Source organism: Saccostrea cucullata, unplaced genomic scaffold (genome assembly GCF_032062105.1).
Source record: "Saccostrea cucullata isolate Sc308-1 unplaced genomic scaffold, CSIRO_AGI_Scuc_v1 ctg3700, whole genome shotgun sequence".
Classification (NCBI taxonomy): domain Eukaryota; kingdom Metazoa; phylum Mollusca; class Bivalvia; order Ostreida; family Ostreidae; genus Saccostrea; species Saccostrea cuccullata.
In genome coordinates, this window is record NW_026941069.1 from 20700 (window position 1) to 92788 (window position 72089).

The following is a 72089-nucleotide window of genomic DNA, read 5'->3' on the forward strand; positions in this document are numbered from 1 at the left end:
AATTTGTAGGAGTTATTTAGTGTAGACTTTAGATTGACATTCAATAAATCTGGAAAATATTAAAGAATCTTTTGAATTTTCTAAAAACAGTCATTATATTTTGGATGTATACTATTCAATAAATAAATTCTTTTAAAAATATATATATTTGTAGTGCATTTTCCGAACTCTACATGAGTTTTTATTCCAAAATAATGGTATAAAACCTATACTGCTTTACAGGGGAGTGAAGATATATATTTAATAATGCAAGATGTACTTATTTTATCGAATATTCGAATATATTCGAATACTCCTATCGAATATTCGAATATCAATTATTGACAATTTTGACATCCCTATATACAATTATTACTGTTATTTGAGGTCAATAAAATGATTTAGCCATCTGAGGAGTACATTATTCACCGAGCCCGAAGGGCGAGGTGAATATTTTACTTCGAAGATGGCTAAATCATTGTATTGACCAAAAAAGAAAAAAAACAGCAATAATTGTTTTATTATATGATTCACTGATAAAATGATACAGCTCATTACTTGTTACCTTGCATTTAATTAAGTCCTAGTCAAATACAAGAGAGAAACAGAATTAAAATGTGAATAAACCTTACCAGTCATATCAATTTGAAATGGTCTTTTTTTATCAATTTTAGTTACCATGAAACAAATAATATCATTTTTATAGGAAAGACTTTGAAAGGAAGGAGTGCGTATTATCGGGAAAACTGACTGCCAAAAAGTAAAAGAACATGTTGTTCAGTAAAAGTGTTGGAGGGGGTCCCTGCATCTCCTCTTACCACCCTCACCCTAAAATAAAAATTTGCTTATGTTTTTTTTACTGGAAAAAAATTACAGTCGTTTAAATAGCTCTCAAAAGCAATTTTATCAATTTGGAAATTCCCAATCTATTTTTAGATCAATGTAGAGGAAATAAATCCTTGTATTGACCTGGAACGTCAAGTGCAGGTCAATAGAACATAGTATTTTTCTAACATAGTTAGATCTCAGCCAATCAGAGAGATGGAAATTATTCAATCATATAATAAAACTTAATTATTACACGAGTAACAGATAATTAGCCTTAAATTTTCTTACTCTATTAATGTTTTTTTTTAAATAATTGTGTGATTTTTTGAAATATTTCAAATATCTTTCGACGAAATGATATAGAGGTCTGCTCAGATGGAAAAAAGAATACCGACGAAACATGAAAAAAAGTTTATTATATTAATAAATGATAGCTTAAACATTGTTAAACATGAACGGATTTCTGATTTTAAAGAATGATTACTGCGAACCTTATGTAAGTGTTAGATAAATTTAAAAGAAAAAGGGAATGGATTACATGTAAGTATGATGAAAGATGCACGTACGTTGTAGGATGCAAGTGTCCGTGTGATCGGGTTCATCCAGTCCAGAACCTGACGACAGAGGAACTCAACAACAAAATTGAAGAGCTAAAAAAAGAACTAGTGGTCAACGCCCGGACTCTGTCAAGTTCTATTAGGAAACGAACAAGTGCTTCTGACGAGCGTCCATCAGCAACAGGAGTAGGAGTTATTTTAGGGGTCGGGATATTAACTTTTCTGTGTGCGATCATTTTTATTCCAGATATTCCTAAACTAACACATGATATCAGAAATAATGCTGCAATACAATATTTAACGAGTAGATTTTTTTCTCGGTAATATTATTTTTTTAGATATTATTATTGATTTTATCTTATAAAAAGCTGTATCTGTGATACTTTAAAATTCAAAGCTCTTTATAGATAGGTATTGAAAGGCCTGAATCTAGCAATAGGTATTTCACCTTTGGTAGCAATATTGGATGTCTAAATGGTGATATACCAGAAATAGGTAGGGGAACCTTTATAAATTGAATAATATGATGTAAAGTAAAAGGAGGCTTCAAAAATTTATATTTTACAAAAACATCATGCTTCCTATCTTAGAATGATCAGTATAAAATTTAACATCGGTTGAAAAATAAAAAAAGATACAATCATTTAGACATTTAATAAGGCAGTCAACTGTACATAACTCTTGCTTAATTTAAGCTTATAGAAAAGTACCGGTACATGTATGTATTTTTGGAAGAAAAATTAAGCTTTTTACTCTTGTGATATGTGATTTTTTTTTTTGCCATTTTATGTCTAATTTAGGAGGTTTACTCAATATAACTACAATGTTATACATGTATAAAGTGTTTTTGCAAGAATGCTGTATGTGTTGATATATATAAGCTTTGTTACGATTTCATGTTATATGTATCACGTTGTTCATTTACATTCAATTTATACGTAATGGCAGTCATCTGTTCATTGTGTTTAAATCTTTAATATTTCTGTTGACTCGAAGTTATGATGTCTAAATTAACCCTGACAGAAGATCAGTTTAAGAATGCTTTTGTAGATCATGATTAACTGTACCTGTTAAATTTGTTAAGATGGCTTACATGACGACATATGTCAATTTAACGAATTCCAAGTAGTAGTAGTATATATAATAGTTTTACTTCATTAATGTCAGTTATAACAGGGGCTGTTTACATGTTCATTACATACTTAGTAATGAATACAGGATTTTGCATATGTGCTATGCCTGACATTTTTTGATTTTGAGTTTTTGAATGTAAGGATAATATTAATAAAAAATATAAAAAAATAAAAGATTATTTTCAAATAACGGATCGAACACATTTGAAATAGATGTACAAACAAACCAAAACCGTATACATATAAGACAAAAGACCCTGTAAGAAGTCCATGCATGATAATTTATTTATTTTCTTCTCATCTGAATATGTACATTATTTTCGTACAAAGTATATAACAAACATTATGATACATACCATTTTCCACATTACATCCTGTATCTGCCCGCTACAAATATCAGCATTCAGGCCTTCGGCTCTCTGGCTGATATTTGTGTCTCGGTCTGATACAGGATGTGATATGGAACAGGGTATTATGTGTTGTTCTCTGTGTAATGTTTTTCAAATTACAATTCAATGTTTATATAATATTCCATATCCATTTTTAATATCCATCATGAAATGTTTTTGTTATTAAAAATAGATACACATTTACTTTATTGAAGACAAAATAAGTCTTTATTAAAATTTTCAAATAAATTTTCAGGTTAATAATGTGAAGATGTAATACTTATGTCATACATACTAGTGTATATAAAGAATAGCCTTTGGTAATGAAAAATAATTGTTAGTTGATAAATGACAAATTATTAAATTTGACAAACGGTCTAAACAATGGGTAACCCATACAGAAGAGTATTAAGTGAAGGACAAATGCTTATCTATATTTTACTGAAAATGCTCTATTTTGCTCAACTTTTCGACATAAAGGTTATGAAATAGATAAAACCTGAATATTATTAACAGTTACGTAAACTTACAAAATAACCATGATAACAGAGAGGACGTTCTACGTTTTACGAACTTGTGTTCTTTTCTTTTACCATTTTAACAATAAAATATGTTCAAATCAACAGACTTTGAGTATCCTTTGAAAAAGTGTTTTTTTCTCTCCAAATATGCTCCATATCCTAGCCTTCTATCAATGAACATGATGAAAGCGATGAATTTCGAATTTTTCAATCGAATGGTGTGATCAATGAGGGATGGTATCAAAACGTATCAATCCGCTTGATGTTACATTTAAATATAACTGTGAATCATAATTCAAAAGCAATAAATAGACATTTCCAGGTAAGAGCGCCACAAGCTCGGACTCGTACTTTGTACTTCGATATATAAGGGGCCGTATAAAGTTTTTTAAAAAGGGTTATAAAGCTATATTCTAATATGGCATATCTGAAATAAAAAAAATTAAAATACGAGATTTAACAAAGATTAAGATAATATTTGCTATCTAAATTCAAAATAAATTTATCACCGATTTTGAACCTAAATATCTTCTCCATATTTCTATACATGACTTTAACATGTTTAAACTGTGTTTGATGTTTTCACCCAAGTTGGAAATAAATCGGTTATTGTTTTAAATCTCGGATTTCTATGTAACGCGATTGATTTAAATTGTGTTATTTACAGGAAAGTCCTTTCTTTATATAGGGTAACAAAACAAATAGAAAGATCATTTTATTTTTTTTTTCAGTCTAAACTTATGAAAAATACGCCATGTATGACTTTCAATGGATTATGCTACGTATTAAGTTGCTTTATCTAGGAAACAGTGTTTTTGTTTGTTTGTAAATAAATCAAATTTTGACACAGCCCCTAAAAAGTTTGAAACAACTGTCAGAGGCAGTGCGCGAGTACAATCTCGAGATCGCGAAATCTAGAAATGTCTATTAAGAGGTAACGTATTTGTGATACACAGACGTAAACTATATATTTTTTGCTCTCATATTTAAATCAGTTGGAACTACAATACACAGAAGGATATGGAGAAAACGAACAGTGTTCAATGTCAAAGAACATAAAAAAAAAAAAATAATAAGAGCAGAGCAAACACGGACCTCCGAAACATCAGAGGTTGGATCAGATACCATAGATATGTAAGCACCCCCTACTGACCGGTCACACCCGCCGCGTGCTCCTTGTCATGATCAGGAAATAACCTTACGGAAAAATCCGTCGTCGATTCAGTGTATAATTAATGGCCAAACAATTAGTATGAAAAACGTCAGTCAGCATTTAACCCAATGGTAAATTGTATTTGCTGACAAGGTCATTGTATCGACAATAGAACTTACAAAATGACGACTTTAAACTAGACGGCTGATATTCTTGTTTCATCAACCTGCTTGTCAATAATTTTCCTCATTTTACAAATTTTTCATACGTAGAGCAATCTCTTGCGTATCGAATCGACTAAGATATATACACTCCCTATGCAGGTGAAGAAGGTATATTGCTGCATAAGTAAGGGAAGTTGACGATAGACAAGTTCAAGTCATCAAGTTTATCATATAGCTTGGTTGTCAGATAACCATTAACGTCTTTTTCAAGTAAAATATCCAAGGATGAAATAGATGTGTCAGACTCTATGGTATCGTTTATCTCGAGCTCACCAGGATATATCATATCGACGTAGGAATGGAAATTACCATTGTTAACTGACAATACGTAGGCGATATATCTAAATGTCAAGTTGATGGCCACAGCAAGTGTTTTCTTCTTTTCAAGCATAAAATTTTGCACAAATTCTGCTTTATATGATTTTAAAAATACATGAATATTGTCAATCAGAAACTCAAGGATCTCTTTGATGTCAACTTCAGATTACTTGTGTGTGCAATCGGAATGTGTTTTAACATAATAATTTTGCAAATGACCAATGACCAGGTAAGTATATCTATGAGTTTCATAAAAAGCAGCTGTCAGTGATATCGAAAAGCCTGGACTTTAATCTTATGTGGGGGATAGCTGTGTATAATGTTGAAAAGTCGTAAGTTTTTAAGCTGTTGATTTTGGTAAAATCTTGCGATTTCAAATTGTCCAAAAGTTCTTTGGAATTATTGAGTATCCACGTCTGATTCACACCACTTCTTGAATATATTGTTACACAGTACCCCTGTAGTTTTTCCTTAACTACAGTCAATATCTTAGTGAGGAGTAACGGAAGCGGCTTGGTTGAACATTTACCAGAACCCGCAATGTATCTTTGTTTGTAAAGATCTTTATGAAGTTTCGGAATCAAATATATTTATATAGGACAAATCAAATTCCTTTTCGCTCTGTGGAATATCATAAATATTTAAAACTAACGTTTGATTTTGAAGAATGTCTTCCTTAGAAAGGGAAGTATGAGTATAAGTAGGATTACCACTTATAGAATTAAATCCAGGTTCTTCTAAATTACAATTTATATAATGAGCCTTACAAACGAAGACATTGTTGTTTCCTGCTTTGTCGGCAGAGACCAGTACGTACTGATCATGTAATCTAATTCTTTTTTCACTTCTGGATTATTGAACACAAAAGGATAGATGGTTTTCATACTGCCCCTCAGTCTTTTAATAAGCGACTTTAACATGGATCTAATATATTTAATCCATTCTGACAAGGTGTCAACGTCTTCATTTTCATATCTGGCCCATCGTCTGGAGTAATATTCAACAGAATCAATAATATTTATGAAACCAGGTGAAGGATCGGGGTCCCCTACATTTAGGACTTTTTAAAATAAATGATCAAAAGTCCTCATTATTATTTATGAAAGAGATACAAGTCCATCTTGAAAATACATAAAAGGACTGCACGTAAAACTTTGAACTTTAGGGCATACAAAGCGTGACTTCTGTAAACTTTTTATCTAAAGTATGTGTCCATGGTTTCAAAATTTTTCTGAATTTTATTACATTTATCAGTTTCCTTGGTATATTAAGCGATTTTGAACAGGGTATAGGTGAGTACACCTGGCTCATGAGCTTACTTTCTCCGTGATAATTGACCAAGTTATTTAATTCTATTTGATAAAAGAAGTAAGAATTGCATTCTGCACTTTACTCCTTAATTTATCTGTAAGACATATACAAGAAACAGTTCAGACTCTTTGACATTTTATTCTATCTATAGGAAATTAGTGCAAAACTAGACTCTATGACATTTGATTATCTTTAAGGAAATACGAAGAAAACTAAACTCCTTAACACCTGCTCTTATCTTCAAGGAAATAAGTGCAAGACTATTTATACAGCGACGTCAGTGTCTCAATATTCCTAATCCAAAACTGCATTGTGCAAAGGTGCCTTTAAAATATTTCCATAATGATTGAACTGTTTATGCTTGCGATATTTTATTTGACACACTTATACATGATGGTTGATTCCGTTCCCGTCCTGATTACAAAGGACATTTCCATGCTCACTTCCCCTACGCCATATCATACGGTCTTGTATCCTACGCCATATTCTGGGTTCACGTATCCTACGCATCCTACGCGTAAACTGTTCGATCATTGTATTTATATCGGCGAGAGATATCCTCTTGGGAGTTTTAAATCCGGTCCTTGTGGATTCTGTGCATGTTATCAGGCGCGTAGCCAGCATGGAAATGAAGTGTACGCAGAAAACGGTCGGGGGTCTGGGGGCCGCCCTGAGGCCCTCAGTGGGTCCAGGGCGAAGCCCTAGTGGGGGCCCAGGGGGCGAAGCCCCAGGAAGCTCCTGGATTTTACAAAAAATTTCAGTCATTTTTCCCGCAAAAGAAATCACGCTACATCTCTTTTCTCGAGCAAGCACTTAGCTAAGTTATACTTCCATGGATACTTCAGGAAGAGAACGATAATTTAATTTAATTAATTCACGGAGATATGAGTTTTGGGAGAAAAAAAAACTTTCCAAATGTGACAAGATAAAACAGATAAGCAATTTCAATATCGTTTTTATTGGAGTTTCATTGGAGTTTAAATATTTCAAAAAAAAATAAACGGGGATGTTGGGGAGGGGGGGGGGGTTGTTCTAATTTTGATTAACTTAAAATGAATATATTCTAACAGCTAAAACAATGTGAGAATGCTTAAATAATATAATTCAATAAATTGGTAACTTCAGTAAAAGAAGATTATCGTACATATCTATATTATTATTTACTTCATCGTAATTTAAACTTTACTATTTTTTGTTTTACATTTATTCATTACACCTCAACGGAAATTGAAAATCTTATATAGTCTTCCAAGACCCTTGTAACCTTTTCTTTAGAACAAAGTCCCTTGAATCGCTTTTTTTCATCAAATATTTGTCCGGATAATCATTATTACGCCGATTAACAGTTGAACATTTTGGTTCAACAATATTTTCTCCCTCAAGAATTTTGGAAGATGTTTTTGAAATTGATTTTATAAAGACTAGATTTGACTGTACAGACATGCTGAACAAAATTTGAATCGAAGCAATAAGACGCAAAACAATTTGAAACACGGATAGTGCATCTTTTTCTCCGAATAAATCTCTCTCTCTCTCTTTCTTTTTGTTTTCTTTTTTTTTTTTTTTTTTTGAAAATGATGTGTACGCACTTGCGTACTTGCGTATAGGCAGCTACGCGCCTGGTTATCCCAACGGAATTGCTAACTGTCTCATTGGAGATTGTCGCTATCCATGGTGTGATGATTTGTATTATGAAGACCCGCCGTTTGATTGCTGTCCGACATGTCCTACTGGTTTGTAATAAGATTTTTTAAACAAAGAAGGGATTTAGATTTTGACTTTATAATTCTCAATACATTTAATGAGAAACCACGAAAAACAACTTGGGAAATGTAAAAATCTATCAGCTAAGAGTATAGATTATCAAATCCTGCCAAACATCATGTGTGAATTATGTTTAGGTTATAGAAATAAACTTAAATTACTTTATAAATCACTTTTGAAATACATTTGCTCCCTTGTAACAAAATTTTCATCACAACAATGTGACGTTCATTTGTGTGAAAACTACGTGAGTATAAAAAAATGCGCAAAATCGATAGTTTAAAGGTCTTCTTTAAATTTTGCCCACAAGGTGTTACAGATACACTTTCACAAATACATATGCACAGAAGCGATACTTTCTCCTTTTGTAAGTAGTAACGCAAGAGAATAATGAAAAAGCACAAAAACATTCTTGTTTTCTTTAAAAGCAATTTCTATCTACGTTTTCGTTCCATTGATAAGATGATATCCTGGTTAGAAATCCTTAAAAGGCTGATTATAAATACTACTCTCCATGATAGTCCAAAAATTGTAAATTCTTCATTTGATTCTTTTCTTGAGTGTTTGCAATGAAACAATTTCATTTTGAGTAGATCTAGAGAATTAGGAGGATAAATAGGGTATGCAAACACATTTTGAACAATTTCCTCAACCTGGCAATCTTAATTTGTAGCAGGAATGTCAAGCACAAGGAGGTTATGTAGACTTCACTTTTGAAAGACACGTCTCCCCAATTATCAAAAAACATTCGTTATATATATATATATCCCTTAACAATTTCTGTAATCAAGTGTAGACCATTCATTCCTCCTAATATTAATCGTCTAAGTAGAGACAACAGTTAACAATGTTCAGTATATATTGACCGTTCTTGATTTTAAAGTGAATTTGTTTCCGAGTTTTGTTGGAAAGTGCACGCAGTTTTTATTTAATTTATGTGTACTGAAATTAGCACTGTTTAGCTTAAACTGTATTTTGCATCATTTCTGAACGGCTTTCATATTCCATACAATGAATAACTAAGGTACTTTTTATACACTAGGATACAATTGCACTGCTCCGGACGGATCGTTCGTGCAATATGGAACAAGATACTTCATTGACAATAGCACAGTCTGCCACTGTCTGGGACGGAAAACAAACGAAACAGCTGTGTGTGAAGCAGTCAATTCTACGACAAAAATTGTTCAACAAGTAGTGGGATAGAGCCTCTTCATACCTTTATAAGATGTTTAATTAAAATCATTGATGATCAACTTCATTGTTTAATAATTTATATTATTGTTATAAAGCTAATAAATAGTCTATAATAAAAAATACTACTAAAGTCTAGAAAACTTTAGCGTTCAATATTTTAATAACATCTTTGTAAATGTTCAAAATATTAGTAAATGGACCGGATTTTTTACATACTTATAAACAAAGATTTTATAAGGCATAGGTCATACTTCACAGTACACAATCGATTTTCTGTAAATCAATGTGTCAGCGAACTGTTCTAAACACCTTCTTACTGTACAAAAGTTATGGCGACGATTAATTTTTTTTAACTATCTTAGTTCGAACTCAAAGGTCAAGGGGTACCTAAGGCTAGGACTTACCAAAAAGTACCTTTTTATCCTTGACCTTTGAGTTCGAGCTACAATCGTTGAAGATTTATACAATTTTACAAAATGGGATCAACTAAAAGATCAACGACATAATATGAGAAACCAAAGCCTTGCCACAAAAATAATAAAAAAAATACATATACATATATTCAGCCAAAGCTCTAACAAATCCTAAGAAATGGACAAGTTTGTTTGGACAAATAGACTAATGAATGAAAAGACGGGCAGACGGATGGACAAGGCAAAATTCAAATATTCCTAATGAATCTTCAATTCATTCGAAATAATGAAGAAAACTGATAAGAAATAAAAAAAAATGTTTGAGTTTTTGTGTTTTAATTGTTAATTCCTAGAAAATAATAAACTTAGAGATTCTTAGATTTAACTCTCATGAGCATAAAAAATGAGAGACAAATTTGCAGAAAAATTTATGAGCACAGTCACATATATCTGAACTAAATAACAATTTCTTTTGCTTGAACGGCAAGATATCATAATCCATAGTTTGTATCGATTGACAAGATAATGAATATAATGTCAATATAAACAGGTATGCTAGCAATGATCCTTTCAAATTTTGTTACGTAATTAAAGCACAATTATATGTTCACCTTTTTCCGGTTCAAAGTTTTATTTGTCTCAAATACATAATCTGTGTATAATTTATGATTTTGTAAGAGTCAGCAAGTTTCGGATTTATGCATGCAATGCTGTGTTTCTTGACTTTGGGTTGTTTTATATCTGTATAAAGTAAAAGAAATTATCTTCCTTGTCTCTTTAAGTAATCATTACAATTTCTTTATCCCATTAATAGTAACCCATGCGGATGATATTTCCTGATGCAATGAATTATTTCGTTTATATCTCTTTATACCTGTTTTTTTTTTTTCAATCAACAAGCTCTAGAGACCTATAAATGATCACCAAATATTACGAGAAAAAATATCTATGAAATGAAAGAATTCCCAAGCGAATCCTTTATTGAATTTTGTTTCAAAGGATTTATTGAATAGATGTTTTTTATTCATTGAGTTTGCATTAATACTGTGCCTTTGGACGACGTGACATCGTACACGTTTTGAAGAGAAATTCTGTAACATATAATACGAGTATATGATTGCTTCTAGAGATGGCTTTAATATTTTGCTAAACAATACAATGCAGGATAAAATGAATATATCTGAAAACCAGACTGGGAGAGAAATGACTTGCATGATGATACTCATTCTTTTCAGATTTAAATTTGATGCGTACCAAGACACATGGTCATTATCAAGATTATCATTAAACACAATCTAAGTGATAAATACTGCACTGATCTGTCGGTTACTATATAATAATAAAGAACATTTTTTAACTTTGCAAAAATTTAATTTATCTTATATCTTTATTTGCTTCGTAAAAACCATTTAAATGACAAATCTCTTTTTTTTAAACAAGGCGCTTTTTTATCTTGGTTCTTATTCTAACAATACCAGAAATTAAATGCAATGTAAATTGATTATTTTTTTTTAAATATTCTATTCACCCTTGTGATTAAAGAAAATCTCATTCTTTTTGTATTCCTGATAAACTTCGATGTTCTTCTAAAATTGATCAAAAGGTAATATCACAACGTTGATGAAATTACTACTTGTCGAGGTAAAACAAAAAAAAAATTAAATGATAAAAGCCATAATAATTTCAAGTCATACCTGAAAATGTCAATTCAACATGCTTTATACTTTTAAAATATCTTGGTATATACAAAATATGCCTTTGATAGTCTCTGCATTTATATACTGGATAAATTCAAACGTTTTTTCATTAATTTCAATTTGAAATTTACGAACACATTCACAAATTTCTGTTCTTTTAGAACCCACTATTTTCAAAGCTAACTCCATCTTCAAAATTCTTTGTACAGTACAGTAAGACAAAGTGTTTTTAACTGATCATTACAAAAACCAAAATTCGGTTTTTATAAATGATTTGGCAATTATGCGCGTGTTAATATGTTTTTGTGATGGGTTTGTCTTGTTCATCCAAAGAAAAAAAATTCAAACCCGACTTTTATTTGAGACGCCTTATGTACATGTACGTTATGTTAAAAACATCTATAAAATAAATTACTAGTAAATTTCACGATATTATCAGAAAGTCCAACGTTAATTCAATTCATTTATTGGGATATTTTGGTATATTGTATTTGAAAATATACGCTTAAAACATGTACAAAAAATATAGACACCATGACATTACTTTTGGATCAATCCTTCTTTCATATATGATAGTCTTTTCTTTTTACAATTTTGATATTTAACATGTCAGAACTGGCGCCATAACAAAAACTGGGAGTTTGCTGCCTCCATCTGCAGGCGGGCTTCTCAAGTTGATTTTCGATACCTGCAAACAGAATAAAAATTGTTGCCTGGAAAACGTCAAATATTTCAGACTATATATACAATTGACCTTTCATTTCTTTCTCTTTCAGAAACATTTTAGTAAACAGATGACGAGGATTTTTTTTTATTATAATGGATGTGGAGAAATTCTTTTAAAAAATCACCTCTGATAATAAAAAGAAAAGGTATTTCTTATAAGGGGTTTGGGCATGTTAATTTTTTTTACTTAGTAAACATTTAAGAAGAAGGTCAGAAATTTATTCGATGTTTGAAAATTAAAGAAATTGTTGTTCCAATAGGAAGAAGGGTTCTACTTTTATTTATAAATTCAATACTTTAAATTACTCTAGCGTTAAAAAGAGTCTGTCTAAAAAGAAAATAAAAACTTTTTACTCAATGAAACAAATCAAAGATGAATTAAAGATAGTAATGTAATATATCTGAAACTAAAATACATATTGACTTATTGTCAATAAAATATGTTCAAAACAAAATTAACAACCTAAAACACAACTTTTTTAATAGCTCATGCTCAAAGATAAGGTTGCAAGAAAAAATAGGATATTAGTTGCACACTGACAATCCCATAATGTAAAACTACTATTTAAGCTATGGTTACGGGGGTGGTGGTGGCTATATTTTTCTATACAATTTAAGGCGTGCATTAAAACTTGTAGCTTATGCCTAGGTCACATTTCCCGGCCAGTAGCCGTAGACCGGTGGTAATCGGTAGTAATCCGTGGTGTTAACGATGCCCCAACATCGGTCCACATCGGCCTAGTAGTCCTTAAAGTATTAGTCACATTATCCAGCGATGGGGTATACGATGGACAACCAATGCGTTTTATGAGAAAAATGGCGTGGTTGCCGGCCGGACTTACAAAGGCCCAGCGATGCATTGTTAATCATAAAACGATGTTCCAGGATAATTGGCCGATGTATATTACATCGCTCATACATTGGTGAACATTGTTCGTACATCGGTCGACTACGGGCCAATGTTTGCTCGAGCATCGATCGATGATCGGTCGTTATCTGTTGAACACCACTAAACTCCCCGATGACCTCAGATTCAACGGATATTGGACGATGCTCGGCCATACATCGGCCGATCCTTGAAAGATGTGTTAATGATGGGTTGCCGATTAGGAGCGATGTAAGGCATCGTTGGAGTCATCGCTGAATTTTAACTTCGAATTATTTTCTACCGATGACCCCACCGATTAGCAAAAAAGACCCAGTCACCGTCCGATCACTAGTGGTGCCCGGCCGGCAACCACGCCATTTTCTTCAAAAAACGCATCGGTTTCTCATCGTATACCCCATCGGTGGATAATGTGACTTATACTTTAAGCATCTAACAGAGATAGGACTGGCTTAACACCGCATGATCCCTAAAACCTCAGATATTGCATTACATAACATTGCTTTATTCCAAAACCTGAAAAATATATCACATATTCTACGAAAGCTAAATTCTAAACACAGAAATTGACATAAAACTTATGGATGCATTTACCATATTATTTCCAATAATTCGGGTGCAATGCAGAAAAAGATGCTCTCGTGGATAAATCTATTATAACGACTGATCTTAGGTTTCATATGTCTTCAAAACACATTATGGTATAATATATAATAATTATGTGCAAGAGCTGCTGAATAAAATTATACATACTTTTATCTATAAATCATGTGACTACTGACAAGTCCTCTTAACTTATAATCAATTGTTCCTACTAAGCACCTGAAAACACCTCTGGAATTTCCAACCGTATTTTAGTGCCTGTTTACAGATTTAGAATGTTTAATGATTTTTCAGATCAATAACTCTTTTTCGCCTTTTTAATTGGAAGTGCACTTTTTAGTATTGTAATTATAACAATCAAATTTGCATTTATTCACCTGTGTAAGTATATGTTGAAAAAGCATGGTACGAGTTCCTGCACCAAATGCCATGGTGCGTTATACAACAATTTAAGATGTATATCTCATTCAATCTCTGTAAAACTGTCGTTTCAAGTGAATACATTTAAAGACTTTCAGAGTTTGATTGCTGTACAAAGCCGAATGTCAATTCATTAGCTTAACAAGACAAAATCATTAAAAAAAGATTAAAGGACTTACACAAGAGAGCAATTTATAGAATTAAAGAATTTACTGGGTCATCTCTTAGATATAAATGAAACTGATAAAATTTTTGTTTCCATTAGTAATTTCTGCCATATCTTTTTCAGTGAACACTAGCACAAGTCGAATATAAAACAGTCATAAAAACCATTCTTTAGTATAATTCTGGCTCAGCGTACTGTCAGAGAAGATCGATAGATATTCATATTTAGAAAAATACGGAAATTCAATATTTTCAGGGGAATGAAAAAGTTCCACTGATCTCGGATACTTAATGATTTATATTTACTGTAATTGCAAGTTTGTTGAATTTTGAATCCTGTAATTCAGTAGTTTTTTCTTTATGTCTGGGACTTAACAAAGCACGATTTCTATAAAGAGGTGTAACTGACGTTTGTGATACCTGAGTATAAAAGCAAGCTTCACGTGAGCTTCCATGAGAAAATCAAAAAGCCACCAGAGTGGATGTTGACATGGTACTGAACAGTACAATAATGGGTATACTGGAAACGTTGTCATCAACTCCGGAGCTTGAGATAGATGACCACCACGATGAGGATCACGATGACCATCTGGTCAATGACCATGACCATGGCCATTTTCATGACCTTCATGAAGCACACATCGATAACACCTTCACTGAAGTTGTGCTCATGTTCCTTTGTTTGACTTGTGTTTCAGTCATGGGATTTGTGTTGAATTTTCTGCTCATCGCTGCCATTTTATTCACAAAGAAACTCCGGAAGGCCACAGGGCTTCTGATTATTTCCGTGTCATCAAATGATTTGTTTTTGTGCTTTTTTGTGTACCCTATTTTAGCATATGGAACATTTAAGAGCGAGATGTTATACGGTGAGGTATGGTGTAAAGTTTCTGCGGTGAGTCTACAGATTTGCACGTATGTTCGAATATGTGCCTTTCCTATAGTAGCTTATAACCGGTATCAGTCTTTAACACGAAGGATTGCAGACTTGAAACAACGAAAGTTAATAGTTATGGTGATAATTTCATGGATTTTTCCGATGAGCGTTATTATTATTCCGTTATTGTTATTTGAGAATGTCCACATCGAATATTCTTTTACATATGACGCCTGCATAATTCATGACTTACTGGACTATTTCTCCGAAGCTCAATTTAGTCTTTTCTTAATTTGTTTCCTTATCACATGCCTTTTATACATAAGGATTCTAAAACATTTGAAATTTGAAGTGACATCTGTTGACCGTGCAGCACCGCCTACATTGTTTCAGATACAGCAAAGAAAGGTCCGAGCCCAGTTTAACCGTATGATGGCGGTGGTATCGGCTGCATTTTTTATCTGTATCTTCCCATACCTATGTTTTAGGATGGTTGACAAGCAATTGGATATCATTCATTACCGTGTACACAAGTTATCCCTTATTTTGTTAGTTTTCTGTAGTTTATTTAATCCAGTAACCCTTATTTTTACGAACAAATGGCACAAACTTGTCATTATGAAAATTGTCTGCTTAAAATCTCCTAACAAGGTTATTCCGCAAAATGTCAACGTTTCATGATAATTTTTTGTTCTTGTGTTGTTGATAAATTCTTAAGAAAAAGTTTCGTTTGTCATTTTTTATACGTTAGGCAGCTATAATACTTCCCGCTTGAAAAGTTGGAGGGTATACAATAATTATTATGTCCGTCTGTCTGTCTGCACGTCAGTGCATCTGTTACACTTTGGAGTACCTCTTTCTAATCTGCAATTCCTGTCACATCACTGTTATGCTTTATTTATCTACAATGTCTCAAGTTTGTAGCAATGTCTGCTGCAGACGCGCAGCAAATATTTGCAGGAAGGCAATATTTTGGTAAAGAATACCACTAAATGAAATTTTATGAGACCTCAGGGTTCTCCATCATTTAAAATTTAACTGTGTTGCTGAGCACTAAAATTTTGCGGTATTTTCGCAAACAAATTCGAAACTGAATCCTTATTTATTATAATCACAAAAGAATACATGCATAAACTTATTTCAAAATCGCTAATTCGTTACACAAATAGTATGGTCGTACATACCGATAAAAGTAAAGGCACGTTCTGACAAGCAGAGGAAGTACTGACCGTTACAGTACTAGTCGAACTACTTAACATTTTTGGAAGGAGATTTGCTCTGATCATTTATCAGTTTTCTTGATCGAGTTACGGCATTACAAAAAAGAACTTCAGAACAGTGAAATATTTTAAAAAGTTCCTTTAACATGTTAAAAATTTTAAGCAATTTATTTAAATAAATTACATCAATGAAATGACTTTGATATGATGTTATGTTTGACTTACAGGCCTAACATAATTCCAGCGCCGTGGCTCTATAGAAAAGACATACTTAAATAATTTTTGAAAAAAATAATACGATGCATTTCACCGCAACTACCAATTAACCGTTACATGGAAGTGTGATAACGTTTTGTTCCGTCATGCGTAAAGTCCGGTGAGGGTCTAGAAGACAATTGATTATGCAAGGTAAAGCCCTTGTGATCAAGTGCTCTAATTTTTAGAATTGAAAGGCGGTAGAATTGTTTGATTAAAGTTTCAGCTAGAGAGAATTTGTGTGTTTAGATTTTCTAATTATCACAGATCTTACTGTGTGGACAACAGTTTTACTGTGTCGCATGCATAAAATTTTAATAGTTTCTGTGTCGGAGAAAATTTTACTGTGTCGGGAGCAACACAGAAAAACAGCTCATGGAGAACCCTCAGACCTTCTTTAAGGTATGCAATGTATAACAATGTATAACGAAGGGATTTTGAACGATTTTAAATAATTTTAAATTAGTTTAAAGGCACTGCTAGATAACGATATTGAAATCAACCAAATTCACAAGACTAGTACTGATAACATATTAGGAGTAATTTTGAACGTTAAAAGTGTTTGAAGAGTTATATGATTATCTGCCCTTGCTGAAAAGAAGAATATATCTGATTTCTAAAAATTTCTGCAATGAATAATTTTTTTAAATCATAGTTTAATATTTTCACAAAGACATTTCTTTGAAATTCGAATTACTTTTTACATATCTGAGAAAAATATTCCCTGCCGATTGACTTTAATGTTAAATCAAGGTGCAATCAATTGGACACCAATCATAATTTTATAAATTCCTTTGGTGGAGCATTTTATTTGATAACATCTTCAAAATGCTGACATAATTTGAAATATCTGACCATTTATTTATTGAGTACAAAATATAATTGTTATACATTGAATATCTTAAATGAGATTGATTACCCTGATAGCAATATGAATAATCTTTGGTGTTGAGACCACTTTCAAAACTTGTTTGGTCGTCGTTTCCCAACTTTCTGGCTAAAAATGGTCCTACGCTTTTTTTTTTATTCTGCGTGAAGCAAATATTTCTCTTTATGTATTCTAAAAAATAAATTTTAAAAATGTAGAATTGATATTTTCTGAGAAAACATCTCGCTTACCTATCTACCCATTTTTCTATCCTGGGCCGGACAAGGGCAAACAAGAAATACTTTTAAGGTATGTAGCAAGGGTCATGTAAGGTATTTACAAGGACCTTGTAGCTGATGTTGACCTTGTAAAGTGCATGGATGCAATTTTTATGGAATACTTAAGTCGTTTCTTATGAAGGCCCAATTTGTAAGATTTAAATGTTTTTTTTTTCTCCTCTAATGCTGTACAATCCTAAACGGGCTAGATCTTCTGAGATAATGGAGGAGTTTGCTTTTATTATATACCACCTAGAATCCCTGTATCAATTAATATTTCATGACATTTTTTAAAACAATTATTTAAACCTAGTAATGTACATAAACGGTACATTATGATATGTAAGTATATAATTGGGCGTATGTAGAATCCTAAAAAAATCAAAATTATATCTTGCAATATCGAAAGCAAAATAAAAACAAAACTGTAGTTATTGACTGATCATGAAATATTATTTGTTTGATTTCAGATATATATTTTTCTTTAGACCTCCAACGGTTTACTTTGTCAACTGTTAAATGTATTACTTCGAAACAAATGGAATGAAAAGGATTTAACAAAAAAAGATGTGTTTCTTCAGGTTTAGCTAAGAATAGTTGCGTGTACCTTACTTACCAATCTTGATCTTTATCCTGACGACTGATTCCACCTCTGATGTTCTAGTGGTAGCTCTGCTCCTGATTTTGCATTGTTTGAATGAACTTTAAAACACTGTTCGATTTCTCCATATATTATATCTTATGATACCTAGTGAAATGGTTGGAGGAATTACCTCCCGTCAATTGTTTACATAATAATAGTTAATCGTTGTAAACATAGCATTCAATTGGTAAATTGACAAAAGAATGATACAAGTATAATTGACAATTGATGTCAAGTCAGACAATAAGAATTGCATAGTCAAGAGAACCTCAGTTTGTATTATTTCTTTATTGCAATATATGAAAATTTACCTATATTGATTTCGTTTTTGTACAAAGGGCAGTACAGCGTACGAAATGGTTTCTGCACTTTGGTACATGAACCACTTGGCTGTTTGACATATGCAAGTTGCCGTAGTTATTGACTGAAGAGTAATCGTGACGTCTGGATTAATAGACAATATTGTAACCTGTGTATAGAGTATAGAAGTAAGCGAAGACAAAATGTGTAAGTACAGCAGAGAAAATTGGCTAGAGTACATTGTAGAGTTAGGCAACTGGTAAGCGTAATTAAGATACCAGACAGCTGTCAACGTAAAAGGCTTAGTCAAGAGACGCCAGGCAGGTTGTCATCATAAAAGATCAAGAGGCACCAGGCAAGTGGCTTTTGACCTGTATAGTCAGTCAATTGTTATAAGGCATAAGGCACGTGCCAGTCTTCACCTTGTATATACACGTGTATTTTAGGTCACTATATTTGGAGGCACTAGGCAAATGCCATATCATATCTGTATATTTTGCATTCAATCATACCACCAGTGAAGGTAATCCAAACACGGGACTACTGACTGCTCAGGTTTGACACGTTACACTACAAAATATGAATATTGTGAATTAGGCTTCAACCGTTCTGACCTTTGTTTTTGCAAGAGTGTAAGAGCAGGTCAACTGACAGCAGCATTGTCGATGAAAATGAAATTAACTTATACCTAGTTATTGGTCATTTGCAAAATTATTTTGTTGAAAAACTTTTTGATTGTATAAACAAATAAACACATACTGAGAGACAAAGTTGGTTTGGCTAGTATTCTGTAATTAGCAAATTTTATTAATATTTGAGATACTGTTTCTTAAGGGATGAGAAGAAATCATCAAATACATCGTAGATTCATGTACGTTTTTAAATATTGATTGCATGATTAGAACCTCAGATCGGGCAAGGCCTAGATCCCGCGAACCCTTTAATCGTGATTTGCAGATTAATTATTTTTACTATTAGCAGTTTCATCAAATGAATTAATACCAGTTACTCCTTCCTTCATTTCTGTGAACGAAATTATTTATATAGGTCTAGATCCATGTCATTTCACAATTGATGCTTGAAGTAGGTGCGTGCTCATAGTATAAATTGTTTAGTAAGCATGTGTTTTGGCAATGATTGAAACGAAACATCTTAATTTATTTTGTATTCGAACAAACATATTAAAACTGAAAAAACAAACAGTTGCATTGTGTATATTTTACTATATTTACATTTGCAAATGTTTTCCTTTATATAACACTTCAGAAAGCAAGCGTTTTTATAACTGTATAAATACAGGTACGGGGTCAAGAGGTCATAGATGTGCGTTTGGATAAACGTTCGAAGTAATTTCTCTGTGACGTCATAAAGGGTCGACGCGCGTTTAGTGGATGCCGTTGGGTTTGACAAATAACGCATTTCACACGTTTAAAGTACTGTAAATCCCTTTTTATTCGCGAGAACTTTATTTTCGCGTAATTACGCGAGACAGTGTGCTCGCGAAAATTAAATTCTCGCGTATAAAAGTATTCCTTAAGATTATATAGAACAATAACCACAATTCGTGAAAATTTTGTCTCGCTAATCAAGAGTCAATGACTATCTCGCGAAAATAAGGTGTCGCGAAAATTTAGTAATCTACAGTAACAATCAGGCAAATATAAAGTATGAATAAGTCACACATGTAATTATAAGTAATAAGGTATCATTTTTTGAGTTTTATTGAGATGTAAAACGGGTTGGCACATGATCAAATCTTCGGGGCTTTATGGAATTTGATCACGTGACCAACCCGTTTTACATCTCAATAAAACTCAAAAAATGATACCTTATTTTTAAGTGAAACATTTTAAACACCATATATATTACAAAATTTGCAAAGACTGAGTGTATGTTTAAATTGGTTTATGAATTGTCTTAAATTGAACATTTCATAACTGACTAAGAAAATTGAAATTACTTGGAGTTGAAGAAATTTATACAATGAGTTTACAACAAAATTATAATCGGAAATTGAAGTTTCTTGGAGATTTGAAAGATGTAAGATCTTTTTGGAGTGTGAATATTCTTGGAGTTGAACATTTCAAAACAAAGTTACTTGGATTTGAACTAACCTGATTTTATAAGAAATCAAAACAAGAACAATGCATCATGTTGAAAATACAGTATATCGGAATTATTTGAAAATTACATGAAATTTGCTCCAGATACTGTAGATTTGCAAATATTTTCTATAGACTTTAAAAGCATTTTAAGCGATCTTACATACAGGGATATACTTAACTCTTTCTTGTGCCTTTGCCTTGTGTAGTACAGTCATAAACATTGACAGTAAAAAAGCGAATGTAATTGTTTTAAAATAATTATTGACTAACATGATTTCTCTTTGATTACTGTGATTATTATCTTGTAAATTAAAGTGTTTTAAATATGCTCTGTTGCACATGTATGTTTTCTTCATTACAAAATTCAGCAAGGTTAACAGTAACAATGAGAAAACTCTCCTGACAAACATTAAATGCAAAGACATGTACATTTTTTTAGGAAACTAAACTAAAGAACAAAACTTATCTGAACTACAAAATCTGCATTCAAGAATGGCATTTCCTTAAGGTCATTGTCAAGGCAGGGTTTCCAAAAAAATAATACATAGGTATCTTAACATATAAAACGGTCATTTAGAGTGATCTCCCGTTTGGAATTCTTAGGGCGTGAAAATAAATGAAACGTATGTTATACAGGTAAACAAAAGCACGTTTTTAACGGATAGATAATCAATTATACAGCAAGAAAGAAAAGCACCGATGGCTTTGTTGTACATTGTGTACACAAAAAGGGACAGACAGTCAACAGGTCGTCATTTATCATAGTTATGCTCGAAAGGGCAAAAATGTGACATGCTAAAAGTTTTGAAAGCTAAGCATTTCTATAGGTCATGTGATGGAGGCGCTGTTTAGAAACTACGAATAAAAGTAAAATAAAACTATGCAAAATAATGTATTTATGACAATTTGTTTCCAATGACGTAAACCACATAATAGAAACTCTTGATCATTATGAATAAAAATTCGATGTCAAGTGAAGTAACTCAAAGTTATGGATCAGTGCTGGAATTAATCTCTCTTGTTTCTATAATTGCATTTTCAGCCAAAATATAAAGATACTAAATGCTGACATGAGACAGTGCCTCTAAATACACACTCCTTTGTACTGGGCTCTCCATGGAAAAAGTCAAAATTATTCTATAATTATCACGGTACATTTATTCGTCAAATTGAGCATAACATTTTCAGGTGACCATGTGATATATGAGCCTCATATATGTATTTTGTATAAGCCAGGAACGTTGCCAGTGTCCTTAACAAAACTTGAAATATTTTAATTAATTATCTGAAAGATTGACTCCTACTGCATACATATTGTAGAGTTCTACACAATTTTACATATTATTGTCTGAAAGATTATTACTGCTTTACATAGATTTAAAAACATAGCACTGTAGCTTGTGACCTTAGAGCCCGGCTTTCAGTACCTTCAGTACTTTGATTAACTTTTGGATATCAACTCCTCCAACAGGTTCTCGAAATTCCCATAGTACCTATTGCGCTGCGTTACAAGCAGACTTATTTTTGCATTCATGTGTCATTTCGCAAATTCTTTGGTCGATATAATTATTTTGTCAGGAAATACAATCAATTTTTAAGATGAATGCTAATTGACGTTTTCATTACAATTGTTAGGCTTTTATTTTCACACTGAGTTTTCTTCCGATTTATCCGTTTACCCGATCATGACAATACCCACACGACGGATGTATCCAGATGACAGGGGATAATAACCACACGACGGATGTATCCAGATGACAGGGGATGCTAACTCCTCCTTGACAGTATGTATGTTCTGAACCACACGACTGAAGTATCCGGATGACAGTGGATGCTAACTCCTCCTTGACAGTATGTATGTTCTGAACCACACGACGGATGTATCCGGATGACAGTGGATGCTAACTCCTCCTTGACAGTATGTATGTTCTGAACCACACGACTGATGTATCCGGATGACAGGGGATGCTAACTCCTCCTTGACAGTATGTATGTTCTGATGTTAAGATTTGCTTTCTAAAGATCATTAAAATGTTTACGTTTTTTAATCTTCTTTCTTCCCCTGTACATTTAGCAGACAAACTAAGTTCATACGTGTAGTTATAATAAGCAAGTTAAGAGTACTGTTTCCAAAAAATGTGCTATTCAGAAACTATTTAGATTTCCATTCCTATTTATTTATTTTTCCCTAGCCATTTATTTCTCTTGTTTTTGAGCAACATACATTTCTCTTTTGAGTTATTTTATTTTATCACATAACTCATGATGATTTGTATAGGAAACTGTGTTACATGTATTTAAAAAACTATTATCTTAAGATGCCTTTTCAGGCCTTGTCTGTAGTCTTTTTAAGATTAAAAATGATAAAACCCATTTCAATTATGCTTTATTTGAATATTATTAAAATAAATTGTATAAAAATGTGCCTTTTATCCGAATATGTACATGTTGTAAAAATACTTCCATTTTGATGTAAGACGACCAGGGGCAGATGCAACATATGGTTTCTTTCGATCAGATACAACAGCTCGCATGCACACATCAGCACGGCTAAACCTCGCCATCTGATGTAAAACCCACCTCGCTGGCCAGGCGATGTGTATCAAATTATAAAGAAACGTTGTCTCCGTTGTAAGTGAATCCAATTTCCCCTTATAAAAGTTTATGTCAATTTTGCTATTTTCCTTTGGTACACTTGATGTTATAATATTTCTGTTCTCTTTCTCCAAGTACTTGTCCCCTCCACAAAGTTTAAAAGTATGTCCGTTCTGCCCAGTCCACGATTCTTCCATTTTGTCGTAGACTATGACAACCCAATCCCTCCAGTAATATTTCTCAGAGTAAAACTTGTACAACCGCTTAGCGAATTGTTCATGATTATCGTCTTTGTACTGTGCCGAAAGGTCTTTCATGTCTTTGAATTTCTGACTTTCATAATTACTAGTAACTTGTTCATCCACTTCTTTTACCTTCTGTAGAACGTTCTTGATGTTGGTTTCCCATTCTTTTTGCTCCATTTTGTAGCTTGCTGTTCTGTTTGTTAGCTTCAGATAAGCTAGGTTGACCTTCACGGCTGTCAAAAGAAGCCCGACACATCCAGCCATTACCTTCTGCATCTTCTTGCGATCATTATTTGTGTATTCCATTGCTGTTATTGGAATATTGTCTGTGAAAGATTGTTTGGTCATGATCCCATTGTATATCTTTCTAGCTGCGTTAAGATAACTGGTTCTAAAGGAGGTTATAAATCGATCTTTCTGGCCTCCAACTGCATCTTTAGGGGCTTTCATAAGCATGTGAAGCCGATCCGACAAAGCGTTGACGTTCTGTTCTATTTCAGAAAACTGTGCATTGATTGACTTTGCTTTGATAAGATTTGTAACTTTTCCAAAAAGTCTTTCCACATTTCTGAAATTGGAATCCACCCTCGAAAATTCTTTTTTCAATAAAGACAGAGTTTTATCCTCTTGTTTTGGAAGAAACAAGGTGATTATGTCCATGAGTGGACCAATGGCTGCCAAAAAAGGAGCGATCTTGCTCATGATTGTAGTAAACTTCGCAAGCACCTTCACACCCGTTACAATTTTCGTAATGGCATCGGTAGCCGCGATTCCTGTTTTTACAGCATCTGATGCCTTTTTGACGTCATCTCCTAAGTCAGCATGAAGATCGGAGATAAGAAAGAACAGGAACAAAGGCAGAGACAAGCGGACAATCAGCATGCTTGTAGGCCAGAGGTTAGTTGCACAATAATAGTTAATCTGAAAACAAAACAAAAAAGATCGTATGACTTATAAATACTCACAAGAAATTACTTGTGCTTTATCAATTATTTATTTCGAATGATGTTTGCTTTGTTCCATCCTATTGCACTTACAACTCTTGTAAGCCTGAAAGATAAGTTTGTGTTTTGTCCATTAAATTATATTCATATATTAGTATATCTGTTAATCAAATCATTTTAACCAATTTTTCAAATCATTTGTATTCAGTGGAAATAATTTTTAAATTTAAATTCAGACACATATATAATCAAAATACTGAAGACTTATGAATTTTCCTAGAAATAGATTTTTAAATAATACATTTTTGTATTTCTAAATTATTAAGATTTTTATTTTGATAATTTTTACACATCTTATGTGAAATTAGGCATAGAAAATTGTAGAAATTGTTATAGATGATTGTCAAAATTGTGAATGGATCATCTTTTCTTGAAGTTTGGGCAAATTCTCCTCCTTAGTTATCAATGACACCAGTCTTGCTTTTTAGTCAATTTATTTTACTTAAGTTTAAACTACATGTACTAAAAGACAAGTATTCATATTTACATATTTCATTGTAAAGAAACATTCTTGTTTACAAATCCGAAAAAATTCACATATAAGTAATTAAAGGTTACAAAAATATCAGCAGTTACATACTTCTAATTAAATATTAAGGATAATGAAATTTGTTAGCGTCGACGACCAATGTTGTTAGTTTGGAGATGGGATAGAAGGGAGACTGAAAGGACTTACCTCTATGTATACCAGCAAGTACAAAACCCGTCCTTGCTGATATTTTCACCAACTTATATTTATACCTGAGTCATTTTGATGTATTTTTCAAATGTTTCAAAAGCTTTGTTTAACTTCCGTCAAGAAGCTGTTGTAGGGGCATTATTACCAGAAAACAAATTATATTTGCTACCATTTATTGGAAGATCATCTTTCAAACAATGTAACATTTTATACATACAAACCGTAGTGAAATCGCTTCAGGTGAAGCAAGATAAATTACTAGAAATTGCTAGTTGTACCTTAATGGTATACACTCTGAACTCATCTTCAATTAATTATCTTTGTCAAATAGTTTTTGTTTATAAAAAGCACCTGAGTAAATATTGATAAGTAATTTAATTTGTAAAATATATAGCCCCGATATCCTTCAATATCAATTTTCCTAGCTTTCGGGAAGTCCCCGCGTATACATGTATGTTGCCATTTAATTAAGGTCTTCCGCTCAGGCGGAAGACCTTCTACTGATTCTGATGGTTAAGATTATTCCTATTATTCTTTTTTTTTTTCCTAGACGCCAACTTTAAGACCTCGTAACTCGCTCATTTCTTAACGGATTTCGCTCAAATTTTCAGAGTTTTTGGACGTTACAAAACTCAATTTAAATGTTTTCATACATTTCATACTTCCGCTTTTGAGTTATTTTCCCTTTAAATGAAAATTTGGTGCTGTTTGTTTCCAGACAAAGGCTCAGAAACGACAAAAGCTGGAGCAGAATGTCTACTGCATTTAAATACTAGAAGAATTGAAGTTGTGCACATCGGTTTTTCTTTTTCGATTTCTGCGCTCAAAACGGTGCTAGATAGGGGTCAAAAATAAGAATGCCTAAAAGCGCAAAAATTTACATATATTTCCTTATGTATCTTTTAAACTAAAAATAATTTGTTAAGACATGTTTCACAAATATTGTGCATAATTTTAAGATCTATCATTTGACATCATTGAAAAGGGGCTTGCCCCTCAAATTAGGGGCCAAGGGCGCTCGAAAGTTTTTGGTTTATAACTTAAAAACGGTAAATATTTCGATATGGTTATCGATTTGCAATGGGTTCTTTAGCATCTTATTGATCTCATGAATACGTTATTTTGTTCTAGTCATGTTTTATTAGATGAGCAGAAAACTTTAGTCCGTGTACAGGTAAGTGATTTTATACGGCAAGTGAAGAAGAATTCTATATGCGTACGCGTATAACACGTATGACTGAAATTAACTGGATAAGAATAATATATACCTAGCTAAATTGAATGTTAAACTTTGTTGAAATAAGATTTTTAACGTATTCTCTAGCTGGGTGTCATACAGATTATTCAGAGACAACTTTCTCCCTGTGTTTAGTGTAAAGAACAAGACGGGAGAGAGGAAAAATATTTTTAAGTATCAATATTCAATGAAGCATTATTTATTTAAAAAAAAAATTCAAGCTTAAGATAATTCACTGTCATTCAATTCATGCATCGTGAATTTTCCTCGGACCCTGAAAGTTTCGTGTGTACACTAACAGTGTGCGTGTTTTGTGTGTACAGTTATCACATGGTTATAAAACCCGTTTATCGATCGCGCATTGAACTTTTACATTCATGAGTTCAACATTACCGCTCTTTGATTTTTACTAGAGTCCTAGATTTAAGATCAAGAAAAAATGTCATTTGCGATAATTGTAAGAATATTTCTATACACAAATTTTAAGGTTTTCTTGAACATGATTTAAAAGTGTTGAATGTCGGATTCTATTCTTTGACGAATGAATAGAAGAGGCTGCGTTTACACGCGCTTTTCTCATCTGCTGAGGTATCTATGGACGAGTTCATCGGTTACACTGAAGGGTGACACAGGACGACCTATCGATAACTCTGCCAATTTTGATAGTGATTTTAATTGCACATGTACCATAAACATGATAAATTAATGTTCAATTCTACCCTTGTGAAGTCCATTATAGTCTCATTATTTAAAAAAAAATTGGGGATATCAATACTGCAACTTGTTTTTGATTTGTGCGGATGATTCTATTATTGGAAAGGTACACACGTAGTACGACGATTTTTTAGGCCCCGTCTCCCCCTCCACTTTGAAGTAATTGCAATCGTTACATGTATACGGGCCTATATCAAGTTATTCTAATTGCTTTATATCAGAAAAATTTGCGACGTTGTTTAAATTAGCAAATACCTATAAACATTGCACAGTAAATTGTAAGTGGAAGTGACGTTTCCAATTCTCATGAAAATCGTAAATGAAGCAACTTTGAGATTTGCATGAATTGATACATAACTTATAATTGCATTGTACCGAATGTATTCCTTTTATTTCTTCGAATAAAAAGAATATCACTATGACACGATTTTACGGGTACATGATGGTAACTAAATACATGCTGTTTTACACGGAAGAGCCCCCCCCCCCCCCCCATATATATACATTCCGAGCTTTCAGAATACGAGAGAAAATAAATGAATAATTAGAAATTTTTTTTAACAAATTCAAAATTGTTTCTGAGAAAGCCATGTAGTTGCATACAAATATTCCAAGCCATTCTTTCGTGTTTATTGGACTAAAAGAGACAATTAAATCTCCTCTCATCGCGATACGTAACCCCCTTTCCCTCAAATGATACGTTTTCCTTCAGAGTCGAGAATGTCAGTTGGTTAGTTTGTTCAGGTACGTACAGGTCAGGACTGGTGTTGAAATCCATGATTAATCCATAACCTATTATAATGTTAACCAACAATCATACGCGACTTTTTTTTTCTTCACAGGTCGTCAAATAAATGAAAAAAAGATTAGTATGCGTCACTAAACTTTCCTATATATAAACGTTTTAATTTCTAAAATTTGTGCCGATTAAAGTGTTCATTCGAGCATCGAAGTGTATACATGTATTAGTTTCTTTGGTTAAGGGGGGGGGGGGGGTTACAGTTTTTACTGCGTTTGATTTCCGGAATTTTGCAATGCTTTTCCGACACTTAATAATTTCATTTCTAACATTCATTTTTTTCATTCTGGATTTTTACACTATATTTCAAGCAATTTAAAGTTAACAAAGAAGATGGAATCATTATTTTAATAGAATATATTTGGATAAATTAGCACAAGTGAACTTGTGATGAAAATTTATTAAACGAAAGTCAAGCAATAAAAAATTAAAGTTTGTTTTTTGAAAAATAAATCAAATCAAGTCACAGAAAACAAAGACAGGTTGTAAAGCTCACACACCGACACACACACAAACGTTTTGGTAACTCGGAATAGTCCAGAGTAAAACTATATTTTCTTGATGACGGAATGTCCTGTACATCTAATGTTCACGTCCGGAATAGTCCACGGCGGATCTAAAAACTCTCTCACACAACATACGGGATTCACTCAAATTTCAATTAACACATTTACGCAATTTATATCATACATACAAGTCAGACGCTCTTTGATGTAGAGGATTGACACTAATTCCTTAGATAAATACTTAGTGACAAATTCCTTTTTATTATTTAAACTCAAATTGATAGGTTAATAACTTAAGCATATGTCAAAAATAAGCATTAAAAATAATTCTTTTCATAAAATTAAATTTTGTTTAAACAATATAAATCACTAGCAGCGCAAAGACAGACTTTTAAAAAAAAAACAGAGGTGAAAACAGGCGAATTAAATCCTTTTATGGCACCACCAACCCCGTAACGAGACATCTCATCGAAATGACCGGTCTCCGCGTCTTGAACCTCCAAGAATATGTATTGCATGTTCTTGAAAAATTTGTATTAATAAGTCTTTAAGGAAATCTCATGTAGGAAACCTGATTTATATTCTAATATATTCTATTGTGTAATTTTTTTTAATTATTCGTACTTCTCAATCTATCATGTTCAAATTACATGTATTTATTTTTTTGGGAACATTAAACCTTATTCGTCAGCCAGTCTGTCCATCTGTCACGAAAACTTTAAACTTGATAATAAGTATTGAATGAGTTGAAATAGGACTTTGATATTTCACGTGTGCATTATTTGTGACATCTGATTTTCAAATATACTGTGATTTTTGACCCTGTGACCTTGATCTTGGAGCTTGACCTACTTAAAAAAAATAACATTACTTTAAATTGACCATAACTTTTGAAAGCTTCCATTTTATAAAAATGTATTAACTGTGACAACACCTTTTAAAATTCACTAATTTTTTACCCTTTGACCTTGAAGTTTGACGTGCTTTTCAAAAACATTAACAATACTCATACCTTTTGACTGAGAAGAGATAGGGCTTTTATTTTATCCCTATGAATTACCTATGACAACTCTTTTCTAAAAACACTGACTTTTGACAACTTGACCTTGAGGCTTGATCATAACTTTTTTAATGAGGAGAGATAGGGCTTTCATATTACACAAACATCACAATGTCATGTACGTAACCTGTGATAAAATCATATCAAAAACTAGTATATCATGAACTTTGACCCTGAAGTTTATCCGGCTTTTCCAAAATTTAAACATTGCTTAAAATTGACCATAACTTTTTACACATGTATATTAGCTGTGACAAGGCCTATCTAAAAAAAGGTATGGCTTAAATCATGGAGAGTGTGTTATGACCTTAAATCAAGGTCATTTAGGATAAGATATTTTGACTGGATGCATTGTTTGAAAAAAACATGTGTGAATTTGTCAATACAGTAGCACACAAATGGGGTATGCTCATCACCATCTTGTGTCATGGTGTGACCCAAGGTCATTTTGACAAGGTCAAGGTCGCAAACATTCCTTTACTATCACTTTTTTAATAGTAAAACATAATAAGATGATATCTACCCTTAAAAGATTGCTTTATCATTAGAACGTGGCATGACCTTGACTCAAGGTCATTTCTCTCTGTCCGTAGCTCCGACGGAAGACCTACTCGTTGCTTTGCAACGAGCTCGGCTCTAGTTTTATATGTATGTCTCGTCTTCACAAAATGGATCCTACATAGGAAAGTCTTCATATTTTTTCGATCCAAAAAAAGTCAATCTTTTTTTTTTGACAATCTGAAAATATATACATAAAAATTACTGGTTTTACATTTGTATGATACTTCGTATGTATACTGACAAATTATATATTCAACAAAAAAGAAACGCATATAGTTTTACTCAACAAAGAAATTTTGAAAAAGTTAATGGAACAACTATGTTTCTTATCATTGGATACCCGTGACCTATTTAAAGGACAATATGGGGGTATTGAATTATTTCCCTTTATTAATCATGTTTATGAAAATAATGTTTTTCATAATTTTTTTTTTAAATCGGGGGTCAATTTTCATTGATATTTTGGATTAAGAGAAACAATAAACACTCCTATTAAACCCATATTTAAGAATTGTTTGCAATGTTGATGCTGGAATGTCACGCCTTAATTTAACAAAGATGAACGCACCGGGCTATAGCTAGCGATGATGTTAACCGGAGCTATATACGCAACAGGGAGTTGCAGCTGCATTTAATGTACTTCAATCGGCTTTGCAGCGTTTAAACGTACGTCTCTGCAAGTTAGGAACACATATGACAGACCAAGAACTCGGGGTCAAGGGGTTACCACGCCAAGACAGGACCGTCATATTACCCTTCAGGAATCGATTCAGAACTAGCTGCTGTACAAACTGCTGCTACAAATGCTTAATGAAGGAATCAGCATAAAATGCACAAATTGTTCTCAAAAGACAGAAGAGCTGGTATTTGTCCATGACATCCGTACATGAAATCCACTATCGCTGAGACATCACAAACGACATATGGATTGGTTTTTAACATAAGACGGTATACCCCTAGAATTTGGGGGCGATGAAAATGTCATCAACTTAACTTTTCGATTCGCAACATAGGAATGTTTGATTTTTATCACAACACACAAGTTAGATTATAATGTTTAATCTGAATACGCGTTTCATATTTTGTTGAGTATATATAGGGAGCAAGGCCCACTGTACTGTTTTATTGAAACTTTGGTGAATTTGGGGGAATGGGGACCACCCCCTTACAACAATTAAAGAACTGGTCACATTTGTATATCTATGAAAATAGAGGAAAATATGTTGTTACAGTGTATATTAAAGAGAAGAAATAAAACGTAAATTTGAATCGTTGCAAAAATAAGCGTCAGTGGAATATTATGTACATACTTGATTGCCTGACGTCAGGGCGTCAGGCACTACTTAGGATCAATATTTCCTAGGTGCGAAGCTCAGAGGTCACAATTAGCCAGCAAAAATTTGTACATGCTGATTATCATCAGATTTTGTTACCTGCGTTTCAACAACAACAGTTAGAAGAAAAATAACCAAATTACTGATACAAAATATTGATGCATTTATTTCCGTTAGTTTTTTTTAACCCCCCCCCCCCCACACACACACACACAGGGGTTTCCTCCTATAAAAACTGAATATAGACTTAGGAAAGTGCCCCATCACATTTTAGGATTGAGGGAGTTTATTAATTTTTTGCGCTTACAAATGCTTTTTATATGGACCCGACCCCCCCCCCCCTCCCATATCTGGGAAAAAACTTCCTGAATCCGCGCCTGTCGCAATTCATATACATTACCGTTAAGTTTGTTTGGTCATTATGCATAACGGGCTTTATTCATCCCACGTTTCCAACAATAGTTGATGCACTGGCATACCCAAGAAACTAGGAAGCATATTCTGCATGTCAGTCATAACCGTTACGATTCCCAATGTCTTGTAGTTATCATATTTTTAGCTGTCTTCCTCATAGGCTATGCTGTATGCAGTTGAATCTAATTTATGTAACCTAATCATAGCCACGGCTTTCCATTATAAATCAATTACGTTACTTTATTTCCCTTATTGACTTCATCCTCTGCAACCATTTTTAGACTCGCGGAGTGAGGAGTTCATCTTTTAGTCGCAGGTTCGAATCCACAGCGGAATGTGGAGATCGGTCCTTCGGATGAGACCGATAGGTTCTATAGATATTGATGGCATTAGTCAGGCAAGCTTTTTGAAAAGCTTCACATTACAATAAAGAGCTTATCTTAAAGTACAGCAGTTAGAAAATTTATTTGTGTGAATTTAAATGCTAAATACACTTTTGAATATGTCCACACATACTGAAATTTAAAGTTGTATTTTTGCACTTTTTGATGTGGATTGACCAAGCATTTAGTTGTTTAACTAAGCAAATATCACTTCTACAGTTAGAAAGCTACCTTATTTAGCAAAAATATCTGAATTTTGGAAAAGAAATGTTTGTGATATTTATCCTTAATGTAAAACTAAGATTCCCTAATGTGTCCCTACCCTACCCCCGGAGGTCATGATTTAAACAATTTAGAATCTAAGCTACCCCATGGCTAGGATGGTTCCACATAAGTTTTAGCTTTTCTGGCCAAGTAGTTCTTGAATTTTTTTTAATGGTTTTCCCTAAATATTTTGATGTAAAACTGAGATTCCATAAAAAGGATCCATTCTATTCCATAAAGTTTCCATGCACGTTTATGCTTTTCTGGTCCATAAATTCTTGAGAAGAAGATTTATCCTATATATTTCAATGTAAAATTTGGATTCCCTGATATAACTCCACCCTACCCCTGGGGGTCATGATTTTAACAATTCAGAATTTACATAGATCAGGATGCTTCCATATAAGTTTTAGCTTTTCTGTCCCAGTGGTTCTTGAGAAGATATTTTTCTTCATAATTAAATGTGAAAATTGGATTCCCTACTGTGGTCCCACCATACCACCAGGTGTATTGATTTGAACAATTTAAAAATTACACTATTCTTGAATGCTTCAACAAATATTTTTCATATTTTCAGACCCAGTTCCTGAGCGAAATTTTTAATGATTTTTTTTTCTATTTATTTCAATTTGAGAATTGGCCGTGCACCACCCCGGGGGTCATGCTTTGAACAGATTAGAATCTAAACTAAAATTGAAAATTGGATTCATATCGTGGGTCGCCCTATCCCTTAGGCGGGGTCATCAATTTAACAACTTAGAATCTACACTTCCTCGGGATGTTTCCACTTAAGTTTTATTTTGGTTCAATGATTTTTAATTTCCCTGCCCTATCTTTGTCCTTGCTTGACCTTGAGAGGAGCTAGGCCCTTCAATTTAAGTGTTGATTTAAAACTGTCCGGACGGACCTACGACGGACAAAGGGTGATCAGAAAAGCTCTCTTGAGCTTTGTAAGCTAAAATGGTCGGGATGTTAAATTTGGTTAGCTAAAAACAGTTATTTAAAAATACATTATTGCTTGTTCATTGGCCTCGGAAGCAAATTAAAAGTGGGATGGGGTAAAGAAATAGAAAGAAAAAAAAATTGACAAGCAAAAAAGAAGGAAAATGTGTCCATTGTCCAAACACGAAAATCGTATTTTGCGTGTATGTGAGAGAGAGAGAGAGGTGGCGAGGGGGACAAAATTCTTTCAGTATTTTTTCAAACACTGCCATTTACCTTTCTTTGACCAAACTGCACTAAACAACAAGTGGGGGGGGGGGCTAAAACCACAGGGACCTGGAGTGTAGATAATAGCAACCCTCTTTTCTTAATGAAAAAAATGCAAGAATGTATAGTATCTCAAAAATACAAAATTTCTTTTTTATACACATCTATATATCGTAATATGCAAGCAGATTTTACTTTGTCTCTCGTTGAAGAATGGCCTTTTTTAGTATAATAAAGATACATATTTTTATTATACCGTATAAGGTCATTCTTTAAACATGCGAATATTCAATGCCTTCTTTATGTCTTTATTTTATGGGGGTACAAATACCTTATCTTTATACCGTTTCTAAGAACAATACGGAACATTGAATCTCATTCAGAGGCATAAAATAAAAAGTGTTGCCTGAAAAACAAGTTTGTGAAACACTGCTGCCCCCGTATGGCAACATAGCGAAGGTTACACTTATCTTAAATGCAAATTTAATATATTGGTACAAAAATTAAGGTATTTTTACTGAAAATACAATTATGAAATATGAAAGTAGGCCAAGGTTAACGTTTTTTCAAAAGTACTGAAATCTCTAAGGTCAAGGGGTCAAGGTAATCCAATAAAAGGTCTTGCCTCAATGAATACATATGTAAAGTATTGAAGCCCTAGTCCTAACCGTTCAGAAGTTATGGCCAAGGTTAAATGTTTTGAAAAGAAGGTCAAACTCCAAGCTCAACGTCAAAGGGTCAAAGTTCTTGCTATCAAATGAAAGGTCTAGTCACAAGGATTAAATATGTAAAGTATGAAAGCACTAACTCTAGCCATTTTAAAGTAAAGGTCGATTTTTGCTTTTTAAAAGTAGAACAAACTCCAAGGTCAAGGTCAAAGTTCGTTGTATCCAATGAAGGATCTTCTCACAAGAATTACATATGTGAAGTATCCCTATCTCTTAATGTTCAAAAGTTATGGCCAATGTTAAAGTTTTTTCATAAGTATGAAAATCTCCAAGGTCAAAGTCAAAAGGTTAAGGTTGTTAGTATCCAATAGAAGGTCTTTCCTCAAACAATACATACGTGAAATATAAATGTCCTGACCTCAAAACCATAAACTGAGAATAGACTTAAATCAAAATTTTAATTTTTAATATCTTCGGTTCCATTCGACGTATTAGCTTGGAAGTCTGCAACTGTGCAAAAAACTTCAATTCAAACATATAGTGAAAATTCCATTTTATTAACAAAATTATTTCGGAAGTTATTTTCACTTAAGTCTGTTCTCAGTTTATGGTTTTGGGGCCAGGTCTTAACAGTTCAAAAGATATGGCCAAAGTAAACGTTTGAATTTTTGTGTAAAAGTGGGTCAAACTCCACGGTTAAGGTCAAAAGTTCAAATTTAATGGTCTTGTCACAAGGAATACACATGTGAAATATGAAATTCATAGCTCCACTAAAAAAAGTTATTAGCAAGGTTAAAGTTTTTGCGACAAACAGAGAGAAAGCTAGACAGACAGACAGGCGGGCACGATAACAACTTTATACCCCCGAAACTTCGTTTACGGGGCATATATATCAATTTCAAGCTTCATTTTGAAACTTTTTGATTAGATTTATAAATTTAAGAGTTATCCTTCCTTGCTGATGAACAGGTCACGGTCGCCTATAGCTAGTGTTAGAGCAATCGGGAGACCCGGGTTCGATTCTCGTTCGATCGCAGCGCCTCGTCAAACCTAAGACGTAAGCTAGGTAGTGACTGTTCCTTCCCTTCACCAAGAGCCCGACATAAGAAGTGAAAGTCACGGATCTTTCGGCGCTGGCACGATAAAAAACACTCACTGCTCAATGGCCCTGAGTGCCCAGTATAGGTCTAAATTTGAAGCCCTTAATCGGGATATGATGACGTCTCTATATGAGTGAAAAATTCGATAAACAATATACGATCAATCCTCGCTGATGATCAGAGTATCCTTAAAGAATATATCTTACCATTAGAAAGTGATAGAAAATTGTGCTGGAGTAATGCAGTATAACGAAAAACAAGTTAAGACAATTAGAAAAACATATTTAATGGGGAGTAAAAAAAAGTTGATTGATAGGTTGATTGATTGTTGTTTTACGTCCTGTTCCGTCCCTATTTTTTCATTAAAATAAAGACATCGCTATATATAGGGCATAAGCATCGGAACCGGGAAGGGGGGGGTCTAACCTAAAACATTCATAATGTTTTTATTATTTAAAGGCTGAGATTTTAAGCACCGCCTACAAAATTACCTGTTCTGGGTAGCCCTGTCAATCAAGTACATGAAGGTCCATCATTGGATGCTGAATCTTGATCGACATTTACTTACTGGTTTCTGTGTATACCCTGTGCACCTTGTTTGGCACTCATGGGGACCTTCAAATTAACTTTTGATCCTTTGATGGTTACCGAACATGGTATAGAGAAACTGTATTACTACTATGTAAATTTTTAACTTGATAGTATATGAATTAAGTATACCTTTAGTATTTGAAACGATTCTAATGCAACATACATTCTTTAAAAATTCAAATTTTGGTACATAAAACTTTTTTTCCCAAAAAAAATTTTGATATTAATTTTAATATTAATTTTAATATGCTAAACAGTAAACATCAAGTGGAAATGTTATTAGGTCTAGAGGAGCACTGTGTGAAGTAATTAATTTAAACAACATTTCTTTATATAATCCTTTGTTATTCAGATAAGAATTTACAAGCAGTCTTTTAGCATGTGTTTAGTTACAAAGCCCTATTAAGATTAAGGGTAATCCTAGATATTTATTTTAATAAAATGTAATGAACACAGCTGGCTCTCTTTTCATTTAAATAGATGGGATCCTGGTTATGAATGAATTTAGTCTAATTTGGTTGTTACAGGAATTGTTTTTTTTTTTAAATTAACACATACATTACATACATCTGAAACAATCTTTGTTTTCATATTTGAATTTTTAGTATGATATCATAATATATTTTTTAATGGGTAGGTGTGTTTTCAAACTTTCAAAATTAAATCAATATAGAATATTGAGAGAAAACTTTACTTACAACTTTTTACTTCAAATTTAAAATAGTCTAAAAATCCCTAACACAGGTAAAGTTTGACACCTGGGGTATTTCACTGTGTATTGAATCACTTCCTGTGAATAGGGATTAGGAGACAGATGACCACAGGTAGACTGCTAGCCCCCAAGGCATTCACACCTGTACAAAGAAGCTCCTTTCCTCACCTGAAATTTACCACCCGGTAAAAAATCTCTGCCTTTAAATACAGAGATCTGAAATGTGATATTTGAATAGATTAATGAATGAAAAAAATACGTTTGTTTTGCTTCATGTATTGTTTTATTGAATTTTATCATAATAACTGTCCTCATTTCAAAAACATGAACATCCAATGCTGTTCTGTCATCGAAGTCATGTAGATCGACAAGTCATTGTCTCTTAATATCTTCCCTTCATAATGAATACTGATTGAGCTTACAAGTAACCTGCAGTACACCCGCATAAATCTCATATTTATGAGGCTCCAGTCGCTAAAACGGATAACAAGAAATCATTAAAAAGTCATCGGAGTAATCAAAGAGTATATAAGCAGCGTTCCATGCAGCAGTAAAAATGAAATGAGGCCCAATCCAATAAATTAGCAAAACTAAAGTTCTGATCCCGTACAGACAGGACATAATGTAATTCAAATATTTTGTAATATAAAATTCAATTTATAATGAAAAAATAATTATTATACCCCCCCCCCCCCGATTGAAAAGCGGGAGGGTATATAGTCATTGTTATGTCCGTCCGTCCGTCCGTGACTTATGGCCGGTGAGATATGCCATAAGCGAATGTCTACATCTCTCTGGAATCTGATTCTACCTCTGCAACTCCTAGTCAAAATTCTAATTACATGTAAAATTAATTATACCAAATTTCAATAATCCTGAAATCGCTTCTTTGTCTTTCTGTGAGTAACAAAGGTCTATTAATTCCGCGTACATTTTATTGTCGATATTTTCTAAGAGCTACTATTAATTACATTGTACTGTAGTTTTTTTCTAAGGCCAACTATAAATTGCGTTGTATGGTAAATCTTTTCTATGGGCAGATGGCTTCATTTCATGAATTCTTTTCCCGATACCGAGATTACTCATCAACAATTTTCTCAAGACTGAGCATTATTTGGATGAAATTTTCTAAATTATCGAGTTTTAATGGATTGAAAAAAATATTCTTTCTTATATATTAATGAAGGATATGAAGATAACGAACATTATTCAATATCAAAATCCATAAAACAATAGAAATTCGGAGCAGAACAAACACGGACCTCTAAAACATCAAAGGTGAGATCAGGTGCCATAGAGGAGTGAGCATCCCCTGCTGACCGGTCACACCCGCTGTGTGCTCCTAGTCATGATAACGGAAAAAGCCGTCGTCAATTTAGTGTTTAAAAAAGGACTTACAATTAGTTTGAGAAACATCAGTCAGCATTTGACAAGGTCATTGTATCGACCAAAGAACTCACGAAATGATGACTTAAACTTTGTTGTATTAATATACATGTAAGTGCGAATTAAAATGTCGAAAAAATGCTATTTTTTTATTTGTACAAGGGTTGTCCCAAAAAGTTGTAGACAGGGAAACTAGTTTAGTTTCTCTTTGCTAATTTTTTTTTCTGGTCATATCAAAAAGTACATGTAATTATTTTTTGATCATGCATTTTAAGTTTTATGATGATATAACATTTAAAAAGAAAATATAGAAAAAAAATAAAGAAAGCATATAAGTGAAATACATCGGCGCACAAAAGCAAGCGTAATTTAAGTATCTTATAACGTCATGATCTCTTTTTCTGATTCACACGCCTCGATTAACATTCAATATTTCTTAAGTGAAAAACTACTCTCGACTACATGTAAGAGACGTATTTAAATCACAACTTTTTTAGCAGATTCAAATCTCAGTCGTGAAGTCGATAGATCACCTTACATTGTAGGCAGCAGAAAATGCACATCGTTCGACATTGTTCGTGGCCCAGAACGTTCCCGACTGTCTGCATGCGTTTAACACAGTTTAACACAGTACTATACTTCTTACCATCGTCGCAAACCACGGCCAAAATGTACGATCCTCTCCCATTCTGGCCGTGGTTGAACGAGGAGAGAATTCTTCGTAGCTCATTAAAATTTTGACCAATGCGAGGAAAGCATGGTCGGAAGATGAACTCTATCGCGACCACCTTTCAATATCCAATCGCAGTAAAGGAAATATTTCATGTACGAGTATACTGTTGACTTCAGTTGTTGATTTCAATTGCGATGGAAACAAAACTTGCCACTTATTAGATATGACGTCACAAAAGAGAGGCGTAAATATTCAAGATTTCGACACTTTTTGTGATCAAGAAGCCACGGGTAGGAGAGAGCTATATGCGGACTCCGGACCGTGGCTTGAGACGATGACTTCTTACATGCGGTAACTAATTTCGGTATAGAGAAAAAACTGTCATTGAATCTCATGAAATGTACTTTTTGTCACAAACATCTGTAAAATGAGCTGAATAATAAAACCAAAATTTTATTGTTTATTAAGCTTACATGTATTCATATAGATATTTTGCTATATTGTATTTGAATATACATAGTGTTGCGAAAATATATAAAAAATGAACACTGTGACATTACTTTTGGATCAACTCTGGTATATGTATCATAAGGGAAGAGTCCGAAATATCTAACGATAGCCAGTTTTTTTTTTTTTAATTTCAATTTGGATATATTTCAGGTCAAGATCTAGTAAATAACTTGAGGATAACTTTTCAGTGCTAAATCTATTATGACGTCATAATCACTTTCAACTTTCTTTTTCCCGTACTTTACGGCTCTAATGAATTATGTATAAAATAAAGCTTTTTCATGGAATTCAATTTGAAATCACCCGAAAAGTAGTCCCGAGACCTATCTTAAATTTAACATTATTTTAAAGTAGATATTAAGAACATACAAATAACCGTTTTCTGAAAAACTTTTGGCAATCTGGATACATTTTCTTTGTCTGATATAGAAAAAACTCCCATTTTCAATACTGGCTTTCTTAATTTTCATTGAAAATTACAGTTTAAAATATGGTTTTCATCTTGTTTTTCTACAAATTATGCCCCAAAACACCAATTTTGACCAAGCTGATGTTATAATTTTTTTAATTTAAAAAATCTGTATGCACCTTCCATTTACTAGATCTTGACCTTAACGTGCCAGGAAAACGTCCGAACTGGCGCCATTACGAAATATGGGAAATCGCCGCCTGCAACTGGAGGCGGCATTCATGGGTTGATTTTCGATATTTGCGAACCGATTTAAATGTCAAAATCACAATTTATCAATAGTATTATACTTAAAGTACTCACCAACATCGTTTTTATGGCTCTTTTTTTTTTAATATACATTCCGATAAAAACATTTAATAAGATTTTCGAGATAAGTTTTCACTGCGTTCATTATAAAATCTTACAAATCCTGTATCGAAAGGTGGAGTGTTATTTTCTTTCATCGATAGCTGTGAGTATTAAAAGCATTGTTTCATTGATTACTGATGATTTCGGTATCTAATTCGGTTTGCAAGTATCGACCAAGGTTGGAGACGGCGACATTTCCAGTTTTTGTTTTGGCACCGGTTCTTGCATTTTCTTGGCTTAAACGATATCAAAACAGTGAAAAAAAGTCTGGAAAACGGACTCCACAATACGGATAATTGATCTTTCATTTCTCTCTCTTTCAGAAACATTTCATGAAAAAGATGACGGGTTTTTTATAATTGGTGTGGTGAAATTGTTTCAAAGACCACTTCTGATTATAAAAGAACAGATACTACTTATAAAGGGGAGGAAATAGGTAAATCACTTTTAACTAGTCGTACTAAATATTTTCGAAAAAGATCACAAATATCCAAAATGGAAAAAAAACATTTAACATTTATTTAAAATTTCAATAATAACATTAATTTTTTTTAACTTTAGCAATGAGAACAACATTGCTAAAAAGGGAATCCATGTGGTGTAAACTTTGTACTCAATTAAATAAATCAACGATGAATAAAATAAAGGGAAATTACAAAATGTATCCACAAAAGTCTAGTCAAATGATAAAAATTAGGAGCCTAGCATACAGGGACTTCAAAAACATCAGATATGGGATTGAGTGCTTTGAGCACTCCCTAAAGCCAAAATTTGGTCACACACGTGATAGGGAGCGAAATCAATGGAAAAATCGACAATTCAGTGTGTAAATAATGACTATACAATAAGTATGACAAACATCAGTCAGCATTTGAATTTATGATAAATTACATTTGCTGACAAATCACATCTATCTAGAATTGAATTTATGAAATCATGACATTAAACTAAACTATATTTTTCTTGTAAACATCATAACTTGGAGAATCCTATGTCTCTCTATAATGTGTATGTACACCAGCTTTTGGATATCCCAAAAATAAAAAAAAGTATAGCAAGGCAATACCAAATAAAAAACACATTTATACCTTCTGCTCAATCCACTTCAATGATTTAAGTAAATATATTTTAAAGTAAAACAAATTTATCCATCTCTTATACTTGAAAGGAGGGGGCAAGAGAAAACAGGTCACCAATTGCAAATTGACAATCCCAAAATGTTAAACTATTGCTTCATGGGCGGTTGTACGGGGGTGGTGGTGGGTATGGTTCTCTCTACAAATTAAGGTGTGCACTAACACTAACAGCTTAAGTATCTAACAGAGACAGTGATCACAGAAATATTGGCTATATACCGCAAAACTACGAAGGCGTATTCGTGCCATATTGACAATGTAGAAACAAAGTTTAAAAATCGTTTGTACGATTTAGAAAATCGTTTGAACGATTAAGAAAATCGTTTGTACGATTTAGAAAATTGTTTGTACGATTTGTTGAATCGTTTGTATGATTTGTTAAATCGTTTGTACGATTTAAGAAATCGTTTGAACGATTTAAGAAATCGTTTGAACGACTTTTTTTTCTGATTCGGAACAGAAGCGCACTGGATAAGAAACCTGGTAAAGCTATTGTATAGATAATTCCCTTCGCTGCTGACTATAACAGGTACAGAAACACTTACAAAAAATTGTATATTGTTAATAAAACTGTGTGAATATTGTTGTAATGTTATAATTAGTAAACCATCATATTACGATTGCATTCACAATGTTTTTATGATCACTTGTCGTAAATTGGACCATTGTTAGTGTACAATCTTCGTCTTAATCTGTTTCTTTTCCTTATAAACACACTCCTTCCAGATCTTGTATAGAAAGAAGACATCGAATATCTTCTTGAGAAACGGTAAATCCTGCCATAATAGCTTTCCAGTACAATCACCTGTATCCATGCAATTGACCACATGACTCAAGTGTTTCCTGAATGAAAAGAGCTACATCCCCTATGTCGGATTTGTATTTACGTATGAACAGTCCCAACTTAGCTGTTATCCTTTTCAACGTTCGTTCACGAACAAAGACTCGGTGAGTTTGCAAAAGGGTCTGTGCAATTTCCGAAAAAGTGAAACTCATCTTGAAATATCCCTTGATCAATATTTCTCTGCCATCCATCGTGTCATTCATTAAAACTATGCGTGGATACGTTGTCCTACTTGTGCAAGGTTTTCTACTAAGTTCTTCTACATGTAATAACGAGAAATAAAAATTGTACAAAGGATTTTCTAAATAGTACAAACGATTTTCAAAATCGTTCAAACGATTTAAAAAATCGTACAAACGATTTTGTAAATCATTCGAACGATTTTCTAACTCGTACAAACGATTTTTAATTTTTTTTTCTACATTGTCAATATGGCACAAAAACCCTGAAACCTGAGATAATACATTACATAATATCGGTTGACTCCGAACCTGCAAAAACACATCACATATTCTTCTAAACACAGAAAGGGAAGAACATATGCAATTAACCATATTTTTTTTCCAATAAGTCGGGCGCAGTGCAGAATAGATTATGCTCTCGTGGATAAATCTATTACAACTGATCTAAAGTTTTATATGTCTTCAAAACAATTAACATGATATCAACATTTTAAACAGCATAAGTCGTTGAAGTTTTGATAAAATTATTAATATTTTTATTAAGTTAAATTATATGACTACTGACTATTCCGCTTAAGTTATCAATATATCATTCCCCCTAAGCACCTGAAAACACCTATGGGATTTCCACGCGTGTTTTAGTGCCTATTCATAGATTTGGATTGTTTGATGAATTTTTTGATCAATAGCTCTTTTCATTTTCTCCTCTTTTTTAATCATAAGTGCACATTTTAGTATTGTAACAATCAAATTTGCATTTATTTCCTTCAGTGCCTTTGTTGCAAAAGCAGGGTAAGGGTTCCTGTACTAAATGTCATGGCCCGTTATACAATGATTTAAGATGTTTATCTCATTCAATTTCAGTAAACCTGTCGTTTCCAATGAAAACATTCTGATATAGCTTTCCTATTTGAAGATTTTTGAGCGTTTGATTGCTAAAGAGAGCCGAATGTCAATCCATTAGCTAACAAGTCACAACAATATTGTTTAAAAAAGATTAAAAGGCTTATACAAAAGAGCAATTTGTAGATTTAAAGAATTTATCTGGTCTTCTTTTAAAATAAATAAAACTAATTAAATTTTCGTTTCCATTAGTAATTGCTGCCATAACTTATTTCAGTGAACACTAGCACAAGTGGAATATATAACAGTAATAAAAACCATTCTTTAGTATAATTCTAGCTCAGCATACTGTCAGAGAAGATCGATAGATATTCATATTTAGAAAATACGGAAATTCTATATTTTCTGGGGAAAAAGTTCCCCTGATCTCGGATACTTAATGATTTATATTTACTGTAACTGCAAGCTTGTTGAATTTGAATCCTGTAATTCAGTAGGTCTTTTTATGTCTGGGAGTAAACAAAGCACGATTTGTATAAAAAGGTGTGACTGACGTTTGTGATACCTGAGTATAAAAGCAAGCTTCACGTGAGCTTCCACGGGAAAATCAAAAAGCCACCTGAGTGGATACTGACATGGTACTGAACACTACCATGATGGGTATACTGGAAACGTTGTCATCAACACCCGGGCTTGAGATAGATGACCACCACGATGAGGATCACGATGACCATCCGGACAATGGTCATGATCACGGTCATTTTCATGACCTTCATGAAGGGCACATCGATAACACCTTCACTGAAATAGTGCTCATGTTCCTTTGCTTGACTTGTGTTTCGGTTTTGGGATTTGTGTTGAATTTTCTGCTCATCGCCGCCATTTTGTTCACAAAGAAACTCCGGAAGGCCACAGGGCTCCTGATTATATCCGTGTCATCCAATGACTTGTTTCTGTGTCTCTTTGTGTACCCTATCTTAGCTTATGGAACATTTAAAAGTGAGATGGTGTACGGTGAGGGATGGTGTAAAGTTTGCGCGGTGAGTCTACAAATTTGCACGTATGTTCGAATATGTGCCTTTCCTATAGTAGCTTATAACCGGTATCAGTCTTTAACACGAAGGCATGCAGACTTGAAACAACGAAAGTTGATAGCTATGGTGATTATTTCATGGATTTTTCCAATGAGCGTTATTATTATTCCGCTATTGTTATTTGAAAATGTGCACATCGAGTATTCTTTTACATATGACGCCTGCATAATTCATGATTTACTGGACTATTTCTCTGAAGCTCAATTTTGTCTTTTCTTGATTTGTTTCCTTATCACATGCCTTTTATATATAAAAATTTTCAAACACTTGAAATTTGAAGTGACATCTGCTGATCGAGCAGCGCCACCTACATTGTTTCAGATACAACAAAGGAAGGTCCGAGCCCAGTTTAATCGTATGATGGCGGTGGTATCGGCTGCATTTTTTATCTGTATCTTCCCTTACCTATGTTTTAGGATGGTTGACAAGCAACTGGACATCATTCATTACCGTTTACACAAAATGTCCCTTGTTTTGTTAGTTTTCTGCAGTTTATTTAATCCAGTCACCCTTATCTTTACGAACAAATGGCACAAACTTGTCATTATGAAAATTGTCTGCTTAAAATCTCCTAACAAGGTTATTCCGCAGAATGTCAACATTTCATGAGAAAGTCTTTCTTCTTCTCTTCTTAATGAATTTATTTAAAAAAATCATGGTACGTATATCATTTTTTTTAAAGTAATAATTTGTTTTCAAACGATTGACAAATTGAACACTTCTACTCGAGCTGTCGTTGAAAGCCACTTTATAACTGAATTAATATAGTTAGTTACACAATTGAATTTGATATATTAACTATGATTATCACGAGTTTTTGAAAACCTATGTTTAATATAACTAGAACAGGATAGCAATATCGAAATAAAATTGAAAATCAAAATTGAGCTTTATAATTTTTTTCAAAAATTTTAATCAAGAGAAATGTATAGAAATAATTATTGATTTTGAAAGTGTTAAACTGTGTGAATGTTTTACAGAACTGGTAATAAAATCTAATTTTTTTTTTTTTCGTAGTTTCTACAAAAAAAAATGGGAATTTGAATGTTTGAGCATTGACCAATTTTAAATATTTTGTAAGATATAAAAATTCATAAGATACAAAAGGTATAGAAATGTTGAGGACACATTTATTAGTGACATCGAAAGATTATAGACAACAAATCGAAAAATTAATAGAACTCTAGTCGTGTGTAGTTTCCCTTTACAATCTAATTTAGAAGACGCGAACATGTAGAGCATCATTGGGATTACAAGTCGCATGAATTATTGAAATGTTAAAAATGCACAGAGAATGGAAAAAAGCTGAAAACTACTGTGTGATGCGCGTGTCCTTAAAACGTTAGATTGATGCATTCATATTTTTTTTTTCAATTCTTACAATGCAATGCGAATTCTATGATCCATGTCAGACAATCCGACATTTGATATTTGACTGAATTGAAAATGGTTGCTTTTGTTTGCTTATGTTTTATATTGTTTGATTGAACTTTATCATGTTAACTGATCGATATTGCAGCGCTCTCTGGAAGAGAATCATGAAAATTGACAGGTCACTGCCTCTTAATGTCTTCGTCCTCTGCCTTTGTTCATCTTGTCTTGATGAAATATCCTGGTGTATAATACTGATTGGGCTAAGTTAGCCGAATATTAATCTCATAAAATGAGGCCTCAATCGCTGAAAAACTGAAAAGAGGAATGCATTAAAAAGTCATCAGAGTAATCATAAAATATATATGCAGCGTTCAATCCAGAACTAAAAATAAGGCCCAATCCAATAAATTAAATAAGTTGACTTACAGATTCTAATCCTGTGTGGGCAGGAAATTTGCAATTAAAATTTTATGTAATTTAAAATTCAATTTATAATGAAAAGAATGAAGTTTTCTAAATTTTATCAATTTCACCACCATTCCGACTTGTGAATCAATGAATCTGACGAAACCAGGATTGATCATTGAATATATTCGATAATTTTATAAAGTTGAAAAGACGTCCTGAAATATACATGTGGCAAACTTGTACACTCTGTCTAAAATGTTTTCATACGTACATGTAATAAAAAAGTGTCTTTAAAGCGAAAAAAAATCGAGTCTACCTCTTCCGATTAGTTATTGTTATTATCTTGTTTCTTCCAATCCGCCTCATAATCACAAAAGGAGTAAAAAGTTTAATTGTTGTATAACTAATCGTTTAATCTACTGACTTTGAAATATGATGCCATCCACAACATACATGTAGGTCTGTGTTCTGTTGTTTTTAAACAATACTGCAATAATCGATTTTTTTTATTAATTGCTGAAAATGTACAAAATGTATATATAAAAAAAAGGGGGGGGGGGTAAGTTTCATAAAAAATCTGAAGTTTTATAAAAATATCAAAAAATGAAAGAAGACTTTTTAGCAGGACCTTTCATTATCAAAAGGTGTTTTAACATATTAAATATTTCACAATTAGAAATGAATTATCCTTAGGGTAATGTATGAACGTTTCACTTTTCAATTAAGATATATTCCTGCATTTTTTTAGTTACATGATACTTTAGCCCGTAACATCTATACTGTGGATAAAAACAGTGTGCATTTCATTTCCTGACTAATGATCTGAGTGCTGCCTTACATACCTGAAATCGATGCTAAATGTACCAACAGGAGATACCAGATATCCGTCTCAAGAGCATTTTCAAAATATGCTAATCGACGTACTAAACATAAAATAAGGATTAAATAAAATTTCAGATGGGAGGTCAGGTGCCTTTGAGGAATGAGCAGCCCTGTTGACCGCGGAATCCAGTGTAGCCTTTATGTATCGATAAGGTAGATAGAATATACAGTAATCAAATTTTGTATGCATGTACAATATCAAATACCTAACAATTGGTAGGTAGCTCGTCAGCTTTAAAATACGACGACCAAGGAGTGTACTAACAAAGCTATTAAAAAGTGGACATATCAAACTGGCCACGTGCTAGAATACCAGGGAGTTTGCCTCTATAAGACAATCTTTTTGGACAGTAAATCAACTAGCGTTATTTATTAAATTAACAGACTGTGGCTATTTTAAATGTTCAGATAAAAAGTTTTTATATTGAAATTTATAGGAAACATCTTTTAAAATCTTCTTAAGAACCACTGAGACAGAAAAACGTAAATTTATATGGAAGCAGTCCGGAGTGGAGTAAATTTCAAATTGTTCAAATTATGACCCCGGGCTAAGAGCGGGGCAACAATTCGGAATCCAAATTTAACATTAAAATATGGGGAAACTCTTTTTAAATCTTTATAAGAACCAGTGGGCCAGAAAGAAAAACTGAAAGTTACTGAAGCTTTCTGTGGTAGTGTTGATGCTAACTGTTCAAATCTTTTGGGTAGTGTCTCAATAGGTATTAATTGGGGGGGGGGGGGGGTTCTGGTGAAGAAAATTATTACCAAAGTTAACCATGTGAGTGTTGTGGACCTTTGACCTCTTGATTATGTAACATCAGAAGATAGATCTCGGGCGCACATGCGTTCAATGTTTTTTCAATCAAAATATCTACGTAAAATATATTATTTCTCTCAAATCGTTGACAAATTGAATTTACACCATAATCATGATGCCATTTATAACATATAACGTGAAAGCGGAAAAACATAGGTTATTATCTCAAATCTGCAGACACCTCTAGCGTCTGAAAAATGCTGAAAGATTTTTCAAAGTTTGATCTCGGCTGGGGGGGGGATGAATAGATTACTATCAAATAAAGCCCTTTGTTTTATTCCTAAGTCTGGAAATCCAGCATAAATATACTTGTACATGTAGTTGCAGTCTACTTTCTAAGGAAGGTATGTCTTCAAAATCACATTTCGGTGCTAAATACTTTTAACTTACCAGTCAACCATAATCAGTTTCTTCAACCTTCATTTACTCTTTATTGCCCTAACAAAAAAATACATAGTTAAGTACCGGGTTTAGTAAATTAAATTTTTCACTATTGTGTATACATGTAAATATTTTTCAAAGAGTTTCAGATCGATACGAATTTTTTTTTAATTCCTACATGTAATTTTTGATATTGATAAGAAATATCTCTTGTATATTAAAAATTATTTACATATTTCATCCAAACAGTACATCATCCTTATGTAATTTTAGACTCTTATTAATGGTGTCTAAATCTTCAAAAACATTGTATGTTAAAGTTCCACAGTACAATCATGTAAATCATTGTTACATGTATCAAAGTAATTTTTACTATAGATATCTAAAGCAGAGGATAGTTATCTTTGTGAGGCTGGATTAAAAATTGTAAATATACATTGCTTGGTCCAGACAATGCTTTTGTAACCCGATGTCAAATCTCCTTACCAATAATAGCTGATGAAGTATATGGAGATACAATATAAGTCAATTTAAGATCAGAAGTTTTTTTTAAAAATACAAATTGGAGCAGAGTAATCACAGATGTAAAGAGCTGTACGTACTGTGTTATATCTGGCTCAATAATGTAGACCTCTCCCTTTTTTGGGGGGAGGGGGGCTATAACTCCTTACGATCTTCGAAATGGTGCAAAGTGGGAGCGATTCACTCCCGCACGGATAGTTATTCTAGTGCCATACCATCTAAACCAAAGGTGTCCTGTCTGAGATACGTAACCCGTGGACGGCCAGTTCTTAGTATGTCATCTTAGCTGGTGCCACCGAAGTATGGCTGAAATATTGCCGACTCGTTACATGTTAAACAATATACATATACAATTAATGAATCCTAGCTGGTAGCTTCGTACGTTGAACCGCAGCTCAGCCGATTGATGTACTCCAAATGTAGTTGCAACTTCTGAAACCTAAATACTACAGCTAGAATCATCGATACAGCCCTGTTCCTTTCAGCTTTGTTTAGGCTTGGCATTATAACATCAACATTGCAATTCCAAGAATCTTAAATATGCCATCTATAGACCCCTGATTACAAGAAATCGTGTTAAACATGAATCATATTTAACATGTTTAAAGTTGAATAATAAAGGAAAATAATTCTAAACTTGAATTGTAAAAATCTTTGTCGTCCTTTTCAATGGTCACGGGTATCAAATAATAAAAAAGATAGATGTTCCATGTATTATTTATTTAAAATTTCGTTGAACAGTAAAAAATGCGTTAACTTTGTTAAAATCAATATGATTGTACACAAAAGTACTCTAAAGTTGAAATAAAAAAGATGCTTGAAGCTTAGATTAACAATATCAATGTTGTTTTCGGAGACAAGGTCTTCTAACAATTTATAGGAATTCCCATGGATACCAATTGCACCCCGAAATAAGCAGACCTATTTTTATATTCATAATAAGCAGATTTTGTGCAAAATCTTATGACATTTACATATATCGACGACGTATTGTCAATTATTTCAATTCTTATGTCGGTACGATATATTCTGTGAGCTTTAGATAAAAGATACCACATAGTCTGACACATCTGTTTCATATCTGGATATTTTACTTAAAAAAGACGTCAATGGTAATCTAACAATCAACCTCTATGTAAAACATGATGACTTTAACTTTTCTATCCTCAACTTTCCTTACGTACATGTACGCAGCAATATACCTTCGTCACCTGCATACGGAGTTTATATATCTCAAATGATTTTGAAAAAAACATGTCTGATAAGTCAGAAATTCTATTTCTTATTCACTGTGTCTATATATTTCTAAATATATTTTAAATTATTAATTTATATATCTCAGTTAATTCGATGCGCAAGAGCATGCTCTATGTATAAACAGTTTCTAAAACAATGTAAATTTTGACAACAAGTTCTTAAAACAAAGATATCAGCAGTCTCGTATGACGTCATCATTTTGCATTTTCTGTGGTTGATGCAATGAACTTGTCATCAAATACAATTTTTCATTGAATCTGATGCTGACTGACGTTTTGCTTACTAATTGTTATAGTTACTCCATTATTTATACACTGAATTGATGACAAATTTTCTCGCTATTTCCCGATCACGACAATGAGCACACGGCGGTATTGGCCAGTTGGCAGGGGATGCTAACCCCTCCATGGCACCTGATCCCACTTGATGTTTTTAAGATCCGTGTTTGCGCTTCTCCTGTTTTGTACTGAGTTATGGACTTTTGGGCTTTTTAGCTCACCCGAGCCAAAGGCTCAAGTGAACTTTTCTGATCAAAAATTGTCCGTTGTTTGTCGTCGTTGTTGGCGTCGTTGTCGTAAAGTTTTCACATTTTTATCTTCTTCTCACAAACCACGGGACCAACTTTAACCAAACTTGCCAAAAAGTATCCTTGGGAGAAGGGGCTTCAAGTGTTTAAATGAGAGGCCAAGGCCTCTTCAAAGAGAAGATAATTATGAATTAATAAAAAAAATTATGGTATCTTTTTAAAAAAACTTCTTCTCAAGAACCGTTTGTCTAGAAAGATTAAACTCTTGTGGAAGCATCCTTATGTAATGTAGATATAAATTTGTTCTAATCATGGCCCTCTGGGGTAGAGCGGGGCCACACTGACTGATCAAAGTTTTACATAGGAATATATAGGAAAAATCTTTTTAAAAATCTTCTTCTCCAGAACCACTGGGCAAGGAATGATGAAACTCATATGAAACCATCCTCCGGATAATGAAGATTCACGTTTTTATTCAAGTCTTAACCCCCAGGGGTAGGGCGGGACAACAATAAGGGATCAAAGTTTTACATAAGAATATTGGGGGAAAAAATCTTCCCCATAACAGAAAAGTTTTGTTTAGTCAAAATGACATATAAGTATCTGCAAGAAGTGAAGTTTTAAATTTATTCAAATAATGTCCCAGGTAGGGGAGGGGGCAAGGGGTCACAATGAGAGATTAATTAATATGTTGGAAAAATTTTTAAAAATATTCTTTTAAAGTATGGCAAAATTACACATGTATGCGTAATTGAAAAAGTCTAAGTCTAAATTAATAGAAAATTCAAATCCCCATCCCCACGAGAAGTATACTTTTCAATACTGAGCTTTGTTTTTTTAAACTAGCCCAAATGCTCGGGTGAGCGATATGGCCCACAGGCCTCTTGTTCTTTTTTATGAAATCAAATAATAATCCGCTTTCTTCTGCACTCGTCTTTGCGTGCAGAGAGCAGGTGCGCTATAACAATCTTTGTAACTTAATTAGTTATATTATCAATTCTTTTTCAAATTACTAGAAAACACTTGACATCTGAGGATCCTTTTTTAGATATAATCTCAGGATTTATGTGACAGAAATTCAAGAGTATTAATATCATAAATCAATTAGTTCCGGGATAATATTGCATTTATAAAGCAAATTTTCGCTTTTATCCCATTGCATATTAACGTGTTACAGTTAACCCTTTTAAAATTAACAATATTTTCTTTCTAACGATAATATTTTGTTTCATTAAGAAACAAAGCGCTTGCAAGAACATGAAGAAACCAGTTCTTGTATCCTCAACGCTGACATGACGGGTTAAATAAAGAAGTATGGAAAGAATACATTAAAAATAATTTTAATATAAACCTTGCAAAAGCGCTTACACTTACGAGGGGCGTTCAATAAATAATGTCATTGGGGCTCAGAAAGAAGCAAACGACGCTTTTCAATGATTTAGTCTTCATGATTTTACTTATTAATCTATTTTAGTTCAAACACATGTCCGTAACATTTTTTATCTAATTTCTGATTGTTTTTAGAACTCATTTTTGGGTATGACCCTTAGTATACTGGAAAATGGCAGATCCAATGATTTCCTGGACTTGTTTTTTCCTTCTGAAAGGTGTTTTATTCAAGTTTGGAAATGGAAACAAGTCAAAAGGTCAAAGACCTGGCAAATATTGTTAATGTAAAAAAAACATTAACTTTCTGTTGATCCCGTAAACCCCTTTACTCTTTAGGGCATGCGGGTTTAAACGCTGTCATGAAGAAATTCAATGTAGTGGATTCCTGATTCTGGGTCCTTTCTCTGATAAACCTTTCGATTTCTTTGCAAAAAAACTGCTTTCTAGACACCTCCAGATATTAAACTGTCTCCCCGAATACGAATTTGAACAATAATACCACTAATATTTAAGAAAAATGCATATAAATCTGTTTTTGTGCTCTTGCATACCTTTGCTCTAGACAGACCTTCGCCGTTTTTATCAAGTACATCTTATGGTAAATTTTGTTTTCATGGGTTTAAGCAATAGATTCATGTTCCAATATCTGTTTGAATATAAAACAAACGTGGATTACTACAATTACTGATATTTTAAGATAATTGTTAAGACTTTTGTACACGCTGTCGTTTTCACTCATTTTTCAAAATACAGGGTGACCTTAGAGTACCAAGCTTAATTACTGTCAAACGTTTCTTAAAAACAGTGTAAACTACTCCCGATATGATGTCTATCAAATTTGCTATGTGTCTTAAAGTCAATCACACAACATCAAATATTATTTGTTGAAATTTGGCAAACAGTACATAAGTTGTTATAATTTTTGTTGGCAAGGAGGGTACCCATTTTTGATTGCCATTATATAATTTTTTATCCTTGAAATCCACCTGCTAATTTGTCTATAAAACAGGCATCGGTTGCTGTAAATGTCACATATTTCAGTGAATATTTCTTTGGGATTTTTAACAAGTTTTACAGCAGCTTTAATGTAGCCTTTTTTTTCACTCTAGTTTACTGATTCTTTACCATTCATTTATAATGCAGTGTCTCGAATAGCCCTTATTTCCCAGCTTCTCACGATAAAACTATGTGATGAAAAGTGGTCACATAAACTGTTATAAATTCATTAAAGATTCAATAATAAGAGAAAGTCAAGCTTTATGTCATATGACAACTATGTTGTATGTCATCGAGCTAATGACATTATTTATTGAACGCCCCTCGTAAGCTTATTTACAAAATGAAAATTTAATTAATTTAGATAAAATGAAGAATAATTTACTGTAAAACCACAAATTCTTGTGAGGAAGAGTAAATTTTTGTAGTTTTCGAGGCATGAAGAGGCCCACGAATTCATGCCCAACACGAAAGAAGGAATTTTAAATACATAGCTACTCAACAATTCTTCAGCCACGAAATCTAATTACATGTAGCACAAACCAAGAGTTTTTCCTCAAACGAAAATTACGAAGATATGTGATTTGACAGTATAATAGTTACATTAGAAAGAAGTATCTTTTTACCATTTGCAGTTTATTCAACTACGAAACTAGCTCAGAAATGTATACAATGTATGAGAACGTCTTATGGGTATACTTTTTTATCCTAAAGCAATATTTCGGGGCATTATTCATTTATTTTCTCTTCATAAAAGGTTGATTTTAATTGAAAAATAAGTTATATGAAATCCTTTGAAATAAGAAAACAATGTTTTAACACTTTTAAAAGTTTCAAGAGTTAAAGGAATATAAACTACAAAAGATATAGTTAATGATATTTTTATTGATAAATTTCTTTCTTCCTTGTTGCATTTATGTACATTTAAGCACTAATTGAATTGCCGAAAAAAGTCTATTTTTTTCAATTAATAGTACGCTTGTTCCCCTATAAGTATATCTTCTTTGTTAACAATACGTTAACAAAAGAAGGTGCACTGTCTATAGAATCCTAATAGAGGAAAGGATATTATGCACTTTACACATTTCATAACAGGGAAGATGTAGGAGTGGTATTAAATTATTTTCTGCGAAATTAACTGAAAATGGATAAAAGAAGTCGCGTGGGAGCTAAAAGAAGTTTAGTATCTATAATGAAAAACAAACACAAATGCTGTAAAGGTATGAAATAGGTTACTTATAAATATTTAGAAAAATTGTCTTGCAAAGAAATTTAATCACCAAAAATTATGAATTTAGTAAAGATTCATTAATAAGAAAGACATAAATTATACATGTATTAATGGTTCATAATGAGAGAAGTCAAGAGAATTGAAACTGGATTAGAATTATAACAAGAGCAAAAATATATTTAGAAGAGCTGGAAATGTTTTAGGTTTAATCACCTTGATAACGTTATAAAGTATCAGAGTGAACGGTTTAAACCAGAGAGATGGAACGAAAGACAAAGGAAACGAGAAATGTCGAACCACCATTGGCAAAAAATACTTTTCAATGTTATTGGAAATTAATTAATTCATTGTATTTTATTTTAAGTCCCATTAGACAATATTTCTCCAATATAAAGTCGATACCAAATACCGGTAAAGGGCTTCAAATTTCGAACTTTTCTCGGAACTAACGGCCATTCAGCGGTGAGGTATCTTTATCATGTCATTGCCTATCGTGACATGGAGCGGGACCTCAGTTTTTAAGTTCTATTTCGAAGGACCTACAACTTTCACTCCAAGGCGGAAGAACAGTTGCTACCCATGTTTCATCGACTAAGGTCAGTCGTGGCTGAGACTGTGTTGTTCAAGAAGTGACAAAATAAGATAAATTTAGTACGGAAGTCTTTGATTGCAACTTTTTAATTTACGTATACTAGTTCTACGTAATTGAAAAAGAAAAGGGTGAAGATAGAAAACGGCGATCAATCTAATTTGAAAAAAACAACATTAAGAGATAAATGCTTCTGTCATCTCACTCTCTTACAGATTGATTTTTTGCTTATCTTAATCTATAGTCTTTAAAACATCCAAATATTACACAGATGAGGCAGATTATATGTATTCTGTTAATCCTTGTTCACTCTTGAAGTATCGAGTAGACATAATTGTAAATGATGGAACGTCTAAATTATATATATTTGAATGCCATATTAAAAGCCACAGCACATTTTATATTCTGATATAAAAGCTCCTCTATAAACTCTGTTTCATGCCAATAATAAAAAAGGAGCGAAACTGTGTCAATCAATATTCAAAAACTAGTATTCAAAAGACCTGGTCTTCCAGAATAAAAAAAAATGGTATCAATAAGGAACTTTGTTATCCTTTTAAGTAGATACTTACTTTCAAAATTCTTGTCAATCTAACATTTTATTTTATTTGAATACCTGAACTTACTCAAAAATTATTGAAAACGCTCATAATTAGGAAAGTTTTTTTGTACATTATGTATTGTAAAATGATCAAAGTAAATAGAAGAAAATAAAGTACATCATATGTTTAAAAATTATACAATTTCTTCCAAACCTTGATACCTATAATTTTTTTTCAATTTTAAAATGTGATTTTTGATCAAATTTGAATGGAAAATGCATAGTAGGTGTTTTTATTTGCAATTCCTGCAATTTTACTTGAGATTAACTAAATTTCCCTGTATAGTATAATTAACTAAAAAGATGAGCTCCGAAGAACTATCATTTGTAAAAAGACATAACATTTTTTTTTTTGATCTGCGCATTTGCAATTAGTAAATACCTTATTTTCAGAACCTGGGGATCGGAATACCTTAATGATATAATGGTGGTATGTTTTTAAAATGATTTTTGAACTTGAAGTTTTTGATCTCTAAATAAATATCATGAACACTGATACTATATAAATTAATAAACGACTTGCTGTTATGTTAAACAAGTACTAGTTTGTAGAATCAGATTGAATTTTAACAATGGCGAGTAACAGGACAAATGATAACATCCAAGATCTATTTTCATTAAAAAAAGAAGTTGTCTCTTATATTACAAATGCCTTGTTACAACACTAAATGTAATAACAACGCAAAATGTAATAAAGCGGAATTATTGCATTTTCCGTTATTACATTTTGCGTCGAATTAATTTTATGAAGTCAAAATATTAATTATATTTTATTTTATTACATATTATTTTATTATATTTTGAGTTGTTATCAAATGACGCAAAATGTAACAACGAAAAAGGACGTTGATACATTTTGCGTTGATCTCGACGCAAAATGCAATAACTCAAAATGCAATAATCAAATAATCGCGCTATAACATTTCGTGTTATAACAATGCCTAGTTATCAATTAATGATTGGGAACAGTACAACTTAAGGGAGACGTGTCATGTTATTAGTTTTTTAAAATTTCTAAAAGGTTTTTTATTATCCATTTAAGACAACATGCTGTACATGTGTAGCGTAGTGTATTCTTAATTTTTCATTTGTAATTGTATATTTTGTGTAAATATAGGACCTTTGTAGGGCAATGGCCTAAACTGGTACATGAAATATCTATGATTAAAAGGCATTTTTTGAAATTAAGTAAATCATTTAAAATAGGGTAAATCTCACCTTTGTTAACGTGAATGAGAAAAACATTATAACTTCTGAAATGTCATTTTTCAGATCTTCATCCTTAGAAATTTAACTTAATGTACATGACGTATGAAAGAAAGAGTTATATGGCTATCGCGATGACGAACTTTATTCTAAGCTAAGAAGTCCATTTAATAATACAAAATTGGAACAGAGAAATTACGGGCCACCAAACATCAAAGGTAGAATCAGCTGCAATGGAAATCTTTCTCGAACTAAAACCAATATCATAATGAGAGTTACAAACAAATACGAACAAGCTTTGCCCGCTGGAACATGAAACATTGTCCATACTGTTTGTCTTTTTCCTTTTGTCACCTTTGTTATAATAAAAACAGATGTATAGTGAATTAGTTGTAACTTTTAAACACTATTCTTCTATATATTTCTATTACCATAATGACTTCTAACTAAGTATTTATAGTTTTTTATCTTTAGCCCAATGTCTTCCATTACCTTCGACAAAATTCATCAGCAAAATTGAAATTAGATCCCCAGTTGAAAGATTGTGGCTTCTTATATGTAGGTTTAGAAACTTTTAGGATTATATCTTTTTGGAAATCATTATCAACTACTGTACATGAAAGTTACCTGTAGTAAGTTAGATGTAACCTGTAATTTAGAGAAGTAAGTGAGCCAACAATCTTAGTTTTATTTTAAATGTTACACATATATAAAAGTTATCAAATGCAAGTTAAAAGTTTGGAGGCAACAGCTTGAAGACTATATCTTTAGGCAATGTAAGACTTGTAGACTTGTAAAGGGATTTATTCCTTTGCTTCACATTTGAGAAAACGGGAAGGGATGAATACGATTTATCTTTTAGACCTTGTAGTGCAGGGTTACAACCTCTGTTAGCAAATCAAGCTTCTATTCTATAGCGGAAGAGTTCAAGATAAAGTGTTATCTAGTTAAAGCTTCTTCATTTTGTGCATTTAAAAAGGAAATTGATCTTTGGGAAAATATGTCGATCAGTTATTCAGTTTACGTACATGTACACGTACAAGAACCTAAGTTTCAGAAAAATTATCCATAAGTTAACAAAAAATGGAAAAAAATTAACTTGTTTCTTAAAAGTGATTGTAGATGTAATTATGTAATCTACATTTTTTTTTTTTTTTGAAAAATGCAAATTAATGACCATGCAAAAAGTACGTCTGCTCTCAGTTTTTTTAATTAAGTACAGTCCACCTTAACTCGGTGCTCTCCTATAGGAAATCATCTTTTGCTATCTGAAGCCACTTTATTTCTATCACTATTCGGTTTATGGCGTTACTGCCATCGAAGGTATATACGAGGGCCGTTCAAAAATTACGCGGACTGTGCTATTATTTACTCTTACAGACGTCATATAGTTATGAAATTTCACAGAAATATGTATCTTACAGATTCCAATAAATTTTGGTCAAAATTTCTATATTTTAAAAAAAATTCTACTAAAATTCTCTGTATGTTGATATCGCTGATGGAGAGGTACGGAGCACGACAAAAATATTGAAATAAAAGCATGCGGAATCCAAAATTCAACTCATTAATTTTCTATAATTCGCGATATTTTTCGAAAATTTTCTCAAATGTATCTTTAAATTGTTCTATTATTATGTATTTAGATTTCTGACCTGATATTTGAAGTACTAACAGAAATACAGTGATTTTTCTCTGATGCGATTCCTGTGAAAAAGACTGTGAAAATGACGTCTCCTGAATTGACGGCGCACCACACTTTTGTTAAATTATGTGTAATGCTCGAAATATCGCCAACATAGATCCAAAATATGCATAATATAACATGTAGTAAACTAGGGTATTCGTGACATTCGTCCACAAATAGCAAATTGAAATTTTAGACCGTTAGACCTCTGTAAAAAGGCTATACGGGAGGACGGAAAGAAGATTTTCGACGAAAACTTTATCCGGATTGTAAAGAACGTGATTGAGAGTCACCAATATCACACTATATCTCATAAATACATGCAGCTTTTGGTTTTAAAACAAAAAAGCATGCGGAATCCAAAATTTAACTCATTAATTTTCTATAATTCGCGATATTTTTCGAAAATTTTCTCAAATGTATCTTTAAATTGTTCTATTATTATGTATTTAGATTTCTGACCTGATATTTGAAGTACTAACAGAAATACAGTGATTTTTCTCTGATGCGATTCCTGTGAAAACGACTGTGAAAATGACGTCTCCTGAATTGACGGCGCACAACACTTTTGTTAAATTATGTGTAATGCTCGAGATATCGCCAACATAGATCCAAAATATGCATAATATAACATGTAGTAAACTAGGGTATTCGTGACATTCGTCCACAAATAGCAAATTGAAATTTTAGACCGTTAGACCTCTGTAAAAAGGCTATACGGGAGGACGGAAAGAAGATTTTCGACGAAAACTTTATCCGGATTGTAAAGAACGTGATTGAGAGTCACCAATATCACACTATATCTCATAAATACATGCCGCTTTTGGTTTTAAAACAAAAAAGAATATTCTTTACTTGTTTAATAGATTTTAAGCTTGACAAGAAATGGTGTTTGGATGTTGAGTAGATAAGGTATAACTCAAACTGTACAGGTACTCTTGAGAAAATGAAAGCTCAGTCACATATTTTTTACAATGCCTGTGACGTCGACAATTTTGCTGCTCCGTGACTTAATGATATCTCTTGAAAAATCACTCAAAATTGAAACCAATTTACAACATTTTGATATGAAATTTTGAAGACCATAGAAGTAAAGATTCTTTTATATTATGTGTGACATTTTGCCCGATTATGTCGTCAAATATTTTTTCTGTGCAACAAGTCCGCGTAATTTTTGAACGGCCCTCGTTGCAAGAGAAAGGAGACAAGTTCAAGTTTCCAGATTATTTCCAGTTTATTAATATTGTTCAATTACGAAATTCAAAGAGCATTATTGTGAAATTTCATTATTGTAAAAGTATTATAATACGTACAGTGGGAAACACGCATTGTCTTAATCAAATTAGAGCTGTTTAAAACACATAAACACGGTTTTTATATAATCAAACATTGCGTTTCGCTTATTCCTTAATGTGTATTTCATGATACTTGTGTTTAGAAGATGTAGTATTTATTTCAACATGTCATGCAAAGATTTTTCGTACTTAAATTGGCTTATTATACCCCCCGCTTGAAAAGCGGGAGGGTATATAGTAATCGGTATTTCCGTCCGTCCGTCCGTCTGTTACGCTTTGGGGTACCCATCTCTTATCCGCAACTCCTCTCATACCACCGAAGGAAATTTAATGAAACTTTCACAGAATCTTTATAACATATTGCTATTGTGCACCTCCTATTTTACTTTTTGATCTGACTTATATTTTGGATTTTCCAGAGCAAAACATGGACACTGCCATTTTATTCATATGGGAGGCGGGGGGTATCATTTAGTGAGCTCATTGCTCACAGTACCTCTAGTTTTACATTCTCATTTGCTACAGACAAAAATTAGGTTCTGAAGTATGTTGATTTGTACAAATATAGGATGAACGTCAAATGCTGACTGACATTTTTCATACTTATTGTAAGATCATTATTTACACATTTAATTGACGACGGATTTTTTCCCGTTATTTCCCGATCATTACAAGGAGCACAAGGCGGGTTCTGACTGTTTACTAGCCCATGACTCCCATCTATGATGTTTAAGAGATCCGTGTGTGCTCTGCTCGTAATCTGCGTTCTTAATTGAACATTTGAATGTTCGAATACATGTTTGTTATCTCTCTATATTTCATTATTTACAAAAAACCAGATCAATCGGCCATTAGCTCTATGTATTACTGAGGTAGTTAGAAAATTCCGTAGTCAAATTGCTGGACCCAGCTATTCCATTACCAATCCTTTACCTTTATTCCTTTCAAAAATATAAACTGCAGCTGTGATGAGTAACTTCAGATACACTGTGCTACAGCATTATAGAAGTGGTATTAATCAGATGTGGATCCTCACAAAATTTAAAGAAACTTAATTATCAGAATATTATTTTTTTAAAAAGCAAACAAATTAATTTAAGATATTTTTTAATAAAGGGTTTTCAGAGATTTTGTAACGTGATCAAGCCGTTTTTATATCCCGTCATTTTTTTAAATGGTAAATAATTTCATAAATATGCCATTTCTCAACCGATTTTATGCATTTGAATTCATTGCTATTTCATTATTATCATCTATGGCTTCTCTCTACCATGGCATGCTTTCCTGGAATTCTGTCGATCTGATGCACTCGTCTTTACGCTCAGAAAACAGGTGCACTAAAATCAGAGTCTTGGTAATTTACTTATGTTTCACCATCCTTTTCAAATTAACTAGAAAACGCTTCACATCTGAGGATTCCTTTGTAGGTATCATTCTAAGATTTATGCGACAGGACATCAAGAGTATTAGTGTTGGAAATCAATTATTTCCTGGAAAATTTAGCTTTTATGAAGTAAAGTTTTGTTTTTTTTTTCTCATTGTACATTAAATAATCCCGTCATTTTAAATCTTTTCAGACTAATATTTTCCTTTAATGATCATATTTTTGTTAGAACAAAAAGGCGTCTGAAAGAACAAGCTGAAACCTGTTATTATATGTCCAATCTATATGTATAGCAGGTTGAAAGTGAAGTTTAAAAAATATTCTTTTATGTTTCCTTCATAAATTACACGAATATTGGAATGCGACGTTTGTAAGAATTTAAATTTACGAAAATTCTGATGAGTTAAATATATACATGTATACAACAAAAAATTATCTGAGGACACTCTTTGTTTTCTATGAATTTACTTTCAAATTGGTCCGCAGCTATTAATGTACCGATTGCAAAACATTTTACAGGCTTGTATATAAAATATTTAAATTATGCAAATATACATTAAATGAATCAACATTCATTTAAAATAAAAAAGAAAAGTACATGAAAATATATTTTTATTTTAAACATTTCCTCAAAGTTTATTTATGTACAAATGCAGCTCAGAAATGTATATAAAACAAAGAAAAATATAAGAAAAAATATAATGTACCTTAAATCAATAAAAAATAGGATCTTATAAATGTGTGTGAAAAATATACAGTCAGGTATGTTCACACAACAAGCGATTAACAATATTGTGTCTGTGTGTAAATGTATGTATAAAATAACTTAAAGATCAAAGAGTCTGTGTGCAATTTGTTAATTAACATTAAATATCTTGACATTCCAATTACACTATAATAATAAATAATGAAAAGCTATTTTAATTTTATTTTAAACGATATTTTATTCACTGATGTAAATGTGAATGGTTTTGAGCAGCAGGCTTAGCCTATTTCAGCCCTCTCCCTAAGCTATTTTAATTGTTGGATCCATAAAGTATGGACCTTCCTTAAAATCAACTTCAGAGACCTTGTATAAAGAATCAGATTCATTTTTTTAGTTAATTTATGTCAATGAAGAATTACAAGACACAAGGTACTTTGAATTTTTATTGAACTATGGAAAAAAATGTTGCATGTTATTTCTTACATTTAAGATTCATATGATTTTCTAAAGTGTAAAAGATCTTTAGGTTTTTTATAATCCACGATTTATTTGGATAATATCTAGAATATACAGCAGCACAGTGCGTCCAAAGTTTTTCCTAAATATTATGTGTAACTATAGAAAATTGTTAGAACAATAGTTGGAGCCGGTAATATATCTTTGTTTATGTGGTTTTCAAGAAATGAAGAGATCAAATATAGCTAGGGTGGTGTATTAAAGGGTTAGCATTCTCAAAGTAGGATTAAAACCAAGTTTTTCTAAAAAAAAACAAACAAAACAAAAAACAGACAAACAAATAAAATAATGGATCAAACAAACAGACTTTATTGTTACAAGCTTTGTTTGCTGGGACCATAGTACATTCTGAATGTAATCTTTATCTGTCACCTTCGATTTAGGGAAATCAGAAGGATTGTGATTTGCATTCAACATACTATCATTTTTCTTCAATATCTCTATGATAATGATTAATCGATTCTGACAGTGTTTGGGTCTTCCCCTTTATAATTCGCCCGACGTCTGGTCTGATCTTTGACTGAATTTTTTATTATAATAAAACTGAAGTTATATCGCCAATTGAAAGATTGGACTCTAAGTATTTAGGTTAAAGAACGTTTTAGATTATTACTTTTTGGTAATTATTTTTAACTACTTACATTAACATCGGTAGTGACGTGTCCTGTAGTTGAAAGAAGAAAAAGAGAAAAACCCTCAAGACAATTTTGTCTTAAATATTATATGTAGGTAATGTAAGGATAATGTGTATTTTATAAATTTGGAAACAACAGTTTGACAATACCTGTAGACAATGTAAGGGATGTAGAGTTTAACTATAATTATGGTTAAATGCATTGATTATAAATATTCTTTTGTTCACAAAATTTACTCCATTCATTTACTTAGAATATTTAAGCTTAGGGAACCGGCGGGATTTAATAAGAATTATCTTTCGTCTCACGCGAGTGCTTAAAGATCTGGACAAACCCACAACCACTAACTCTTGCTTACATTCTGATGTTGGAGAATTCAAGACTTGGATGGATTAGTTTATTCAAAAATTATTTTAAAAACTTAAGAAACTGGAGTAAGGTTTTGTGAGAAAGTTATGTAGATCACATTATATTACTGACCTACTGTTATACAAAAAGATCCAGGATAAAAAAAAAGATCAACATATTTGTGAAGGAGTGTTTGTCTTTATGTCATGTATTCTTTCTGAATAACTGCAAACTATTAATTATGGAATTTTCATTTTGTTTTTAAAATCATCCTTTGCTATCTGAGCCTGGTCTATCTATATCTGGTCTATTACGTTACTGAGCATGCTGTCGGAACTAGAGATATACGGAATAAATTATAGAAGAATATTTTGTTTCAATGTTTCAGTTTATTTCCATCATTCAATTGAATTACAAAATTCAAAGAATGAAACATTTGATTAGAGTTAAAAAAATCATTACTGTACAAAACAAGCATTGTCTACACAAAGACAAAAGAAATGTACCTGGTACACACAAATAAGGCTTTTGAATAATTAAAAAAACTGCTTTTCTCTTGTATTCCTGAATGAAAGTATCTTTTAATATTTATTTACATGTCAGGTAACATTTCATTAAACATAAATTTTATTTCGCAAGTGAATTAAGGCTGCATATGAAGGTTTCTATGCAAAAAATATCTAATTAAATTCCATAATTGCTCTACCTACCGCACGGAAAATGTTTAGACTTGTTTTCTAATACATTCTTTTTTTCCACGACATGCGATAGCCAGTTCACATAATGACGTCATATTATGACGTCATCGACCTCTACTACACAAGTTTATAGGAAACATCAACAAAATCGCTAAGGCGCAAGGGCATACCTTACTTTGTTTTACAGAAATAAGGTATAAAAAGACGCAGGTTATTCCAAAGATATAAGATATTGCTGCACAAATGTCGGCACTGCAATTGTTAATGGAATTAGGGAACTATTCGTGCAGTTTTAAGTTTAAACAGGGAAAAAATTCACAGTCCAGTGTCAGTTTCCTTATCATTTTATCAAATGACAAAGTGCATAGGATTTGTGCAGCAATTTTATTAATTTTAAATATATTCTCCTTAATATTATACATTGTTTATTAGGTCACATGAGTAAACTCAGGTGACCTATTGCTATTTCTTTTCGGCCGTCGTCGTCAGTCGTACGTCGTACACCGGTCGTAAACTTTTGAACATCTTTAGCTTCTTCTCTGGAACCACTGAACCAATTTCAACCAAATTTAGTATTAAGCATCTATGGATAAAGGGGAACAAAAATTATGAAATTCATGGCCCTGGGATCAGGGGCTCTAGTGCTAGCTAGGGCAGGTCTAAATAGATTATATAGTGAAAATGCATTATTACTTTGAAAATCTTCTTCTCTGCTTCTGAGCTTTGAATAAACTAAGTAAGTACAAAGTTATGATGAGCAAGAGTGACTCTTTGTAAATTGTGAATTTTATTGCCCCAGGGTCAGGGGTTCTGGTGCTACGGTAGGGCTATATAAATTATATAGTGAAAATGCATTATTTCTTTGAAAATCTTCGTCTCTGCTCCTGGGTATTAAGTAAACTAGCTAAGTACAGAGTAATGGTGAACAAGAGTGCCTCTTCCAAAATTGTGAATTTTATGGGTTCTGGTGTTAGGGTGGGGCTCTTTTGATTATATAGTGAAAATGCATTAATTCTTTAAAAATATTCTCCTCTGCTCCTGGGTATAAATAAATTTGAAAAGTACATAGATATGATGATCAAGAGTGCCTCTTCCAAAATTGTGAAATTCTGGCCCGGGGTAAGTGTTTCCGATGTTAGAGCGGGGCTCTAATGATTGTATATATATAGTGAAAATACATTAATTCTTTCAAAATCTCCTTCTCGGCTCCTGGGTTTTAAATAAACCAAGTTAGTATATAGTTAAAATGCCTCAACCAAATTTGTGATTTGCATGGCCCCTGTGTCAGGGGATTTGCCATTTGGTTTATATGGGGGTGGGCTCTTTTAATTATATAGTGAAAATACTTTAATTCTCTGAAAATTGTTTCCTTTCCACCTGGGTGATGATTCAAGTATATATAGTTACGATTAGTAAGTCAGTGCCTCTTCCAAACTAATTAATTTCATGCCCCTGGGTCAGGGGTACATGTACATGTATCGGGGGAGGGGAGTACATAGTCTGAAAATAAATTTATGCTTTGAAATCTGCTCTTTGGTATTTATCTACCGTTTATGATGAAAGAAAATTTATGATAAAATTTCCAAAATTTTGAAATATGTGGCCCAATGGTCAGTGGTACCTTTGGGGTGGGTTGTACTACTGGTTTTATAGTGGAAGTGCATTTTCTCTTTGTTATTCTGGTCTACCTCTGCGTATTAAGTAAATAGAGTAAGCATGCTTAATTCATAATTATGATAAGCAATGGTGCCTCTTTTAAAATTGTGAATTCCATGGCCTCTGGTTAAAAGCACGAACCAAATTAAATTGTTGAAAAGTTGTTACATGATACTCGGGTGACCTATAATGCCCGTGGGCCTCTTGTTTTAAATTAAATAGCATATATCCTTGCGCCGACGAGGATTTGTTGATGTGTTTTTTTTTTACCTTGTATGGGAGAGAACAATGACGTCATGATATGACGTCATTATGATTTACTTGCATTGATATACTGTTAGTACTATGTATGCATAAGAAAATCAATTTGAACTTTCTCTGTACATAACATATACAACTTATGAATTTTTATTAGCTCATTTGCATAGAAACGACCATATTTAACCTTAACTCACTTGCATTTATGTAATTTTATTCTAACATTCTATAGAGCTACTGATATATATTCAATAAAGATACAAATTATACTCTAAATTGTTTTGAAATATTGGAGAATCTATACAAAAACGAAATAACAAGATTCTAGAAAATTTAAGTCAGAAATAAGATCTTTTTTAAACTGGTTGACGTAAATCTTTCTAAACTTCCTCTTATATATCTTGATAATGTTTTACTATATAGAACCATAGCCGTTTTATGCTTGTCTTAGCATCATTCTAGTTTGCGTCAAGGACACAGTCCAGCCTTTGAATTGATACCAGCTTACCCCTTGTCCATGATTGTTATTACCGTATTCGCCGTTTAAGTTTGACTGATGTCCCACATTGTACCACCACGCACCCCGCCACGCCTGCGCACTATTCTGAGTGGAAATTCCATCGTTATCATTATCAAAGGTAGAAAACTGCGCATCATTGTTGCAGTACATATTTGTACACGAAATTCCGTCTCCTGTAAATAGAGAAAATGTCCTTGGAAAGAGTTGTGTAAAAATGTAAGTTACGTACAATTTCTAATTTAGCATATTTTATATCACTTAATAGCTAAATACTATTTAAGTATTAATCTGAATTCCATTTGGAAAACTTGGAGGATAACAAGCGTACCAGCTGTTCCACTGTAACCTGACACATGGATTCGGTAGTTGTCCTCCTCCCCTGCTATATAGAAACTACTGTACTCCGCATACCTAGACTCTGTAAGGTATTTCAATTCCACGCGCAAAACTGTATATCCATTGGTGACCAACAAACGGATGTTGTCAAGTCCTTTAAATACATTACTTGCATTAAATACAAAACCGATCAAGCCAAATTCCAAAACATATCTATTTGATGTGATTAAAATGATTATATATTTCTTTGAGGACCTGAATTTGAGTTTTTGCTTGTTTTGTTTTAAATAAAAGAATCAATCCTTTTAGAAAATTATCACTAAAAGACCTTTCGGAATATTAAAATGTTTTTTTTTTATAAAATGGAAAAAAATATATCAAATATATCCTCTAAAAGAAATTTGACTGCGATATCAGCAACTGATTTCAAACATGACTGGTTAAAGCTGAACACGACTCGTAAATAGGCATAAGCCAATATTGATTCTAGTAGCTACGATATCAGAACCGGGTTATACTCTTCACATTCGCACCTGACTGCTTTATGTCACTGGTATCAGCGTGAAACGGCGACACGTGTTCGTGCTGGCATGAAACGGCGACACGTGTTCGTGCTGGTTATCTTGCATTCCTTTGCTCACATTTTATTGCAGTGAAGTGTTTCTGTGTTTGTTTGTATACTGCATTTACCACGGCAAGTATCAAAAGTTTCAAGGGTATCTTACTTTCCTGCATTAAAAAAAGTACAAAATTTTATTTTGTCGCTACCGAGTGCTGTAAAGCATTCTAGTACGTCCGTCCACGTCGGTGCTTGACGACTGATTCCATTGAATAGTGACCAAGTCAGCGGGTTTATATAAGAATCCTCAGATATTGCGAGAAACCAATCGAGTATGGCGGACACATTCCTTTTACAAATCATGTTCAGCTTTAAAAACAGATTGAGTATTTGAGTTTGTTGGGGACATGTTTTTCAATTGTACAAAAAAACCAACTTTTTATAATCTTTATATTCTTTTACAGCATATTTAATCAATTTTAATTTACTTACCAATCCAGAACTCAGAATTGAGATCTCCAAATCCGATTTTGTATTCAGTCCATCCTCTGTAAAAGTTTACAGAGCCATCAAACCTTCTTTGTATCATCTAAACAAAATAAACAAAAATTATTTTAAAAAATCATATATTTGTGAATTTTCATAATTTTAAAGACCGTTTAAGGAATCATTGATTTCTTTAATTTTAATATTTGTATACCTACCGTCCAAATATGGCCGGCTGTATTCATACAATTGGCAGGAAACTGTTGACCGTCCATCTTCACTGTGTGAGTCAGAAATTGGCCTACAGAGGGCGTGACAGCTCTACAATCGCAGTCTAAAAATAAGCTATACGTATCATGATATCTGTGAACATACTTTAACCATGCAAAATATTATTTTTACATTTAAGGTCAAACAAGAAACATATATTGACGCAAGCGTCAAAAATCAGACAAATTAATTGTTCCGAAGTAATTATTGAAACTGAAATTTGCGTGACCTGTTAATTCAATTTTTTTTTATTTTTCTGTTTAAGTATCTCCGTGACATGAATCACTTCCTACGACACTGCCGATTTTCTTCATGAATATTACATGTATAAGCAAACTATATATAGATCTCGGGTGGAAGTTTGATGTCTATGTATAGTTTTTACATAAAAAGTACAAAACTAAAGTTTAAACTTAGCTCTAACTATAGATAGTTTTACTTTAATAAAAACGCAACAACTATGTGGGCTCCTCGCTCGCTTCCAGCAGAGGATGCTCACCACCACCCCCTTCCCAACTCCCTCTAGATCCACCACTACATTTCTTCTCTGTCAGTCTCCCTTTTTTGGTGATGAGAGGTGGCGGGAAAATGCTTGGCACATTGTAAAACGTGCTAGTATCCTAGTCTCCTGGGCCAAAATGTTGTAAGATTCTGTGCTTTTAGGAAATCAATATCTCATCATATTTTTGAAAAATTTCCATTTGAAATCTATAAATATGCACATCATTTTAAAATAAATACAACAAATCCTGTTTAAAAAGAGAAAGTAAAATTGTTGATATACAACGAGGTCTTTGTTTTAGATAATGCCTAACACTCGTGTTAATTTTCTCCGCACTTCTTTCATGTCACAGTTTGGCAATCAGGATTGGATGAAACATTTACTCCATTATTTCTAAAATTTTAATCTTATGATTATTGTGCTTTTTGTTAAACATTTAGACAATCTTTGTGTAATATTCTATAATATGAATGTTAAATATTTTTATTTAATAAATTGTTTCAACTCCGCAGAAACGCACGACGACTTCAAACTTTCATATCAAATAACCGACCGCCTCCTGGCGGCCGGTAATAAAACATCAAATTATTGGAATTTAACCTAAAGGTTTTTTGTTTTGTATTAATCAAATGTTAATTTTGACGATTTTTTTTTCTGATTTTAGACAATATGGAAATGAAACAAAATAATTACCCATTCTTTCACATTCGAAACTATTATGGCTTTAAACGCAGCTTCGATTTTATTTCTCAGGTCTCAGTAATATAAAAGGAATACTCATTAACGCAAGACACGATGAATTGCAAAAAAGTCAAACATAAGAATCTGTGTAATATTCAGAGAGAGAGAGAGAGAGAAAGAGAGATTGACGAATTTGGTTGCCTAGGAGAAGTAAACATTCCTTGTTTGTCGACCGGCCACAGTTATTGACAGAATAAAGAACCAACACTGCCGAATGCATCAAAGTGACGAATTTTGAGCTGAATTTGAATCCCCCCTCTTTATACGTTGACATTTCTATATGTGTATATAAAAATCCAATGCGATTCAAAACAACAGTCAACCAATCGCTCGCCTTTAGTCGGTTCAACTTAAAAATATTTAATCGGATTTTGAAAACTATCCGGTATGTAGGCTTGTTATGGTAGAGTGACATCAATGTGCACTGTTACAACGCTAAATGTCATGAAAGAAAAAGTGAGCTAGCTCACATACCCCGCGCTCCCCCAAAACTCAAAGTGCCGAAAATCAAATAAAGGAATCGGAATTTCCTTATGCACATCTACATATTGTGTCCCAAATGTCTGCAATGTTTGACCAAATTCTGTGCAGCGATCTATAAGGAGTTGAGCTGACAAACTGTTCATCTCTATATTCAAGATATTGCCAAAACTCTAGGATGAAAAATGCCGAAATTTCCGGAAAAAAAAGGAATCTGAATTTCCTGGTAATATACACATATACACATTGTGTACTAAAAATGTGCAGAGTTTGACCAAATTCTGTGCAGCGATTTATGAGGAGTTGCGCTGACAAACTGTTCATCTCTATATTCAAGAAATTGCCAAAACTCTAGTTTTAAAAATGCCGAAATTTCCGGAAAAAAAAGAATCGGAATTTCCTGGTAATATACATATTGTGTCCTAAATATGTGCAAAGTTTGACCATATTCTGTGCAGCAGTTTATGAGGAGTGCGGTGACAAAAAAAGGACTGGCGGACTGACACTCTGACTGACTGACTGACTGACAGACGGACGGGAGAAAAACATTATACCTCACGCAACTTGTTGGATGGGGTGAAATAACAACGTAAAATGTAATAAATCTGGATTATTACATTTTGCGTTCTTACATTTTGCGTCGAGATCAAGGCAAAATGTAATAACGCAAAATATAATAACAAGATTCTTGGATTCTTATATTTTGCGTAATTACATTTTGCGTCGAAATCATCGCAAAATATGCTTTTTTGTTGTTATATTTTGCGTTATTTAATGTTTGCACTGAAGACAAGGCAAAATGCAATGAATTGATATGTAATAAAACAAAATATAAATATTAATTTTTTGATTGCGTTTAAAACAAACATCATAAAATTGATTTAATATATAACCAACACGGGAAACACGCTTTACAAAATATTTAGAACAATGAGACAAACGTTACGGCTTCGTATGTTTATCATTGTATTATTGTGGACATTTAGAAATATTCCATTTCATTATTGGATGGAAAGAAGAGAGAGAATTTTGTTTTTGCTTGTCTGCTGGTGATTTGTATGCAACAGTATGGTATCATAACTCTAAATAAACCCCCTTTCCGTTATATATTAATACCTGCTAGTACATATCAATGGAAAGTTTTTTTAGATTGATTGCATTTATCTATAAAAAGCAAAAGCACGCTGGCCTATACCCCCCCCCCCCCCCCCAAGCACGTTTCTAATTTGCAAGACCCATAATTTGAATACATGTACTAAACTGATTTTTAATACAAGTATACGTACCTAATTACTAATTAAAGCAATATATTGTAAAATTTATTTAATAATGCGCAAAATGTTATAACGCAAAAAGTAATAATGCTCAAATGTGTGTTGTTACGTTTTGCGTTATTACATTCTGCGTTGATTTCGACGCAAAATGTAATGACGCAAAATGTAATAATCGAGGCTAATTTTACATTTCATGTTGTTATTACATTTCGCACTGTAACAGTGCACATCAAAAATATACTAAAGGGCATATTTATTTGATTTACCTGTCCATTTAAGAATGTTTAACTCAAATAGAAGAGACATTATTCGACTACGTGGTCTGGAATGTACACGGGATTTTAAATTTTGACCTTTACTTGAATCTCAAGGCAATTAAGCATTGAGTGTTCCTTTTCGTACAAACGCTTGCCATGAGTCCAGGGGATCTTCGAAAAAACCTTAATCATTTTGCTCAAAATACAACACTAACTGCATGAAAATGCACTGCTCTCTACTTTGAAAGACTCAAATCATTTTGCAACAGTACTTGAATTAAATTTATGACCTTTGTATTAGTTTTTATTATTTTTAGTGCGAGGTAAAAAAAAAATAATAATTAGTTTTGGTCACAAAGACTGGCTTTTAATTATTATTATTATTCATTATTAATCAAAAATTGGACATATGAATGTAACACTTTAAACCCAAATAATAACTGCAAAATGGTGACTTATTTAACACTTTGTTTTCATGCAAAGGTTTAATATGCTTGTTTTGTTCGGTTTCTTTTGAAATATATAGTCTGGTGATCTTTATCTCAGTTTATTTTATCTATTCTTATAACAGAGGAGACTTAATATCATGTCACAGGTTCAGAAAAGTGTATATTTTTTTGAATTTTTTCTCCTAAGAACTGGAAAATAAAATAGACTTGGAAAATAGTAGTAATATTTCAATAAAATAACAAATTTTGACAAATCACACTCAGTAAAGGTTCACAGGTGAAAACAAATAGATTCATCATTTAGGCTGATTTTTACCGTTTTGCTTTTTCTTTTAAAATTCACCCGTCTTGTTACATTTTTCTTTAAGTTTATATTACACTTTTAGCACTTGGCTAACATATTTTGAAATTTGTTTTTATCTGTATACCTTTACTGAGTGTAATATGTCTGTATTTGTAA

The 72089-nt window shown here is 32.7% G+C and overlaps 3 protein-coding genes across 3 annotated transcripts in view; 1 reads left to right on the forward strand and 2 right to left on the reverse strand.

Moving 5' to 3' along the window:
* LOC134257054 (uncharacterized) overlaps window positions 1-1688 on the forward strand; it is a 10112-nt gene extending 8424 nt beyond the window's left edge. The window contains exon 9 of the mRNA XM_062739706.1: window positions 1381-1688. Coding sequence (XP_062595690.1) covers window positions 1381-1688 — 308 coding nt within the window. The remainder of the gene's footprint in view (window positions 1-1380) is intronic.
* Window positions 1689-23202: 21514 nt separating this feature from the next.
* On the reverse strand, window positions 23203-25371 carry LOC134257053 (uncharacterized). Its single transcript, XM_062739705.1, has 2 exons — window positions 25351-25371; window positions 23203-24591 (listed from the first exon to the last, which is right to left on the reverse strand). The coding sequence occupies exon 2, from the start codon at window positions 24550-24552 to the stop codon at window positions 23260-23262; it is 1293 nt and encodes a 430-aa protein (XP_062595689.1). The 5' UTR covers window positions 24553-24591; window positions 25351-25371; the 3' UTR covers window positions 23203-23259.
* Window positions 25372-66191: 40820 nt separating this feature from the next.
* LOC134257051 (ficolin-2-like) overlaps window positions 66192-72089 on the reverse strand; it is a 7972-nt gene continuing 2074 nt past the window's right edge. Inside the window, exons 3-6 of the mRNA XM_062739703.1 lie at window positions 67875-67990; window positions 67663-67759; window positions 66604-66765; window positions 66192-66448 (exon numbers count right to left, since the gene is read on the reverse strand). Coding sequence (XP_062595687.1) covers window positions 66192-66448; window positions 66604-66765; window positions 67663-67759; window positions 67875-67990 — 632 coding nt within the window. The remainder of the gene's footprint in view (window positions 66449-66603; window positions 66766-67662; window positions 67760-67874; window positions 67991-72089) is intronic.

What these genes read in the sequence shown, in the direction of transcription:
- LOC134257053 (XM_062739705.1), bottom strand. Translation starts at nt 24,552, where the DNA reads ATGCTGATTGTCCGCTTGTCTCTGCCTTTGTTCCTGTTCTTTCTTATC.